Consider the following 56,225-nt stretch of genomic DNA (forward strand, 5'->3'; position numbering starts at 1 on the left):
AAGATTACATTTTGTCTTTGGAGGAGAGGTTGATCCAAAGTTGGAGGCCTTTTTGAACTCCGTCGCCGGCGGGCATTTCTGAGTGGACTATTCCCCGGCCGGCAGTCATCCACTGGAGATAGGAAGATGGGGTGAGGAAGAATTTGATATAATTTGATTGGTTGCTGTAAAAATTTGTTCTTGTTGTTTTGCTTGTTTTGTAGAGAAATGGAGGAGGAAAGAGTCAATGATTACCTGGAGATCGCCGGCTCTGATGGTTCCCTTGTGACCGGAAAAGTCTTGGTGGGTGAAGGCGCCCTGACATTGAGCAAAGAGACAAATTATTAGCTTCTTTTTTGAAGAAAGTTGATTGATTTCTTTCGTAAAAATTGGTTTACCTCAAGCATGTAAGTTACAGTCTCGAAACCTTGAAGAAGAAGATTAAAAACAGAGAAGAAGAGATTCCTTTTAGTAAACTGGATCTTAAGAAAACGAATTAAAGATTCTTTTTTGTTTGCATTTCTGACCTCTGTGAGGGTGATCCGGAAATCCAGCTGGGCGAGAAACTGCAAGTTTTAAAGAAAGCTAAATCATCAGCTACTAATCACTAGAAACAGAGAAAGAGGAGAAGGAGAAAACGTACCAGAGAATTCATCGAGAAGAAGAAAAGGATCAAAATTTCTCAACTCTGGCCTGAGAAACAAAAAAGAAAGAAAGCCCAATTGAGAAAAAGCTCTAGAAACAGAACAACATAGAGAACTAAAAAGGGGGAAGTACCTTCCAATGCTTCGCCGAACATTAGCGCCATCACCTTCTTGCTGTTGCTTGGCCAGTACCTTTTTCACCACATGTCTCGGTTTCTGAAGCTCCAGGGCTTCATAATCCTCAGCGATTTGATCGGCTGAAGCTCTCGACATGACGGTGGTGAAGCTCTTGCTCTGTTCTGAAAGAAAAGGTTTCGCTTTGGGGAAGAAGAAGAATGGAGGAGAGCAGAAGAATGCCGCGATGAGAAAAGGAGAAGACAAGAGAACGATGTTTTTCTTATTTGGTGTTCTACGGAAGAGGAGATGGGCTTTTATAGGGAAGAAGCGCGGCCTCATCATGCCCATCACCATGATCTAACCTCTTAACGAATGATTCTAGAGGGAGAGAGGGGCGGTTAGAGATAGAGAGAGAGAGGGTTTCTTGTTCCTCTTCCACTTCCACTTCGTAAATATATGTGTAAAGCTTTTCTTTTTGGAAGTTATTGAAGGCGAGTTGGCAGGTGGGAGAGGAATAAAAAGAACAAAATTTATAAAATAAACGTAAATTGGTAGGAAAGAGAATTGGAAGCTTGGTCTCTCTCTCTCCTCCTCCTCTCTCTCTCTCGGCTTCATGGCCTAGAAGTGATGACATCATTCTCACGTCATAATGAGGTGGGCACCCCTTCAACCAATCGAACGAGAACTCTAAACAAAAGAATTATTAAAAAAATTGGATGACTAAGGATCTTGGGAGAATTGCTGCTTTAATTTTTTTAAAAGTAATTATAAAATTGTTATGGTAAAAATAAATTTTAATGCAATTTTTTTAAGAAAAATTGTAATTTCAATTTGAAAAGCAAAACAATAAAAAAGTTATTTGAACAAAATAAATTTCAAAATTATTAAATTATTTTAATATATTTTAATAAATAATTTTGATCAATTATGCATATAATATACTCATATTAAAATTAATTTAATAATTGAGATTTATATAATTTTGAACTATTATATTTATAAAACTTAATATTGCACACTGAAATAGAAGTTTACATTTATTGATTTATAATTTAATTTTAACAATTTTGGTATATGTCTTTTTCTATCAGTTCTTATAGTTATTATATAATATCAGTTAATTGATGTCAATAAAAAGAACATTTCATTACTTTAAAAGCTACTTTAGAAATAGACATATTTTACTGTCACTAAATTAAATAAATATCTTTTTTAGAATGAACTTCAAAATATTTAGATCTATTTTGAGATAGATATAATATATAAATAATTTATATTATAAAAATTAAAATTATTTTATTTAATAATGATCAAATATTCTTGATCCAAATAAATGCTTTTAGAACCTCAATATTCATTATGGAATTACATAGAGAACAAATTAATAGAAATATTGATAAAAGTGCTAGTAATTAAGGTTGTTTGTGCAAAGATATAAAAGTGCTTCAATTTATTTTTTACATTTAAGGATAAAGTTGTTAATATTATTGGATTTTAAAGTTTATTTAATTCATATAATTAAAAGTAATTATAATAAGCTTAAGAGTTACTTTATTTAGAGTGGGCCACCTAAATTGCCTTAAGCCCGCTTTGTTGCTTAAAGCTGTTATTGAAAATTTATAAGTTTGCTTTTTAATTTAAAAATATATATATAATTTACTACTCTAAAAAATCACACAACAATTAATAAAAAATAATTTTAAAAACATATAGCAAACAAAAATTTGCAATGGATTTTTATGAAAAAGTTATCTCAAACCCACTCCTTAAAAGTTTCATTGAGCAGCTGTGATTTTCTTCTTACAAATTATTCTTATTTATTTTTTTCAAAATAAGTTATTTAAATTAAATTTTGAGAAACAAATATGATAAGTTGACGCCATATTTCATCCAAAAACTTACATTTATTATAACAAAGAATATCCAAAAAATTTACAATCGAATGAATCTAATGTCAATTAGATAATATATATAACCCCTTTTTTTTTCTGATAGTGTTTCAAAGCTCTTAAATAATAGGTAAATGAGGGTGTTGCGATATATAGGGACTCATTTGCTCGATTGAAGTCAACCAATAAGTCATTTGAAAATAAAAAATTATCTAGTAAAATATGTGGATTCATGGATGTATATGCCGCCTCAGATGCAATCCTTGTTCATGTGTGTCAGTGATGACAATGTATACGTAGGCATAAGATAAGATGCACTCCAAAGAAAAAAAAACCTTTTACATTCTCGGAATTAATATTAAACATATGGCGAATTAATTATAGGAAGAATTACGTTCATATTTACCTAATTTTATAAAGTTTCAAACTGATATTTTTTAATTGGTTTTCTTAATTGGGATGCTATATTTCTTATTAGTACTAAAAACCGTTTAAGAAGCAGTAAGAAAAATCATCCCTCAAAATGAATTAGATCTATAGCATTTAGTTAGATATTAAGCGTTTGATGAACGATCAATCTGGAGACGAGAGAGAGAGAGTCTTGTATACATGGACTTACCCACTAGCCTCGAAAATGCTTCATACTTAAGGGGCTATATTGCCATCATTCACTTCTAGCATCATCATTTGTTCTCACACCTTAGTTACAGGCAAGGCGGAACCCTTGTGTGCAAGGGGGCAATGGCCCCCCCCCCCCCCTAAAAAATACAAATTTGTTTATTGATGGATTTTTAATATAATTTTTCTCATCCAATTCTTTTTTTTTTACTCTTTATTAATAGGAATACCCCCCACACTAAAAAATTAAAATAATATGATCTTTAGGTGATTGCCCCCCCTAAAAAATTAAAATAATATGATCTTTAGGTGATTGCCCCCCCTAAAAAATAAAAATAATATTAGGTAATTGCCCCTAGTAGAATTATACACAATGTGTAGATGTGTTATTGTTAGAGAACGATGAACAAAATACAAAGAGAAATAATAAAGAAAATCCAAAAATATCCTTACAGCCAAAATTTGTTCCGGGGGCGCTGCTATTGGAAACCCCCGCAGGGGCACTGCCCCTGAAACCCGTAACTTGACCGGGCAAGTCGAACCCCGTCAGGGGCACCCCCGACACATTGTGTAGAGGTGTTACCTAATTTTTGTTTAAGAATAATTATCATTATATAAGATCTTGATGATATTTTTAAAATGTATTCAAGTACAAATAATCATTAGTCACTAAAATGATATAATGATAATTATTGTCATTTAAGGTTAACCATGGAATCAAATGAATTTTTTTATTATGAGTTTGATATATATTGTTTAAAGGATCCATTAGTCAAACATTGTCATTTAAGGTTAACCATGGAATCAAATGAATTTTTTATTATGAGTTTGAAAAAAAAAATTCTACATTTTTACTTATAAATTTGCCCCCCCCCCCCTAAAAATTAAGGCCGGTTCCGCCCTTGGTTACAGGAAAATGCTTACTCAAGGGGTTCTCAGCTCGCCCTTTCACAATCATCAGACCATAGAGTTCACCTTCCCTAGAACTCAAACTCACTCATCCTTAACCCTAGTTGATTCGAAGCTCTAACACAAGTTGTTGGTGACTTCAAAGCATTTGCCAGCTACATATCTCTCCAACGAAAATTATTAGGTGCGGAGTGCGGACGGGGTGAGAACCGTCCGCACAGACACAGGGTACCAAGCGGTACCCAGTGGTACCGAGTGGTACCGAACGGTACCGAGCGCGATTTTATACTAGTGAACCGTCCGCACTCCGCACCTAATAATTTCTCCTCTCCAACTCATTAATCCCAAACGGATTGGTCTATGCACACACACCTAGATAGGTATAAACGAGTTGACTATTTGTCTATTTGAGCTAAATTTGTTTAGTTATTGTTGAGATCGTGCTCGTTTCATCCTAAGCTTGAGCTCGACTTGATTGCTTGAACTCATTTGGAAAACTCAAGATTAACTAGATTGCTAAGCTCGATTTATTAATTTAAATTTTGAATATTATTTTTTTAATAATTTTTATATTTAATATATAATTAATTTAAAAATATTAAAATATATTACATAAAATTTTTAAATATGTTTTAAGTTAATCAAGCAACTCAATGAGGTTTCGACCCGAGCTAGGCTAAGCTCAGGCTCGAGCTCGTTTAGTATACGAGCTTGAGTATCGGCTCTCGAACTAGACCTCAAACTAGTGGCTCGATAAGTTCAAGTCGTGAGCTCATTAGCTAGTAGAGTTCAACCCAGCTTGTGAGCCCGCTCAACTCACTTACACCCCTACTTACCTATTCACACTCATAACACTTGGCCACAAGACAACATATGTCTAGGATATTTTTATACTTAAGAGTCACAAAACATTGTATTTTCTATTTCTTTGTAGATGTAATCTTTCATGTAGCCTTATATTCTCATAAATAAATGATGATGTGTAAATATTTATATTTTTTTTCTTTGATCTTTTTTACTCTTGATATCTTTGGCATCATAAGCACTTGTACAACATATTTTTAATTGTGATTGTGTATAATTCTTTTCATTTTCACACAGTTTTTAAAGATAAGTTTTTAGGCCGTGTGTCATCCATGATCAAATTTAGATCTGACATCACCCCCAAAAAGTGAATCTTATATTAGTAATTGTACTTATAAATTATGGCTTCATTTGGAACAGCTTTCTCAATGCTTTCTAAAATAATTTTTTATATAAAAAATTTGAATTCAAGAAATTTTTTTAACTAAATCATTGTTTTAGAAAGCATTATGAAATTTGTCCCAAACGAACCTTTCATCCTTTATTATAACTTCTATTTTTAAAAGATTTTTTTATAAATAAATTATATTAAATTATTTTAAGAGTTTATTTTTTCCACCCGCCATCTTTTATATATTAATGAGTGACATCAATATTAGTTAAGCATGACTCATGCACAACCCAAAAATACAGCTTCTGCAAAATTATCGGCTTTATGTTACAGCGACGTGCTCAGAATGACAAACGCACTACGTCACTAATACGTACGTGGGTCATTTCGGCTCAGTGCCTTTCCTTGTACTCGTTGGAACTGGTTCAGCCAACTCGGTCTAAACCGGAGAACTTAAACCACGTTTTTATTCCCATTATTACATATTCTGTTAAACTCTGTCATATTAGTAAAATATCTAATTCAAATTTTAAGGCTATTTTTTTCGTATATTAAAAATATGTATGATTTCTCTTCATCAAATTAATCATTTATTTCTTCATAGCATTTTGTTTTTTCTGTTGATTAATCACTTAGGAAAAGACCAAAAACACCATAAAAAATAAAAAACTCCATCAAATTAATCATAGTATTTTGTTTTTTCGTATATATATATATTTTTCTAAATAAAAATTAAAAAAAATTAAAAAAAAAATCACAGGCCACAATCATAACGTCTAATGATTTGTATTGCACTTTATTACTATTACAGCATAGATCAATACATATTCAGCACAAAAAGTTGAATTGTTTTAACTTTTTTTTTTTAATAGTAATATTGTAAGCAGGTGGTCATGATGAGGTAAGAGGCATAATTTTATTTTAGATAATAAAAACATTAGAAATACATAATATAAATTCATGTAATAACACAAAATAAAAGAAGAAAAAGATGGAGACCTCGATCAATTAAACATTAGTGGTGTCAAGTAATTTGTCACGCGATAATGAGAACGAAGTGAGTTTCAGCACTATGCTTTTCACGTAGATAATCTAAGGTTTAGTTTGAGGTGATTTTTTTAATGCTTTTTTAAAATATCTTTTTAAAGCACAAATTTTTAGTTTGAAAAATTTTTATATTAAAAATGTGCTTTTGAAAGCAATAAAAAAAATTATCCCAAATAAAGCTTAAGTCTACAAGCAATATCAAGTTAAATTTGAACCAGCCTGACATTTTGATCTTTATTTAGAATTATACAAAATTTGAGTCAAGCTAGAAGTGTTTACTTTTGAGTTGTGTTTCAAACTAATTATTGCAAAATCTATTGTTGGATCTTGGAGGAAGCTAGAGCTTCTTCGAAGAGAAAGAGAGAGAGAAGTAGGGGGAAGAATATGAGAGAGCAAAAATTGAACAAAAAATTGCTTTTATTACAGATTATAGCACCTATTATAGACTCCAAATGGTTACGCAAAGCTTGTAATAACACGTATTTTAACCTAGTCAAATAAACTTTTTCTGGAGTCAATATGAATGCAACTGCTATGTTGGCATGCATATTGCTCCTTTGCCCTGCTTTAAGTTTAGTTGTTGGATTTTGTTTTCTGTTGAACTTTTTAGCTCATTATATGTGTTTAAATATTTTCAAGGGCAATGGAGCAAAAGTGTGAGATTGATCAAGATATATCAGGTTCAAGTTCTTATTATTTAGCTATTCTTTTTGTATTTAGGACAGAGTAATTATGATATAATTGTATATATCCTAAGTAATATATATAATTTTTGGGAAAATAAATATAGATGTACATATTGATATTTTGATTGATTGTTTTATTTATGTTCCTATTTATATTGATAAAACAAATTAGAAAGCTATGGTTGTGTAAATTAAAAAATAATAATAATAATTCTTTCAAATTAGATTATGAAGCATTACAAAGCTGCACACTAAATGCAAAACAAAGCTACATAAAAATATAAATAAAGCACAATGCAAAACTACATAAAATTTGGACCAATATCTAACAATCTTCATCTTGGTCTTATTTTATAAAAGATATTAGATATATGTTGTCCACAAAGAACATCCCCACCGGTCTTCCCCGCTAATTGCCTCCACTAGATGGGTACCAACTTCCTCAAGAATTGCTCTACAATTTTCTTGAGTCTCTAGGCCTATTGCATGAGCCCTAGCCTTTCTCCACTTGCTTCTCCTCCACCTAATCACTCAAACTTGTGCGTGTTGTGATGTTTGTCTGGTCCTGCTTCTTCAAATAATGCATTAGCACGAATAACTAGTCCCATCATCAACAAAACCATTGTTGTAATTTATTGTTATTTAATCATGAACATCATTATCTCCTGCTGCTCAGACTCGTGCAAAAAATTGCGCATTCAAGAAATAACCCACCTCGGCGGCCTTGCTCACGAGACTACTTGCTCGTTCCTGTACGGGTCTGCCATTCACCGCACCCACACGCCTTTTCTGCCCAGCCTGCTCTGATCCCTAGCTTCGCACGAGTCCTTCGATTTGCTTATGCCCATGCCTAGGCCCGGGTCACGCGAGTTTGCTCTAGCCTTGCACGATGCCCACACATGTGAGATTCCGCAGGGTGCCCAACGCATGAGTGCCCTATTCCCACGGGTGTTCACACGCATCATGTGCGCATTAATTTAAGCGACCCTCGCTAGTCCTCCCACATCCCTAAGCCTATGACAAGCCTGCTATCCTGACTTCCACAAACAAATATCGATCCCAAACTTTTGTACCCGTCACCAAGCAGAGGCAGCCTATTCGACCCGCTACCACTCCTCATGGAACTGCCTGCTCGAGATTAAGACAGAGCGACTGCTCCCCGTGCATCCTGCTTTGCCCACACCTGTCGCAACATTAAACTATAACACATATTATAGACTCCAAATGGCTACACAAAGATGCACACCAAAGACAATACAAAGATATATATAATAACCTAAATAATACAAAACTACCTAAAATCTAGACCAATATCTAACACATTAATTTCCCAATGTATTTGTATAACTAATTAGGAATAATATTCCATCAAGTTACAAAGATGAAATCCAAGCTAATCCAAATCCTATCCACCAAAGTTCTCTTCTAGATTGCTAATAGCTGGATACAAATAGAGTTGATGCAGTTTATGATTCAGATTCGTCTTCGTTTGTGATGATTTTCTTATTGCTTCTTAAAACATCTTTTTATAACAAAAAATTTTAATTACTAAAAAACTGCTTTAAAAATGATAAGAAAATCATCCCAAATAAAATCTTCGTCACAGTGATTGTTGTCATAACCATTCTCATATTAATAACTTCACTGTGTAGGCCGATCTCGTACCTCCCAAACCTCCTCAACAAATCCAATATGTTATTACTATTGTCAATATAACTAATCATGCCGATAATGCAACCGACATTTTCAAATCTACCCTCGTCCTTCTAGTTTCTCCATCATATCATGCAAGTATAAGAAGGACAAATCAATCTTCGCATCTTTTAATAAATATGAGGATGACGAATCTTTGAAAAACTTGATATCTTCACTCAAAGTTCCAATAGCCTACGTGATGGTCATAAAGAAAAAAGTTCTTGTAAATTGGCATGATTACACTATATCTCCTTTTAAATCCCTTATATTTAGGGGTGTCAATTTAATCTGATCCGGAAAAATTCGGGTTAGGGTCAACCCGGACCCAAAACGGGTCGGGTGCGGGTTCAACAAATCAACCCTTTTAAAAAATCGGGTCGGGTTCAGGTTGACACAACAACCTAAAATTGACCCAAAAATGACTCAAAATTGACACGAAAACTCATATATGACCCGGAAACCCGAGATTGACCCTTTTTTTACCCGAAAATCAATAATTGACCCGATTTTTGACCCGAAAACTAGCAATTTTAGGTCGACTTCGGGTCATTCGTGTTAGGTCGGGTTCGGGTCCGAAAACCTGAACCGTTTTTAAAAACGGGTCGGGTTCGGGTTGACCCGAATAGTGTCGGGTCAATTTTGGTTCGACCCGAACCCGACCCGTTGACCCGAATTGTACCCCTACTTATGTTGTATGAGCGATACATTTTTATGCAAAAATGGAGTACGGCTAGCATTTGCCCTCCCTGTCTATCTTTTAATTTGGTCTAATTTTTGGCCTTTTTCGTAATTATCATTAAAAATACTAATAAGCAGGATTAATCTATCAAAGTATTCAAATTTTACATGTAAAAAGATATAATCAAATAAGTTATTTTCTTAATTTCAAGTTTTTTTTTTTATTTTAGGACTTAGTTATCAGACTTATTTGATTTGTTCCATTCTCTTAATTCGATCATTCAAATTTAGACTATAAAAACTCATTCTACCCATCGATTATTAGTAGCTAAAAGCAAACCTTAATAAGAAATACAAATATGTTGTGGGTCCCCGAAAGGATTCCGCTCGTGTGGTTCGAATGCAAAGAGTACGATCACACTATCCCGTAGGACAAAATGGTCGTAGATCTTTACACTCGACACAAGCAGGCCGATGGAAGAGCAGATGGAGTTATAGATACGATTAGCCATGGAGGATAGCGGCTAGAGGATGGGAGTCGAGATCAATTTCTACTCCCTTAAGAAAAAAAATATCAATACGGACAGTGAAATGGACCACGTCAGATTTTGAACTTGGAAGGTCAACTAAGGCTTTTGTTTAATTAGCAGGAAGCTAAGAGTTAATCTGTCATAATTAAAATAATATAATTGATGAACTTTCTTATCAATATATTATATATATAAATATTATTTTACAATTATTTATTAATCAAAGGGCCAATCCTAATAAGATCAAGTCGGTATTAGTTTCCTATCGCGCTCAGTAATGAAATTTGAACTTCAAAGTCGAAGCCAACGTGTCTTGCATAACACATTTGCTGAGCTCACCCAATGAACTGATTCCAATATAGCATAAATTTTTAAGGAAATTACGGTCAACTAAAACATTCCACCATAAATATTTTAACAATTTAATGAAAATACAAAAAGAGTTAAAATTTTATTTATTTTGTTAATAAAAGTTATACTTTTTATATAATTCATATTTATTTTTATTTAAAATGATCTTATTGTATACCAATTAACGATTATTTTTTCTGATATTTTGATATATAGTGATCGGGTGACAATGAGGGTCTTCTCTCTCAAGAGCACATCCTTCAAAGGACTCTCTTTGAGACTAGAGAGAAGCTCACCCAAGGAGAATGACTGGTGTCACTCGCTCACATTCGCAAGGAATCTCATTTTATATTGGGTGACAAGAAAATTCCACACCAAACAAACAGATTATTACTCATCTCAATTAGATCGTCCTCCTCCAAGCTCACCAGACTCAGCTACAATAAATTCAACCTTTTGCCGGGGAATAATCCGACAGAAAACAAGAGAAATTCGTTACAAGTACTGGTTTGTGACTGAATTGAATCCGCAATTAAAACCTGTGTCTCAAAAGTATTTGTGACAGAACATTTCCATCGCAAATATTTTGCCGCGGATTTGCGACGAAAAATCTGCTGCAATTTGCATCAGAATGTTGGTCATACATTGTGCCTGGAAATCTGTTGTAAATCTGCCGTTATTTGTGATGGATATTTCTGACGTAAACAACGATGCTAGATTGTCATATCAAGATTTGCGACAAAACTTCTGTCGCAAATCTACCGAAAACCTGTAGCATAAGAAAAAATAGCTCCCACAATTGATTATTGAGCTTTCCAACAGCAATAATTACAAGCAGTTTACAAGCAAAAATTAAAAACAGTTATAAGAAGCAAGGATAATCAAACAATAACAAGCATTCCAATAGCTCAAATAAACAACAACATTCCTACAACAAAAAAATTAGATTTGTATCAATTTTAAAAAAAAAATTAAATAATATAAGTTTTTTTTTTGGGGGGAAAAAATAATATAAGTAATAGTGATAATTTTAAGAGTTTGTATGGATAGTTTTTTGTCTCCATTAATCACTCATTGTATATTGGGCAATAGAAAAGTGTGAGTGAATTAGTGCAACACATTAATATCTCCATATATCCATTACATCGTCACCATGAACAGCAGACTCACAGTAAAACCACTCATCCATCTAAGTATTCTCATATATGCAACATTTAACTTAGTATTATGCTGCTCTTTTAATGGTCAACATTATGCATCATAAAACATTGCAGGTCTCACTACCAACTTATAGAATTTTTCCTTAAGTTTGAGATGGACTTTTTCTATCACACAACAAGCCTGATGCATTCATCCACTTCAACCATCAAACATGAATTTTGATAATAATATCTTCATCCATTACATCATTGCCATGAATATGAGACTCGAAGACTAAAGCCATTCATCCACCTAAGTATCCTCATCTCTGAACACTTAACTTAGTATTATGTTTCTGTTTTAATGGCCAATATTCTGCGCCATAAAGCATTGCAGCTCTCACTACCATCTTATAGAATTTTCTCTTAAGTTTGAGACTGACTTTTTTATCACAGCACAAGCCAGATGCATCCCTCCACTTCAATCATCTAAGTTGAATTCTACTAGTAATATCTCCACCCTATTTCACCATCACCATGAATAGTATACTATAAGAGTAAAGCCACTCATCCACCTAAGCATTCTCATCTCTGCAACAACAACATCAACATCAAGCCTATATTCCACTATGTGGGGTCGACTATATGATTCTGTTTTACATGACCAAATAACCTAAGGTGACTCTCTATAATCCTCAACTCTGCAACACTTTAAATAATATTATGCTTCTCTTTTAATGGTCAACATTCTACACCATAAAGCATTGCAGGTCTCACCACCATATTTTTAGAATGTTTTCTTAAGTTTGAGAGAAATTTATCTATCACACAATAACATGATGCATTCCTACATTTCAACCATCTAACATGAATTCTAAAAATAATATCTATATCTATTACACAATCACAATAAATAATATACACTAAAAATTTAAGAAAGAAACTAGATACCATCTCAACGAGCAAGCTCCGATCGGCTGAGAGGAGGAACATCGTGGAAGGAGCTGAACAAGCTGGTTGTCGAAGGAGGAACTTCATGGAAGGAACATCGAAGGAAGTGTCAAAAGGCGAAGAAGAAACAACTTTGGATGTGACACAAAGGAACATCGTCGATGGAGGCGAAAGTTGTTGAAGGAGGCGAGCAACTAGTGGTGAGAGGGGACTCGATGGCTGTGAAGATAACGAATGATGAGGAAGTGTGACTTCAAATGCGAGAGGAAGAAATGTCGTCGAAGGAGACGATACCAAGTGAATTTCGTCAAAGAAGCTCTAGGGCGCGGTCAAAATAAAAAATCAAGCAAGTGAAAGAAAGGGCTAGGGAGTAAGTTTAGATAGGGGTTTTTGCGTAAAGTTTGAGGCATAAAATTAGCTGCTCATTTGCGGCGGATTTTTCGCCACAAATCCGTCAGAAATATTACGACGGACTATCCCGGCGCAATTTCAAAGAAAAAAACTATGTCGCAATGTCCGTCACAAATTGATGACTTTCCTATGGTGAAAACACCTATCTCAGGGGTTCCACTCTCCATTTGGCTACCACTACTAGGCTTAGAGACTCTTCATCCCTTCAAACACCATAGCTCGCCTTTTATGATAAGGCAACCTCGAGCCTTGATGTCATTCTCTGATCGTATTAGATGACTTGTCAGTTACGGGACCACTCCTTTTAGGGCTCTCCCATAAACTCATCTTACACATATTCGTACCTCCTGAGCTTGCTTGAGGGGCGAACAGGTTGCCTGACCATTAGCTTTTCCCTCCTACAACTAACTAGGAAGTGACATATATCTTAGATTAACATCCAGCGTTGAACATATATTCTATGTAGCTTTTTTTTTTTCTATATAGCTTTTCTTGTAGCTTTCAAAATCTGATAATTAAGAGGCGATGAAGAATAATTTTGGAGCCTATTGGACTCTCCACCGAGAGATTTTCGATCTCTAATTTATTATTTGTATATTCAGATTGAGATAGTAACGTTCCTGTCGGCCTACTCTCTTTCTCTTTATTCTCTCTACTCCCTATTCTCACTAATGGGGTTTAATTTCAGTTCGCTAGATGGATCTACAATAATGTCGAGTATCATCTATGAGACAAATTTAGATCCAACACTTATCTTATCCAAAGTTTAAGATATGAATAAATTAATATACTAGTTTAATGTCACGGCATCTTGCATGTGAATAAATTTTAAAAATTCTATAAAAATAATTATATTTATATTTATTTTTTAGATGAAAGTAATATATAATTTTGAAAGAAAACTGTAAATTGTAAGGAAACAATATTTTGACTTTTAGTAAATAAAATCAAAATTATGTGATCCAAATCAATTTTTTCCTCCAGCCAGTGTAGGCACCAACATAATACTAGCAATTTAAAAGCAAATATATTAATAAATTCCTTTAAAGCAACAAAAATTAGTGACAAAAACAGTTCCAAATGAAATATTACTATTATTTTGTTTAAATTTTGTTGAAGCCAATGTAGCCCTTACTCAACAAGCATATCATAAGCATATTAAGCCAGTGTAGCCCTTCCTCATCTACATTAATTCATCTGGCGATGACTTAATCAATGCATTTGATGTAGGGAATTCTTTAGTCTGCATAATAGCCATGAGAGCCATCATTTTTTTCCTTTCTCTTCTCCATCCTTGAGATATGTTCATCTTTCAGATTTTATTTGTTCTATAAGATCCTGAGTTGAATCCGTTGTATCACTTTTTACCAATTTTAACATCTATAGGTTTTGCCTTACCCTTGACATCATCTTTTTCTCTTTGAAAGGATGAATGAGTGTCTAACATATTGATAATCTCGGACATTTCTTTATCTTGTAAATCCATTTCCGCTTTTTGTTTCACCTTCGGATATATATTGGAAGAATTGTATGTCTTTCATTTTAATCATTTAACTAGAGCTTACTAATTTCTTGTAAACAATAGAAAGAATTATGCATACGGTCCAGAGCCTCATATCGTAGGATTCTTACCATTTTCTAAAATACATGTAAAATCATGTAATGAGCACATTACCCAACAAATAATCAAATTCTTACAACTGAAATAAATGCAATATAAAAGATAATAGTATATTGTAAATTATATAAAAAATATATGCATTAATATATATATATACACACACCGGATATCTGTATCAATAATCAATTTATAAAATATCACATCTTAGCTATTACATCATCACTATAGTATCATTGTTAGTTGTTGCTTAAGGAAATGTAATAATTAAAAAAAATAGTATCATTGTTAGTTATAGTATCAGTAACAATATCAATATTAATCTTCTTAGTGTCTGTCACAATAATAGTAATAGAAAACACTAATCAGTAACAGTAGTTAGTATCATAGTATCAATATAGTGTAAGCTATAATAACAATAATAATAATGTGTAATCAATGACAATAATTAGTATAATATTCAATCATTAAGAAGAGGATAACTCCCTTGAAATACGTGACAATCGCCTTGACTCCTTGTAACTCCCATCCACTAACTCTCACCAGTGGACCATATGGATCTAGAGGATATCACATGAGGTCATCATAGTATATATCAGTATATCATATACGTACATCATATTGGATTCAAACTAGTAGTAATGTTATATTATTTCATAACTTAATCATATCTATAATTTCAGTACATATTACCTTGTAGTCTTACCATGTCATATTATTGTATAACACTTTTCATCCCATTTTTAGTATGTATTTTTCCTACTTATTTTACTCAGAAATTTTTGTACACATATTTACCAGTAAAAAGGTAATAAAATCATATCATATTATTCAGAATGATAAAATCTATAACATATTAAAAGTTGCACAGTAAAAGCTTACAAAGTAAGAAAATAATACATTTTTTGCAAATTTAAGAGATAAAATTCGTAGAAATCAAAACCATCGAAAACGAGAGTAAGAGATTAGTAACTTATAATGAATAGAACAAAATTCGTAACAAGAACAGTGAGCAAATACGACCCAAAGATCTTTCTCTCTCATTTCTCTTCTTCTCCTCCTCCAATTTCTTCCTAACCAAACAACAAAATAAGGGAGACATAAATATTTATAATATTGTAAGTGGCCTAGCACCACAACATTCTTCTTCAAAATTTTCATATTTTTCAAATAAATTAATTTCACACTTTTTGGTTATTAAACTCTCTCTGTAGTTTGTTGTTCATCTATATGTTTGATTATCTTCTTTGAATTACTCGTCATTTATTTGATGGATTTTTCCTCTACATTATGCCGATCAACTGGAATATATTCTTTGATATGCAATGATTCAAATCATATTAAGCAAGTGTAGTCCTTCCTCAATAAGCATATCACAAGCATGTACCTAGATTCAAAGAAATATAGTTAGAGTTTAATATACTCTTCTTAAAAAATTTAAATTAAAAAAAAAAAACTTAATATACTCTTTGATACGGCATCACAAAATTATCTTGATCTGGCACGAATCTCGAGGCAAAAGCTAGTTGGAAACTACAAAAATTAATTCTGGGAGCACCCGAACTCCGATTTCAGCGAGCTTACAGTCAAACTGAGCGTCTCGATATCTTAGCCTAGAGCCACCTTTATGTATATTATTAATTTTTTTATAATAGGAGGCGATCCTTTATAAACTAAACAAAAGATGGAGACTAATTTCCTTACATACTAGAAACATTAATTTAAGCAAATAAAAAAAAAATTATTCTTATTTTTTAACCATAATTTTTATTTAACTCATCATCTTAAATGTCAAATTCTCCTTATAATTTTATCACGTCTTTTTTTATATGCATCTAAAATGAATATCTCAATCAAGTATGTGAAATATGCACGTGACGAGTTTTGATTCGCCTCCGAACAATCTGATGACCGCATATAATAATTTTATCAAAAATTTTATAGTAGATTATTTGCAAGAAAAAGAACAACACATAATAATTTCATCAAAAGAAGACTATAAAATAAAATAGATTATTTGCAATAAAAGGAGCCATTTCCAAAAATATGAAGTAAGAGAAAAATCATCAATCCAACTTCACATTAGAATAAGAATATCTTATGGATTAAAACGATCAATTTATGATGAAATTGCTCTTCTCAAATTAATATTTTGACGAAGTTAAATATCAAATAATAATATTAAATTGTTTATTTGCATTTCAATGAATTTCAATTATAATATTTAAATCATGAATAGTACAAGTGAAATAAATTTGAAAATTAAAAAATTCTAGATGCTGGCTATGGGGTTCGAACCCATGCGCACTTATGTGCAGAAGATCTTAAGTCTTCCCCCTTAACCACTCGGGCAAACCAGCTTCTTAATAGATATTTAAAGATAAATTTTACATATAAAAAACATTAAATTCTCTACTTTACCTAATTACCATATATTTTTTTCATTATTCGATGTCAAAATGCCCAATAAATTTCAAATATATGTTTTTTTTTTCATAAATTTTTCCTAATTTAATTAGAATGCTTGAAAATACATGCATTTATTAATTTGCATTTAAATGACGATAAATAAAAAGATTTTGAGTGTTTCTTTAAAAAATATAATCCTTATTTAAATTTTAATTAACAAGATAAATAATACCGGTTGGATGAATGATGATAAATGCATTATCATGAATGCATGATTAAAATGACAATATCAAATGATTTAGAATCTTCTTGTCTGTAATTTTTTGTAGTCAAAATCATTGTAAGCTTGCAATTGAGCCTTTTAGATTTTTTAATCCAAAATTTATTAGTATTAATCAATATTTATAATAAGAGATTGTTAAGAATTGATACAAAAAGAAAATCAATTTAATGCAAATTTTAATATATTACATTAAGAAAAATATATAAACATTTTCTCTAAATATAAAAAAATACATCATTTATAATATACAACTCACACTAGTGAAATAATTCTTAATTAGGAGTTATTCTCAACTTATTTAAGTATGTATAAATGATTTTTACTAAGATAATAAACTCTTTTTACTGTCATAAATATTTTGCCTGTCAAATGACCAACAATCATAATGATTGCAATAACTATTCACCGTAATCAAACTCTCATCTCTACAGAAACTACTCTTTCAATCAGGGACATAAGACCTACATTCCCAACATAAACATTTGAATCAACAGATAAAAGTATTGAACTACTTTAGATGCAAACGAAGCTCTACCAACACTTAAATATGTGATTTTTGAGAAATTATTTTATGCGGACGCCGGATGCAGCTCTACGAGGTAAATCAGGTGTAACCACATCAGCGGTACTAAGCCGCAGACCAAACAGTACCGAGCGAAGGGATGACATGACGTAATATGATTGGTCTTTAAATGTTGTTCGGCATCCGCACAGAATAATTTTTAGTTTTTAGCCTCGATTATACAAGTCCTAAATATCTTGGAAGTCTTTTACATGTTCAATTGGTTTCTCTACTTGTATTGCTGCAAAAGTTTGACTCAGTAAACCATGTCCACAGCACAACATAGGAAAGAAAAGAAAATACTTGACATGAAGAGCTTTACAGATAAATAGGAAGATATTTACAGATCCATGGAGGGTTTAGATACAATCCTCATAAGTTACATAAGAATTATCAATGAGCATCTTAAATTATAGCTGGCTATCAAAAATATTGCTTTATATCTGCTACTTCTTGCTATACAGCATATCATACCTACCTTGATGCATCAGGTCATCGGTGAGCAGGTCAGCCTGCTTTGAGAAACTACTCGTTTCTGCAACTCTATTAAATTCTACTTTTGAGGTTGAGAAATCGACGTGCAATTCTGCAAATATGTAAATAAATCAATTCTACAGTCCTTACAGAGGATGGAAAATGTGAAAGCAGAGAAAGAAAGAGAGAATAAAGAGAACAATAAGAAAATGATTGTGTGATAGAGATTAAGGTTTTGTTTGGGAGGGCTTTCTTACTACTTCTTAAAGCAACTTATTAGTACAACATTTTTAATTTTTGTACTAGAAAGTTGTTTTAAGAAGCAAAAAAAAGTTGTTCCAAAAGTTATGACGGCTTTTTCACAATTTTGTAAAGCTGCTTTTTAGTCATTAAAAGAAGGGAAAAAATGATGATCTAAAGCCGTCCCAAACGAAACCTAAGGTTTCGTTTGGGACGGCTTTCTTACTGCTTTTTAAAGTAGATTTTTAATGCAAAAAGTAAAAAATTTTGTACTATAAAGCTGTTTTAAGAAGCAATAAGAAAGTCATCCTAATTTTTGTATTAGAAAGTTGTTTTAAGAAGGAAAAAAAAGTTGTTCCAAACATTATGACGGCTGTTTTACAATTTTGTAAAGCTGCATTTTAGTCATTAAAAGCAGGGAAAAAATATGATCTAAAGCTGTCAGAAACGAAGCCTAAGGTTTCGTTTGGGACGGCTTTCTTACTGCTTTTTAAAGTAGATTTTTAATGCAAAAAGTAAAAAATTTTGTACTATAAAGCTGTTTTAAGAAGCAATAAGAAAGTCATCCCAAACGAAACATAAGATAGACTAAATTTTCAATCTTTCACCTCTGTTATCTTTCCACCATCTAATTTTTTTTCTCATGTATTAAGAACAAGGTAGAATATTTTACCCAATTCTTGGCCTATTTTGTGCCTCAAGTGTTGGTAGTGGAGCAAGTTGCAGGGAAGAAGAGAAAAGGAATGTCTCTAACTCTTGATCCGTTACCCCAGAAGGATGCTAGGCTTAAGCCAACTATAGCCATCACCACCACAGAGCAGGCAGCAGGAACTGCTTGGCTGCTGCCAAGGAATTGGGTTGCTAGGAGGCCAGCAAGTGTCGAGCTTTGCATTCCAGTGCAGAGTGATATTGTTCTACTCACAGGTTCTTGCCTGAAAATTTTATTAGTAAGAACATAACGAATAGCCGGGTGATAATGACTTTGACTTCGCAGGAAAAGACACAAAATAGCGGATAAATGAATTATGAAGCATGTTTGTTTAGTTCTAACTGGTTTATTTGAGGGCACATTAGTTTAGTCTATAGAATAGAAGCCATGAGAACGCAATGCCGACTTGATTATCATTAAGTACGGGAGGAGTGCGTTCACCAAAACAAATCACATAAGCTTCTCATTTTGTTGAGTCTATTTGGAAAAAAATAAAGACAAAAAGAAAAAAAGAAAATATTATTTTGAGACCTTACTAAATGAGAACTTTAAAGAATAAATTCTTTTGAAATAGTGTAACAAACATTATAATGAATTATATTATAAAATGATCAAAACAGTGAAATAGACTTCGCTCAAAAAAGATGTATAAAAGCAAGTTTTAGGTCTAGATGATATACCTATTGAGATTGAATGAGTTGTGTTAGATATTGTAGTGATGTTGTTAACAAATCTTTTTGTTAGCATCTAGACCTTGGTTGTAAATGATTAGACAAATATTTTTGCACTAATGTTTAACAACAAATAATAAATATGATATTTAAGATTTTGTGTCAAGTAAAGAGGGATTAAACTTATAAGTCATACATTGAAGCCATGGGAGAGTGCATTTGTTAGACCGGTCCAGCCGGTCCAGGCGGGACCGGTTCACGCCCGAATATCGCGAAACAGGCGATTTGTTCGCCTGGGCGGAGGCCGCGCGCACCGCACGCCTTGCGGGAGCCGAATAGGAAGCTTTTTTGGGGAAATTAAGAGGGGAATTTGAATGTAGGGACTGTTTAGGGAATTTCTTTTGATTTGTATGCATTAAATATTTGTTTTTCCTAGGGTTTGGCCATCTTGAATTTGGGCTGAAATTTGAGATCTCTTAGATTTAGGCTTTCTTTGGGCTCTAGCGGCGTCTAGAGATTTGGGAGAGATCGATCCTCCTCTCGAATTGAGGATCAATTGTATCTTGCTCTTTTATTCATGAATACAAGTCTTTTCTTGAGTTTTCTCTCGTATTTTCCCGAACAAGTGCTGTTTTCCTGCTGTAAACAGCAGAAATCTGCTGTTTTCCTGCTGTGGACAGCCATTTGGCTGCTGTTGGTTCGCCGATTTTGGATAGGTTGCTTGTGAATACAAGCACTTCCTATCAGCATTGTAACACATGCTAAGAAAAAATACATCATTAAGTTTCTTGATGATGTATTTTTTAACATGAGATTAAGATGCTACCCAGCTAAAAACTTTGAGAAGATTTAAGGACAATTAGATCCATTTGGATGTTCTCGATGAGGAATAATAGTGCTACCATCTAGATCTTGGTCTTCAACTAAGTTTTACAATCGATTTCATCCCTGAACAGAACGCCTCAACAAATTCATAAATTCAAATTCTAGAAAATTTAGATAGCTCTGTTGAACTAAGTAGCAGATTTGGTATTTACAATTAGAAATCTCCCGCCTGTATGCCATACAATAAACGAGCAGAATGTTTTCAAAGATTTGTTACTCGAAGAAACAAAAACAAGCAGGACTAGTTGCCATATGAATGCCTTGCGATGAATAACAGCATGTGAAATCAGTAATTTCCATAGTTGCATCCCTAATAAAAAACTGTTGCTAATTTATGCAAGCTACAAAATCCCAGATGAAAGGGATGCTTAACACTTCAAAGGAAAAAGTTCCAGGAAGCAAAAATTCTATCAAATAATCACCCCAAATCTCCAATTGCTTGAAGGAAAGAGAAGAGTAAGTGCAGCAAGAACTCTGATAAGCTTCTTGAAGGATCAAGAAGATTAGGCACCTTTAGAGTAGGCGTAAACTCCCAAAGAAAGAAATGAGATATGAGAAGAAGAGGAAAACCAGATATTATATTCCATAATGCTTTTATTTACAACTAGAGAGGTATTTATAATGTTTAAGTAGACCAACAAATTACTACAGACTCGTTTTAACTAAAACAAAATACTAGACAGAGTAGTGCATTATTATACATGTCCACTCATATTATTTATGTTGCCAAAACAATGTTGTTGTCACATATATTTATTCCTTCTTCTTTGGTAGACTTTCATAATTGTTGGTTGTTTCATCTTGTTTGTAGCCCATTTTGCATATTTAGATTGTACAATTTTCGGATTCAAAATAATATACTGATACTTAACGGATTCCTACATGCCAGATAAAATGGTCGCTGAACACTTTAATGAAAAAAGTTTTAACGAGAAAAAATTCAATCAAATAATCATCGAAAAGCTACAAGTGCTCGAAGGAAAGAGGTAATAAAGATTAGCAAGGATTACTACACACCATCCTCACTCAACTTGGCCTAATTAGTTGCCTTAGAAGAGATTATTTAGTAGCACGTTTGTACTTCACAAAGCAGCACCAATCAGAGATATGTGTATACAAAGTGTTTATGAAGTACATAGAAGCAGTAAAAGAGCAGTTTTTCCCACATCATTAAGTTTAAGAAAGCACTGAGATACATAAAACTTAGAAACTTGAATGCACCTCGCAAAAGGCAACTTGGATGCCCAATAACCCAATGCAAAGGCCGCAATATGGAATGTCACTATGGGTAGAAGCAATAGGAGACCTTCTGAAGATAAAATTTGGCTCCTATTTATCGCAAGAGGACTTCCAATACAAAGCGCCGTACAGAACAAGGCAACAAAAGGCATTATAGGCCGAATTGCATTTACCACAGATTTGGCATATGTGTTGAGGGCAAGACCGGCAGTGACAGGAATAAGCACAACCTGGGAATCAAAATATATTAACTTATTACTTTCTTTGGAAATTCGTATATTTATGTCTAACAAAACAATGTGATGGTGGTTATTTTAACATATTATTTAGCCAACTGCTGCACAACAATTTGATTAAAATACAATGCTCACCAAAGATTATAAATATTCCCTCAAGTATAAAATTTTGACAAAAAAATTTGCTTCAGCAGGAAAATAATATAAAATAATAATCTCCCATGGCCTTTAATGCATGATAATACCTGCAAGATCGATTTGGACATTGCAACTGGATCAACTGGAACTACAGAGCCAATTAAAAGGCCAGTGAGCAAAGGTGTAACAATTACAGAAGAGATGGTTGTTATGCTGGTTAGCAAAATACTCAATGCCACGTCTCCTTTGCTCAAAAAGCTGGCATAACTTGAGAGTTGAGCGCCTGCTACACAGCTTGTAAGAATAAAGCCAGCGTAGAACATCGAAGGAACTTTGAATGCCCTTGCAATCAACAAGCCCAAAAGTGGCTTGAGTACATATTGTGCAGCATAGCCAACCGAAAGTGGTAAAGGTCTTGATATTCGTGTGACAAAATAATGAAAAATTAGAAGTCAGAAAATGAGTTTCATGATATTGGTAATAATTCAAAGAGGGAATACAGAATAAGCAAGCTTACCTCTGAAAGGCAAGGGAAAAATCATCAATAGATAGCTTGATGCCAATAGATAGCATGATCCCTCCAAGAGCAGGAGCATAGTATTCTTTTGATACCCTAGATATGGAGAAAAGAATTGTGTTTAAATCCTACAATCATTTTACCAAAAACAAATTATTCCAACAACAACTACTATAACAATATCAAGCCTTTATCCCACTATGTGGAGTCAACTACATGAATCCTTTTTTTCTCCATTGTACCCTGTTAAAAATATAATTTTTCCACAATTTAGAAATATAAGAATAAAGGAACTTCAAAATTCAGGGTCCCAATTTCTTCACAATACTATGCCTTCACTTGAATCCATTCAAAATTGCAGAAAGTCTGGTAAAATCTATATATATCATAACAGTTCATAACTAATAAAAACTCATAATGCATATCCAAATCATCATCAGCCCTGAAATTATGATTTTATGACCCAAGACAGTTCATACCTTCAATTTTACCATAAAAAGAAAAACAGATAATCATAATCTACACAAATCATCTAGCAGCAAATATTACTTTAGAGAAGTAGCATAACCAGCTTATCTCCAAATGTGAACATCTTTTCACTTGGATTATTCAGTTATACTTTGCCTTGAAGAATGGTATCATTAACTAAAACCAATTATATGTGATTATTTAGTTCATGGAAATTTCAAGAACATACTCCAAGTTATATAAGGTTTATTTAGATAACCAATGCGGCGGGCCTGTTGACATATACTCCTTATTAGGTTTATAAGTGGTGTCCATTCTCAGTCATTTTGAAATTTCAAGGAGTTTGTCGAGTAATTGAAGAAGTTAATGGAAGTTGAATTGGTTATGAGGAGCACAGTCTACCTCTTTTTATACATGTCTAAAGCATTTAAATCTAATCTATATCATCCCCACACTTCACAACAGAACTGGACATCATTAAATTTAATTCAATCCACACAAACACTTCGTCCAAACCCTAGAAAAACTCGCTTGAAATTCAAAACCACCAGTGTCCCATTACTTCAGAAACGCCAATTCTTATCCTTTCACATCAAACCAAGTTATTACGTCCTTCCTCATTCCTCTTTTATCCAACCCCCAAATTCACAGGTACTAGAACATGAATAGCAAAGCAGCTAACCAGGAGAAGGTTGAGGGATTCACGAGCGAAGCAACAGCAGTGGCAGCTACAACATAAGGGAGCATTGCCGACAACGCCTGAGAGATAGCCTCGGCCCTATCCTTTCCAGCGCCGGATTTTCCAGTGTTCAACCCGACAGAGAATAGAGTGACGCTTCCCTTTCTCCGATACCACCCCGCCCTCCCCTCGAACGGTAACGAAGTCGAGCAAGCCATAACGGGCATGCAGGTGCATCCACCGCCGCATCTCTGTCGCCTGATCCTCAGAGAAAGAGGAACTGCAGCAACGGGAGTTCGCCGGATTCCGCCTCGGACGGGAAGTAGCGGAAGTGAAGCGCCGAAATAGTATATGGATGCGGCCATCGAAGGGCTATTAATTTAGTACATGTAAAATAAAATAACAGAGATTGACAATGCACCGATGAACGGAAGAAAGAGGGGAAAAAAGGAAATTTGTTTAAAAAAAAAGAAAATTTTATCAAATATCTCTATATAAATTATAACAAATAAAATTATAAATTATAAATTATAAAATTAATACTAATATTAAAATAAATATAATAATTTTAAATCATCTTAACATAATTTCTATCAAAATATTTTAATATAATTATTTAAAAAAACGTTATAAATTATTGCCAGTGATTAAATTAAATTTGAATTTATTAAAATTAACAAATTAACTATCAAAAATATACATGGCTCATCTTCATCTGTTTATTGAGAAATCTGATTATTAATAATAAAAAAATTATATTTTATCTCAATTAATTTAAATGTTTCAAAAAAAAATATCAAAAAGAGGATTATATAAGTTTATTTGATATTACTTTTAAAATAATAAAAAAGATTGTAGAAGCTTCGGGAAGTTGCTTAGATTTTAAGCTGCATAAAAAAAATTTTAATGATATAGTATATATTAGTGCGTTTGATATGTTTTATTTATTATGGGTCCAAAAGTTGCCACGTAAATATTATTTATACTGTAATAATATGCACCACGGAATTTCCGATGCAGACAATTGTGAATTGCTTGATTCCATAACAGATGGGGCATTCAACATGACGAAATAAGTTTTTAATGTTTTTATAAATAAAGGGTTAATTAAATTTTTATTTTATTTTAGACGAACTAAATCGTCATACATAAAAATGAAAAAATCTTAAACTTAAAATTTTTTTGTTTCAAATTTAAACTCTCAACTAATAAATTAAGATGAGTTATAGTCTATATGTGTTAGTAAAAAAGTAATATTTTATTCATAAAAAAGTTTAATGTAAATTAATATATAAGTTAAAAAATAATTATAATTGATGCCACTCCATATCAAGGGTCCAAATGGGTCCAAATCAAGGGTTAGAAGTGTTGTTGGAAGGTTTGAACAATAATTTGGATTACCAAACGGTTTCCAAACATAAGTTAAATTGAGTGGCTCGACGAGACGAATCCAAAAAGCCCAAGATCATTGAATTTTGACATAGATAAGATGTTCAAATGTCCATTAAGCGGTTCATGATCAAGGGATTCAGCATCGGCCGTCCATCCAACCACTCCCCATTCGGTTTCCAAACATAACATTCTTATAGTTAAATCGAGCGGCCGACGAGACGAATCCAAAAAGCCCAAGATCATTGAATTTTGACATAGATAAGATGTTCAAATGTCCATTAAGCGGTTCATGATCAAGGGATTCAGCATCGGCCGTCCATCCAACCACTCCCCATTTATCCTTGATCTCTCACCTATTTACGGGTCATGCCACTCCATGAATCTATAAATAGACCCCTCATTTCTCTAGAAAAAGGATACAAGCAAGAAGAAAAGAAAAGAAGAAGAGAAGAAGAGAAGAAGAGAAGATAAGGAAGAGAAGGAAGAAGCTCCGCCTTGACCACCATTGGAGCTTCGTCGGACCACCACTTGATACCCTCACCTTTGTCAAACCTCCACCTGAGGCCCTCGCCTTCGCCGGACCACCACCTGAGGCCCTCGCCTTCGCCGGACTACCACATGAGGCCCTCACCTTCGTCGGACACTACTTGAGGCCCTAAACTCCGCCAGACCATCAAGTGGCGCCAGAATTCTACCAAGTCATTATCAGACTACTAACTGATGCCCCAACTTCCAAGTAACGCCAGATTTTAACACTAGACTTCAACCATACAGTTGACATTTATAATTTGATCACCCTCGAGGACAAGTCAGCCCATTGTACTTAACTTAAATATTAGTGAAATCTTTTCAACTGGGCTAGGCCCCGTGGTTTTTCCCCTTTACAGGATTTTCCACATAAAAAATCTTGTGTTCTCTATGTGTGAGCTGAATATCCGTGCAACGCTAAGACATATAATTGCAACTCTATCGCTGCGTCGTTCACCCCCAATTGTTTTTTAAAGCAAATTTTAAGCACAAATTATTTAATTCAATAAAGTTTAATATTAAAAAATTATTTAGAAAATAATAAAAAAATGTCTCCCACAAATAAAATATAAATATATGCAACCAAATCATTTTGAGCTTCTCATTGCAAATTGACGGTCCGATCATGGCCTATCACCTTGAAGATGCACAATAACCAAAGAGGCCCGGTTAATTTTGTTTTTTCCATTTTTATCATTTTATTTTTTAAACATCAGCTAGTTTCATGGGATACCTTTTAGGGAAATTTACATACATACCACTTTATAACATCTTATTTACATATCTAACACCCAAAACTTTAATATTACATGCATACCACCATATATTATTTTAATATCAAATATACCACTCATATTTCTTTCCTATCACTCATATATTTCATTTTTACCACTCATATTTGATATTAAAATGAACTAAGGGTGGTATGTATGTAATATTAAAATTTTAAGTGTTAAATATGTAAATAGAGTAGTATAAAGTGGTATGTATGTAAATCTCCCTAGATTGTATATCGTTCACCCCCAATTATTTTTTAAAGAAAATTTTAAGCACAAATTGTTTAATTCAATAAATTTTAATACTAAAAAATATTTTAAAAAATAATAAAAAAGATGTCTCGCAAATAAAATATAAATATCTGCAACCAAATCATTTTGAGCTTATCAGTAAAAATTGACAGTCCGATCATGGAGAGATTATTACGTGCGATGTCTGGATCGTTCGGAGGCGAATTCAGACGCGTCATGTCATCCAAATACACTGGGTCCTAGGTGATGTGACCCGTCCGGATTCACCTCGGACGCCATAAGTAATAATTTTCCCCGAAGATGACCTATCACCTTGAAGATGCACAATAACCAAAGAGTTAATCAAAACAAATAAAACAATCCTCACCAGATTCCATTAACTGCATGGCAACTCACATGATATATACACATCACGATTGCCAAATTTACATTTTACAAAACCCCCTCTCTTTAAACCAAAATTACAACTACTGTATACAAGCAGTTAATTTAAATTAATTTTTTAATTAAGATTTTTTTGAAAGCTGTGAAAAAACTATGACAAAAAATTATCTCAAATGAAATCCTAATGACTTTATTTATTAAAAACAACTTTCAACATAAAAATATTTGACAAGAAGTGAGAAAACAATAAAAAATAATGGTCAAATAAAATTGTGATTGATGCTCAAAAATAATTTGAGATGATTATCTTCTTATTTTATAAAGATGTTATAGAGAAAATAATTTTTTCAAAAATTTTAGTAGAAAATATTTTTTTTACTACAAATATCTTTTAAATAAGGGCATCAAAATGGGTCCTCAGGTCGAATTCAAGTCAAACTCAGATTGATCTGAGTTTAAATGGGCTGATCCTAACCCGGTCTAGTATTGTAAACGGGTCCGAATTGCTAACCCGAACCACGTGGATTACCGGGTTGACTCGATGGGCCTGGTGAATGCAGTCAGGCGGGCTAGGCGAGGGTCGAGGCGATCAGGCGGCCAGGCCAAGGACCAAGGCAGTCAGACGGGTGTGGTTAAGGCTACCAGGCCGAGGGCTGGGTGTGAACTATGTGATGAATACGGCCAAGTCGAGGCCCGAGGAGATCATGCAGGCTAGGTGAGGAGGCCGACATGGCTCGTGCGGGCGTGATGCTGCCGCGTGTGGTGCATGTTGAGGTGGTGATGTGAAGGCTACCAAGTCGAGGGTTGGGCGCGTGATGAACGTGTTGAGACACTAGCGGACCTAGAATCATGTCAACTTCGGGTTAATTTCAAGATGCCGGGTCAACTCAAATCCAACCTGATTTTTTAAATGGGTCATATTTTTGAACTCGAATCCAACTCTATCTCACAAACGGGTTGACTCAAACTTAAAATTTTTTAAATAAGATCAGAATCAATTTTCAAGCCGTGTCAAATATTCACACTACTTTTAAAACAATAAAATAAGTAGTGGTCACAAGTCGCGTGATTTTGTGGTTCGCATAAGCGTGAAACCAATAAAGAAAAAAGAAAGCCATGACACGTTATTTCAGTGATACATGTAAATTTCTTAACTTTATTTAAAGCAAGACATGCAATTTCTTATACACAGTGCTTTACATTATGAATTATCACTATGACTAGTAAGGATAAAAATTAATATTTTTATGCTCTAGTGATAATATTATGAATAAAAGTATTTGTTTTATTTCTAAATTATTTTTTGATGTATTATGCATGAAATTGTAGCATTAAAATTATGATTAATTAATATTTAATTGTTCAGAGTTCTTCAGCCGGACTTTTACAACTGTGCCTACTCATAATTTTATGAGAAGTGCTTTAAAATCTTTAGTTTGATAGTTTTTATCAGACATGCTTATTTCAAATTTTATGTTATCAGAAGGTTTTAACAATGCATAATTTTTTTGTCAAATTAAAATGTGGCTAGCTAAATAAAATCATTCATCTCATTATGGTCCTCTAAATGGTGCCGCCCAACTATATATGATCTTCAAATTATCATCAATTGACTACAGTCTTTCGACCATCATAATTTGATTACGATCTTCTGACTACTATTGACAGACTACAATTCTTTGATCATCGTCCCCAACTACAATCCTCTTACCACCACCTCATGACTACCAACCTTTGATCACTAACATGCACCCAACTATGATTCTCTAACTATCATTGCTCGATTATAGTTCTTTGACCCACACCCCCTGACTATTGTCCTCCAACTGCTATCAAGCCCGTCACCCAACTACAATAACCAGCTCACCATCACCTAACTACAATATGTGAATGATGGTTGGTCGAGTATGATCCTTTGACCACTTATGTTCTACTGTGACCCTTTAACCAACATCACCTGACTACAACACTTCAAATACTATTGTCCAACTACAATCCTATGAATATTGTCGCTCAACTATGATCATTTCACTAGCGTCACCTGACAACGATCTCTCAACTATCATCTCCCACTACAATCTCTTTACCATTATCACCTAACTACACTAACAATTATCGGCTTCATCACACCTTCCATCACTAATAGCATCAACACATTCCATCGCATAAAGGCCAATGGCACCATCAATACCAACGTCGATGCTTAATATTCCATCCCCTATCATAAAAAAATAACAGCAACCACTAAAAAAAGGTTTATGCACCACTAAATTTTGACTTTTTTAGCGGTTATATCCGCCATTAAATTGCTTGTAGCAGTTCTAAATCCACTATAAGACCGACCGCCGTATTTGCAATCTGCTGCAAAGATCTTTCACAGCAGTTTTAAGACCACTGGGGTGGATTCCCTAAAGTGTTGCTTACGGCAATGGTTTAACTACCACAAATTGTGGCGGTTTGGTAGATTCTCTAAAGTGATGGTTCTAGCTGTGATTTTAACCGCCTATATATATATAAATTGATACAGATAATCAATATAGGCATTAATGTATATTTTTGTATATGATTTATAATATAGTATTCTCTTTTATCTTTCATTGATTTCATTCATAAGATTTCAGCTATTTACTGGGCTATGTACTTATTACATGATTTTACATATTTTCAAGAAAGGATAAAGATCTTATGATATGAGGCTTCAAGCAAAATGCATAATTTTTTTAATTGCAGTTCTAGACAAAATGTGATCATGTTTCTTTCTGTTGTTTATTAGTAAGCTCTAGTTAAATGATTCAAATAAAAACGAGATGTAATTCTACCAATATAGATCGTTAAGTGTAACATAATGACCCTTATGTGCACGATCTGTGTTGCAGCCATGATAAAACCTTTTTTGCGAGCTGTCTTATATTCCTTTTTTCATGTTAGAAAATGAAGTTCGATTGGAGTCGAGTTACTGCATTTTGAAGTTTTACTGCATTTTGGAGTGAGAAATGAGTTTTTCGGTTGGAGATACCCTTACTACAGCCGCCCACATCTCGCTTCTACACGAATTGATCACGTGATTTGACCCCGCAACAGCAGCGCAGACGGGTATTTTCAAGCAAATTTCACCTGTTTGATTCAATTATTTGATTTGGGAAGTCAAATAAATTGAGATCGGACAAAATGGGCTAAAATTGAGTAAGAATCGGACTAGATTCAGCTTGATTTGAGTCAATTTAGGTTCAATTCGATATGTCCAAATTAATTTAACAAAATCGAATCCAAATTGACGTTGATTTGAGTCGAATCAAGTTCGATGAAGCTGATCTGTGTTGATCAGGTTTAGTTGAACTTAGTCGGGTTTAATTTGACTTGATTTGAGTCGAGTTGAATTCAATTTAATCCGATAGAGTCAATTTGATGAAATTGAACTCAAACCAACATTGATTTGAATCAAATTAGGCTCAACAGGGTTCAGTCTGGTCAATTGAGCTCGCCTGGGCTCAAATTTACATGAATAGAAGGAAAGTAGCCATGCTCGAGGTCACATGGATGAAAAATGAGGCCAACAGTTGAGGCACAAGAAAATAGAGAAGAACATAAGAATAGAAAAACAGAAAAAAAAAAGGAGAAGTATGAGCAGAAACATTTTTTGTATTAGGGGTGTCAATTCGGGTCAGCGGGTCGGGTTCGGGTCAAACCGGAACTGACCGCACTGTTCGGGTCAACCGAACCGACCTGTTTTTTAAAAACGGGTAAGGTTTCTGGACCCGAACCCGACCCGATTCGGGTCCAGGTCAACCCGACCCGACACGAATGACCCGAAGTTGACCTAAAATTGCTAATTTTCGGGTCAAAATCGGGTCAATATTCGATTTTCGGGTCAGAATCGGGTCAATTTCGGGTTGCAGGGTCAACCCGAACCCGACCCGATTTTTAAAACAGGTTGATTTGTTCAACCCGAATCCGACCCGTTTCGGGTTCGCGTTGACCCGAACCCGGATTTTTTCGGGTTGGGTTCGGGTCGTGTTTCGGGTCGTGTCAAAAATTGACATCCCTATTTGTATATATGAAGTATTTGTCTACAGCTTTTCAGACTCAATACAATTGTCTAAATACTTAGCTAGAAAGCAGGTTACCCTAGCACTAACGGTGGATTAAAGGTTTGTTAGTAATAGAAGTGGCTGCAACACACAACTCCCCTTGGCCTAATGGTTGAAAGCTTAGGCTTACAACTAAGAGGTCCAAGATTCGAGTTCATGTGTATGCGTTGTGTGTGTGTGAGTTTGCCTTAAATGGCCTAATGTCCCAAAAAAAAAAAAAAAATGGCTGCAACAGCAGCTTTAATTTCTGAGCAATGCAGGAGAATTATGATAGGAAGTGGTGGTATGGAGAGATATTGGAGCTGTTTTGTCATCACCTGCATCACCTTATCAACCTCTTGCTCAAAACTTCTCCAAACCACACTTTGGCCAAGACATGAAATGTGAAATAGGATAGATATACTTTGATTGAATGATTACTTGTTCTATTTTTTTCCTTCCATATTGTTGCATTACTACATTTGGTTGGAAAGAAATAGCATAATTTTTAAGGGATTATTTTAAAACAATAGAATTTTGGTTGATTCAGAGAACGAGCTACACTGTATCACGCGACTGGCGAGCTCGTAGGGTTTGGTGGCGGCGGCGGCGGGAGTTTTTCCCCGTCCCAGCGGGAGCTTGTCTCTCTGGCTTTCGCTCGTTTGGGGGAAGTTTTCGTTTTCCCTGCTTCTGTATTTCATTTTGGTAGATTTTTTTTGTTGGTTTTGCCTTATCATCAAGTTTTATCAAATTTAATCAGAATTTAGTAACATCAAATATGTCAATAAAAATAAGAGTTGGCACATTCTAGGAAATTCATATGATCACATGAATCTCAAGGTATTATTTGAATTTTTGAAATTAAATTCAGGATCATCTGAAGTTTGATTTCAACACATTTATAGTCAAACTGATTGTCTCGATAAGATGAATTTACTGACGCTACAAATGATCCAATCTAACACCAAATGTGCTCAAATCCAACACTTGAATTATGTTTGAAAATATTTATTGTAAATTGATGAATATGATAATTTCCGATTATAACATGCTTATAATCAAATCGGGCAACTCGACGAGATGAATCAAACTAGGCGAGGACCATTCAATTATGACATCTTTAAGCATTCAAATATTTGATAAATGATCTACAATCAAGGAGATCAATATGGGCCATATAATGGATTGCTTTGAATTATGCTCAAATTTATCAAAATGCATCAGTTAATTTTTCTTTGCATAGCTTGACCTTGCCAAGCCCTATGATTTTTTAATTTTTCCAGGTCTTCCATGCAAAAAAATCTCAATTCCAACAAATTTTTTTGTACATGCTAGTTTTTTGCACGATACTAAAATGCTGAACTTCAACTCAATCATTATAAATTTTTTAGCACGTAACAAAGCTGATCAAATCATATAGATGAATTCTCCTAAAAATCTAATCTCTCTTATATTTCACAATAAAAAAGCTTCAAATGTACTCTAAGGCTTCGTTTGGTATGGCTTTTTTACCGTTTCTTAAAATATTTTTTTAGTACAAAAATTTTAACTTTTATATTAAAAAGCTGCTTTAAAAAACTGTAAGAAATTCGTCCCAAACGAAACCTAAATTTAATATTAACAGGAACGATTTAACGGAAAGTAATTTGAAAATGGCTACAGTTTGTAAACATATTTATCTTCTTGTTTAATCGAAATCATCTTTTGAAGAACTTTTGATATGACTGATAGAGACAGTTCATATATGAAATTTTAATTTTTTTATTACAACTCTATTCTAAAAAACAATAAAAAAATCGTCCTAACGAAGCATTATCTGATAAAGATTAGACAAAGTAAAATATTGATCATTTGTATATGATCTTATCGAGTAAATAAGACTATAAAGATTAGCAAAAGCAACTACTACTAACTACAACAAACGATAATTATGATTAGACTTTTTCTGTTACATGTTAATATTAGTAATTAATAATAGCATTCATGTTGATTACTCTAATTTCAATTTAATATAAGTTTCGTTACTTCCTCTCCCCAGCGCTCGCGTCCTAGGGTTCGCCTGGTGCATCCTGGAGGCGGCCTTCGCCGCTTTCTGGTACAGGGAAGTCCTTCTTCCCTCTTTTTCTGTTGGTTTTCTCTTTTGTGCTGGTTGTTGAGGCTGGCATGGCGCCCTCGTGTCTGTTGGACGGGGGTTTTTTATCTGGTTCTAAGTTTCCTCGTTCTTTTGTCGATGCTTTAGCGGTTTCCTCTCCTAATGGAGATTTTTCGGAACTTACTCCTTCGTCTTTTCGTGGACTGCCTTCCTTATGGATTTCCAAGGACGAAATTAGGGCACTGGCTATTCCTTTCCGTTTCTCGCTTGTCGGTTTCTTTCCTTCTCGTCGTCCGAGTCTTGACTCTATTAGGATGTTCTTTGCTAATCTTAAACTATTAGCAGAGTGCTCTATCACGGTTTTGGATTCTTCTCACATTTTGGTGAAGCTTTCTAATGACCTTGATTAAAGCCGGGTATTCAGCCATGGTTCATACCTTGTCTATAATTGCTACATGAAACTAACTAAATGGACCCTGACTTTGGACATCTCTGTTGAATGCTCGATTATTCCTATTTGGATCTCCTTCCCGGGGCTTCGTCCTCATCTTCTTACCCCGAGGATTCTTCATTCCTTAGGCTCATTTTTTTGACAGCCGCTGAAGGTTGATTCTGCGACTTCGTTAGGGTCTAGGCCTTCTATTGCGAGAGTTCTGGTTGAGTTTGACATAACGAAAAAATTTCTGGATTCTGTATGGATTGGCCCTAAAAAGCTTGGATATATTCAAAAGGTTGAAATGGAGGCCTTTCCCCCGTTCTGTGATCTTTGCCAATCTTTTGGCCATGTTCGAAGTGGTTGTAAGTCAAATTGTGATGTTGCGAGTGCTGACCCCTCTAAGCCTTCTGTATTGGGGCTTGCTGTCGTGGATGTGCCGCCTGTTGTTGAGGTGGCTCCTGTTTCTGTAGAATGTTATTTACCGACTGCATTTCCTACTGACGTCGTTCCTGCGATGTTGAGTTTGGATTGTGGTAATTTCGCTGTGCCTAATGCTATTGTTAGTTTAGGTCATCTTGTTTGTGCTCATGTATCTGTTTGTGATTCCCCTGTTTTGGTTGGTTTGGAAAATGTGGTTATTGAAGTGGAAACTGAGGTGGTTAGCGTTTCTAGAGATGTTGAGTTTGCTACTATTTTATCCCTTGACACTCAACCTTTTATTCCTTTGGGTAAGAATTTGGCCTCCAATCGTGATTGTCATAGTGTTGAGGACCTTCCTCGTGAGGCTCCTTTGGTGTCTGTGAGGTATGCCCCCTCTGTTTTGGTTGATCATGCTTTAATTTCTGAGGACTTGGATTGCTCGGTAATGCCTGCTATCGTGGATAATTTGGGTGAGGATGTATGTAAGGTGGCTGTTTCTGGTGACTCTAGTCGAACTCGTAATGATCGCTTAGTGATTAATGGTGTTGTAGACGTTCATGTTAATTTTATGGATCCTCATAGATTAATGTATAATGCGAAGGATAATTCGGGCTTGGATCTTCGGGTCCACCTGGACTGGCTTCATGATTATAATTCAGAGTCTGATTCTGATTATGTGCAATCAATTGAAGATGATGATCCTGGTAATTCTTTTAATTTGTTGCGAGACAAACCTCTTGTTTCTATTTCCTCTCGTGGTAGGTCTCGTGGTCGGGGCCGGCGTGTTGGCTGATTGATGTTAGCTGCTTTGGTTTTGTTTTGGGTTGCTGATCTTGTGGATTATCTATTGATGGGTTGCCTTTTTGGTCTGTTGGTTGATCGTGCTAAATGTGTTGATATGGATGATGAGGAAGCAACGGTGCTGCAAGCATCGTGGATGGCCAGGGTTGGTTGGCAACCTAGTTGGCCCTTCTCTTTCGATTTTGTATTTACCAGTGGATGGCCCCGTCCTGGCAACCCGAAGTTGGTCTGAGTCCGAGTCTTTCGACCCTTAATCTTTTGATCTTTTCTTTGTTTTGTTGTTCTTCATGTAATAAGCTTCTGATGTGGTCTTATATGTGGTCTTCTTTTGTATCTTTTCATTATTAATGAATTTGTTGTTTTTGTTAAAAAAAATGTTGATTACTCTAATTTAAAAGCTCTATGCTGACATTTCAACTGCTAGTTAATTTTGTTAATGTAAACAATCAATTAATATTTCTACTTTGTATCCACAAGACATAAGCAGCTACTTAGCTCTTGCCTTAGAGGGTTTTGAAAGGTGATCAAGATGTCAATTAGCTTTCCTTAATTATAAACATTTTATAGGCAAGAATTTATGCATAAATGGAGATAATAATTTTCAACGTACACGTACTGATCTTGAATTTGAGACCTGGTGAACATGACACGCTTGAAGGCATTTGAGACCTGTTGAGCATGACATGCATGAGATATTAAAATATTCTGTAGAAAATAGAAATCTTTTTTTTTTTTTTTTGTTCGACTTCTATCCACTTTGTTTCTGTTATTTTTATAAAAGTTAATAATTTTTTTATAATTTATGAGAAAAAGTTGGAGGATGTTAGATTTTGATTCAAGCGAGACTTAGGCTTCGTTTGAGGCAGTTTTTTTCGCTGCTTTCTAAAATGATTTTCTAATATAAAAGTTTTTAATTCACGAAATTGTTGTACTCAAAAGCTGTCCCAAACGAAGGGCTTTGTTTGGGATAGTTTTCTTATTATTTTCTAAAACAACTTTTAGTACTAAGATTTTTTTATACTTGAAAACTGTTTTAAAAAACAGTAAGAAAATTGTCGTCCCGAACGAGCCTAAGAGTCAGTTTAAGATAATATTTTTATTATTTTATTATTTAGGACGTAATCATGATTTTTATTTGGGCATTATTTTTTCATTACTCTTAAGAAATTTATGTGCTATAAAATAGCAGTTTTTAAAAATGTTAATTTTCTCACAACCACTTTTACAAAAAGCTACATACGTCCCAAATAAACCTTTGACTATAAACAAGTAACTCACTAGTTCAATTAAATCAGAATATATCCATTCTATTTTCAATATTGAATCTAATATTCCAGAGTTCTAATCTGAATGAAAATGCCTACCAATCAGATTTATATATAACAAATAACTAATTAAAAAAAAAAGATAAAGAAGCATGCATGTACACAATTAATAAGCCAGAAACTGTAAAACTACAATTTATACCTTAGTTATATGCTCCTTAACTATGTATTATGATATTTAGGCTAATAAAGACCAAATTAACAAACGCCTATTAGTTTACGTTCTAACACCGTAGGTAGCTCATTTTGATCTATTGATAGGAAATTTTATACCCTAAAATTGGATCCTTCAATTTCCATTAAAGATTCTAACTCATCTGCAAACACAAATTAAAACCCCTACCTTAGCATCTGCTCATCAGATTTTGTTAGACAAATTGTTTTACCATGTAAAACCAGTTGTTTATAAATGTTTTAATTAGTTTTTCCTTTCAAAATTTGAGAAGAATGTTCTAAGCTGCTAATCTTTAGCGCCTGCAACACTAATAAAAAAGACTAACTATATATTAACAAACTAACGGATTCAAAGATCGATGTGTATAAGGATGAGCAAAGGTTTACCTTCCTAAAGTATTAAAAATGTTCAAGATCACAAATTTTTAATTTACAAGCCATGCAAATTAAAGTGTGTGTCAATATATATAAACTTAGGCTTCGTTTGAGACTATTTTCTTACTGTTTTTTAAAACATCTTTCTAGTATAAAAATTTTAATTTTCAAACTAAAAAGTTGTTTTAAGAAATAAAAAAAAAAACGTTTCAAACGAAACTTTACTATCAAATCTCATCATCAATGAATCTGTATCCTTTCCAATTATTAAGTAACTCGGCCAGTTACCAAACCCAGTCATCCAATTCAACTTAGATGATTGAATTTAACTGAACTTTACTAATTCAAGATCATCTTGATTTTGGAGCAGTATGACAGATTTCAATCCAGCCATCCACAATAAATTAGATGGCTGGATTTGACCGTCATAATAGGAAGAGAATCCAAATCTGATAATGAATATTACCATGCAATCATCTTCTAAACCTTCTCCTCTTTTTTCCTGCATTCAGCTTCCATAAAATCAACTACAGACCTCATGATCCTGACCTGCTTACTGAGGAACTCTGCATAGTCTGCAGTCTCCTCGAGCAGTCTACAGAAATCCATCTCCTCACCACCTGGCACGAGTCTACGTAGCTTATCATGAGGTGTGCTAATTGTTGTTTTTTTCTTGTAATTCCTCCTGCGTCGTAGAAGCCTAGCACGTCGAAGAAGCTGAAGCCGGCCGAGGATGGCACGGGTCCACATCCTCCGTGGGCTTGCTGCGCGTGCCATGGAAACGTAAGCTGCTCTCCTTATAGCTCTGCTACGGCGGTGGAGAGGCGAAGAGGGCCTTGTGAGGTTTATGTGGGTAAGGGATCGAAGAAAATGGTAAGTCTGCATGGAAGCCTTTCTAGGGCTATTGTTTGACGATGTATTCTTGTTTTGCTTCATGAGAGAGAGAGAGAGAGAGAGAGGGAGAGAGAGAAGGTGCACGGCAGGAGACTGTGAGAACTGACACAGGAGTTGAAGACCAAATCAGAAGCTTCCTTTTAGAATGAAGAGGAAGGAAGGGAGAAGGAATATATTGCAGGATTGATAAAAAATGCCTCCTTTACCCACTCAACTCAATATTATTTAACTATTATCTCTAATTAAGATATATAATATGAATAGATGTGATTTTGACCCACCACCTTATTATATTTTTTTTATTAGCCTATTTATAATTGACTAAACACCGCTTTATTATGTATAAAATTTCTACATGATAAAAAAAAAAAATTTCTTCTACATGATTAAGGTTTAGTTTCGGACAGCTTTTGTACTGCTTTTTAATACGATTTTTTAGTATAAAATTTTTTAATTCAAGAATTAAATTTTTATACTAGAAAGTTATTTTAGAAAGTAATAAAAAATTTGTATCAACTTGTTAACAACTTAATTAACATATTGGTAATGAATATTAAAATAAAAATGTTAGATATTAAAATGAAATAATATTCTTCTATTAACATGTTCATAATTTTTATTATGTTTTCTGTACTTCAAAATTTTAATTTTTGGGGAAAAGAATTGAGCAGTGCAGGATCTACACTCTATAAGAATTACAATTATATTTCACAAAATTCATTACAGCCCTACCTCTCACATTTAGAAAGTCCCAATTAGGCTGTAAATCCTCTCTCTCTCTCTCTCTCTCTCTCTCTCTCTCTCTCTCTCTCTCTCTCTCTCTCTCTACATAAGCATATGTGTTAATATATATTGATTTTATGGGAGTAGGAAACATTAATTGTTCTTTAAGATTGTTACTTCAAAAAAGCTTTAATGCCCTTTTAGATGAATACTTTTATGTAGTTTTTTATTTGTACAAAGTTAGTATATTTTCAAAATATCTGTTCATTTTGTATGTTTTATTTCAAAATTTGATAATATATTAATATATAAACGTATTGGGAAATAGATTATTTTTTATATATGTTATCATGTAAGAGTGATGAAAAGGCAATCCTTTGTACAGTTGTAAATCATATTTACCATAAAAATTTCAAGAAAATCATTTGAAATCTGATTGTGTTGATCAATCAGGTTATTTTGTTATCTCAGACCTCAAGTTTCTCATGTTCTCTTGGGGGTGTGGGGGGTTAGTTTACCTTCTACTTGCACCCGAAATTTTTTTTCTTTTGCACAATGCCCTGACGTTGTGTATCATAGCGCTCTAGCGCTACTTACCCGAGCACTCCAGTGTTGTGTTCCTGAGCAGCCCAGTGCTGAACGATAGAGAGAAGCATCATAGAGGTCTAGATACGACGCCGCAACTGATCAAGATGGAGATTCAAGAGCCGTATAGCGCTACAAACTGGAGTTGTAGCATAGCGAGATGGACTGGAAAATTCTCTTTCTCGTTTTTCTGAATGGTTGCGTCCCTTGGGATTATTTTACTCGTCTTTCTCTTCTTCTTTTTTTTTTGGCATGGTAGGCATAGAGAACGGTGCATGTGAGAAGTGAAACAAGGAGAGAGCAAGAGAGAAGAAAGATCTGTACTTATTTCTCCCAATTTTCATATTGCATTTGTTGGTGTGGTGCGACTCTATGATTTTTTTCCTAATTTTAAAATTTTTCACATTAAAATCTAATGTCCTTTATTTTTTATTTTACTTTCTTTCTTTTTTTCTTCATTTTGGTGTTACTCCTCATCCCCAACATTGTATATACTTCATTTTATATTTATTATTCAATTGCATATGCATGCATCAATCTTTTCAAGTACATGCTCCTTCTTCAACTCGTACGTGGTCTCGTGGATGGTATATTTATGCTCTCCTCTCATAATTCACGAATTCTAATAATGATATGAAATGTCTATGAATGTTATGCGTTGACACTCAAACCCAAGAAAAATCTTCTCACATACGCTATGCATTGCTTCTTCTTATTATAAGCTTCATCATGGTGAAATTGTCTTGGTGGATTTTTTTATCTGTTTACTTTACAATGTTCCATATCAACCACAGATATCAATTCAAATAAAGTGCTTAATTAGTACTGATTTGACACTTTGACAACGTAAAATGCAACACTTGCTCATGGCAATCTCCATTTGTAGTAGATAGAGAAAAATGAAATATAATCAATTAGTAGCTAGGGGGTTAGTTTGCTAGTCATTAATACATAAGAAGCATTAATTGAAGATGATGGAGAGAGAGAGAGAGAGAGAGAGAGAGGAATCAATCAAAGGTTGGAGGGTGGACCCAAAGGAGAGCAACCCACCACATGAATGCACATGGAGGGGGAAAGACCCACTTGGATGATGGGAGCCTTTTATTCCTTTTCTTCTTATACGTGTGATTACTGAATCGCTCTGTGTTTATTTCTTGGCTTAATGCCCGGCCGCCTTCACTCCTTGTCATAATTGGCTCATTTGCATGTGCACCGCCAGTCTAACACAATAATAACACTATAATTAACCGACCTTTGCATCTTAATTAACAATTTACATCAAATGAAGTTTTTTTTTTTTTTACAACAAGCTAAAAAGCAAAATGAATTAAGAACCATCGGGCTTAGTAATTGGCAGAGGCTTCCAACCAATCCAAAGCCAGGCACGGGTCATCCAGTTTTGAGTAAGAGAATAGCCATCCGAAACGAGCAAGAACCGCACCACCAAAGGTTGTCACGAGTCATGGCTTAAGGCAAGTGAGCCCTAGCCACATCAATATTGCCCACAAACCATAACTCGTAGGCTGAAATATGAAACAACGGTCCAGCAAAACATAACCAAAGAAAGAAAATAATAATCCACAAAGCCTACCAACCAATGCAGCTCACAACCACAGGCCAAACTAGATAATAAGTCATCCAACCAGTCCAACGTAACAACACCACCAGGCACGGGCCAAGCGTAATGGCTCAATCCAATCAAAGTACGTTTGAACCAAGCTAAACTTGTTTATCTTGATTTGAACTCATCCAAACCATGAAATTACTATAAAAAAGGTCTGCCTCGAACTCGACTCGACTTGTTTGTACCCCCACTTAGAATAGGCTTTCATGACAATTTTAACTGACACGAAAAAACTTGTAGAAGTTTTAGAACAATTGCAAGACCATTATATACACTGCTCGTTCAATTAATTGATTCAATTCAATCAAATTTAGATCTTTTCAGTAGTATGAGTTTAAATCTTTAAAAATTAAATATGTGTGTGTGGAAGATTCACGACAGTAAAGAGCTCAAGTTTATCATCTTATTATTGAACAAAAATATAACACGATCATGCATAGATAAAATAAGAGCATCTTATAAGAAGTATTAATTTTTTTCATTAAAAATCCATAAAAGTGAATAGTCATGGAACCTAAACTAATTGAAATTATCGTACTAATATGAGTTAGTTATATTACAAAGAATACCCCTCTTATAGCTGCACAAGGCATTAATATACAATATAATATATATGCATGAATTATAGAATGACATTCATTTTGAAAATGAGAGGTGATAACCTAACATCAAAGTTGTCATCAAGAGAAGATAGATGGTCTTCTCGGTCATTCTCCTCATATAAGGGCAACTTCTAACAACCTAATAATTATGAAAATTATTTTAAAATGAAAAATATGATATTTCTAAAATTAAATTGGAGCGCTGTAGCACTGAGTATTTCGGTGCTTCAAACCCCTAATATTTGGAAAATTTGAAAATAATTTAATGAGACAGTGCAAGGATTTCAAACGTGGTAGAACCATGAACCGACATGCAACGTTGCGATGTTTGAGAGCCGCGATGCTAGGCCTATATATATATATATATATATATATGAAATCCTAAACCTAAAGCACTAAGCCATTTCGTCCCTTTTGTGTGACTTGTCGTGGAAGAGAGGGGAAGAAAAAGAAAGCTAGGTTTTGATCATTTATGTCTATTGCTTCGATTTGGAAAAAGTCTTCTGATCGTTGTAACCTAAAACCTAATTTTATTTTTAATAATTTTGTAACTACTGATTTAATTTCCCCAAAAAATAATAAAAATATATTTTTACTTGATTTTATGTACTTTTATCGTGTTAATATAATACATATGTCTTTTTGACTATAATTTTATTGAATTTCATTTGGTAAAATGAAAGTTATGATTTTCTAAAGTTGTTTGCTACTATAGAGATTTTTTTATATTTTCTTTACAGATTCCTTCATTTCAAGTTGTATTTCATATATTAATAAAAGACTTATATCATTGATTCAAGATAAATGTGACATTTGCATGTAAGTAAGGGAGCTTGCAGGTTGTTAATAATATAACTAATACGAGTTATCTCTTAAAATATAATACCTTACATATGAGGGAGATCGACGGACTTTTTTTAAAATAAAAGGTTTGTAATGTGATCTTAGTTGTAGTATGTAATTGATTGACCGAATTACACTGACAAGTAGAGGATGACAACTCTTAAATAATTTTTAAAAGTCACCTATGAATTGACTTAAGTTAATGAATAATGATAATAACATAAAGATCGATGATTAACTGATCGATAATTAAGATTAAATTAAAGACTGATAACCAAATGGATGACGGTTGAGATGGAAGGATGAGAATACCACATTAAAGTTAGATTTCCTGCCTTAATTTCGTAATCACATTCATGATTTTATTGACATAATAGCATATGAATTAATTGATAGATGCAATTGCTATAAAACTGATTGAATTTGCATTGATACTGATATAATATAGCATGACATGCATGTTGATTGATCACCACTTTCTATCAATTTTCCTTATAATTTGATAAATCTATTTACTGATTATATTAGCTTTACTATTAATTGATATAAATTTTATAGATTTCGTATTGATTATACATACAGACTATTAATTGTTGATTGATATGGACTGAAATTAGAGCAAACATATTGAAAATCTTTGCATTGAATGCAATAGTAGGTTTTGGTTATGTTGGGTGCGAGAATATACGCGGCGGTAGAGTTTGTAAATTCGCGTCCTAGCGTTGCACGAGTATTTCGCACACAAACAGAAAAGAGAAAGTGCCTCGAGATTCGTGCTTGATCAATATGATTTTGTGATGTCGTATCAGGTTATATGTTTGGCTTTTGTATAATGCTTGAATTTTTTAGGACAGATATTTGATGCACTCGAGTTCAATTTTAGTAATAGGCATTTCTTAACATGATTTTCTTTTCATAATGCACTTTTGAACATACTAATTTGCAGTGCACCAACTTAATAAAAATTATTAACTTTAAAAAATTATAATTGTGATAATTAAAACTATAATTGATACTTAATTACATATAGCTAATATTCATCACTAACATCAATGTTGACATCTAGTATCTCAAAAAAGATCGATATTTGTCATCACTATGAACTCAAACAATCAATATTGGCATCATGTTAACTCTCCATAGCCAACAATATCAACATTTGTATCCAACATTAACATTAATGCCCTCTATTACCAACAAGTTGATGCTTGTTGTTGACACAATTAAGTATTGACACATGTCGCTACCAGCAAGACCAGTGCTCATTGTAAACACCAAAATTGATGCCTAACATCATAAAAAAGCTAATGTCTGCCATTACTTTCAAGGCCAATGCTCGCCATCTTTGTTACGGACGGTCTCTCCTCTTTTAAGGGGATTGATCAAGCATGCCACGTACCAAACATGTCCTAATGATAACTCCAACTCCTAAGAACTCTATATACTTCCACCATGAAAGTCATCTTCAATAGTTCACATATAACACACATTGCATCAATGCCTTATGAAAAGTTTCATATAAGTGCATCATTTTTAATATACAACTCACACTAGTGAAATAATCTCAACTAAGGCGTTGTTTTCCCCTTCACGAGATTTTCATATAAAAATTTCATGTCTCTAATAAAATTAATCTCTCTTTTTATCTCAATTAACTTTAATATTTTTTTATGTACCATTTTAAACATATAATTTTACTGATATTTTGTTTTAATTTTGTGTAATTTCTACTAATATAATTCTAATTATTTGATCAAGTAGTTAGCTGTAGAAATGATTTCGGCCCAGAGGGAGTTGGGGAGATTGGCCGCCTGTGCAAGAGTTCGAGTGACCTCCAAAAGATGCCGATGTTTCCTCTCCGCTGTGCCGTTTTGCTCGGGTGTGTATGGACAGCTGAATTGCTGGGTGATGCCATGTTGAGAGCAGTAATTATGGAATGCATTATTTTGGTACTCGCCTCCGCCATCAGACCGAAGGGTTTGAATCGTAGTATTGTATTTGTTTTTAATAATGTTATGAAAATGCATAAAGTTTCCAAGAACATCATTCTTATTATGCAAGAGATACAACCAAGTAAAGCGAGAAAAATCGTCTATGAAAATCACATAGTAAGTAAAACCAGTCGTAGAAGAGACGGGGGCTGGACCCCAGACGTCCGAATGAATGAGTTCGAACGGTTTATTACATATAGAGCTGCTAGTATTAAAAGGTAGCTTGTGGCTTCGGGAGAGATTGCATGCTACGCACAAATCCGTGGAACGATTGGAGATCTCCGGGATGAATGCTGCAAGATGACGAATGGTTCCCGTACTAGGATGCCCGAGCCTGTTGTGCCAAGTGTAGTTGAACGACCTAGTAGAACACAGCGCAATCGGTCTATTGCACGTAGGAGCTTTGATTTGATAAAGACCATTGTGCTTGGGACCTTGCAGAAGAATCCTGTTGTCCTGACAATCCTTAATGGTGAAATTGTTAGCATTAAAAGAGATAGAAAGATTATTGTCAGCGGCCAAATTTGAAACAGAAATCAGATTATGTGAGAGGGAAGGTACGTGACGTATGTTGCGAAGAAGAAGCTTACGGTTGGACTCGGGTAAAGGTAAGATCCCCTGACCCGAGTGCTGAATGGGGAGAGTTGATCCGTTTGCAATGGATACCGAGTCCATTCCATTGTATGCGACTGGGTTTTGGATGTTCGTAAGATCGGAGGTCAGATGAGAGGATGCGCCGGAGTCAAGGATCCAGTCGTTGTTTGCAGTTTGATGCTGGGCGGAGAGAGCGCGCTGAGTAGAAGGAGGGGCATAGTTTAAATTGCATCGATGCCAACAGTTCCCAGCTGAATGTCCTCGCTTGCCACAGATTTGACATGTAGGACGATTGACAGAGGTTCTTGATGGTTCTTGATTGTCAGCCGCCGTCGAAGTTCTGGGTGTGGTCGCAAAATTGCGTGATTTATTTGATCTTCCCCTGTAATTTGACTGTCGTTGAGCCAGGAGTGCCGTGGCTTCCATCTGTCGTTGATCTTGAAGATTTTGGTGCTGGAGATTGATTTCTTCGCTGCAAAGTAATGAGTAGAGATCGTCTAAGGTAATGGGTTGGAGAGATGTCCTGATTGCTGTTTTGAAAGAATTGTATCCATTTGGTAGGCCATTCAAGATATAAAGAACTATGTCCTCCGTATCGACGGTGGATCCGGCTGAGGCGATGCTATCCACGATATTCTTGATTTGATCAAGGTATTGTTGCATCGTGCGATCTTTCATTTGGATCTGATGCAACTCGTTCTTGAGTTGAATAACTCGAGAACGGTTTGTAGGTTGCAGCCGGCGCTCCAGCGTGGTCCAGACGTCGTGAGCACTGTGGAGATTAAGTACATATGGAAGAATTGATGATGAGACGGTAGAGAGAATGGCGGACACCAGATTTCTATCGACGAGTTTCCATTTGTTGTGAGCTTCAACATCGGAAGGTGACGGAGCAAGGACGGTTCCGTCGAGGTGAGCCTCATATCCATTTGCAGAAAAATGTTGAAATAATTGCAGCTTCCAAATGGCGTAGTTCTCCGTTGTGAGCTGAGTCGGAACTAAATTTTTGATGTTGGATATGAGAAATTTGAGGTGGGGGGGCGTACATATGATCTACCACTTGTACATAAAATCAGTTAAAATTTAAAAATAAAAAGAAATATAAATATTGTTCATACAATTTGTCAATTGATTTGCAATCAAATATTATAGCTCCAGTTATTTTACTCAATAATTTGTTATATCTACTTCACTTGAAAAACTTCTTACAACTCTTCAACAAATTGTATTGATAGCAACAGCCCAACCAAATCAGCCATCAGTTTCACTCATTTTATATTTCAAAACGACTATTGCATTTGAAATTTAAAATTCTGATTGCTTTTAAACTACTTTCAACCAAATAATTTCTTTGAGGATTGTTTGGTTCATTGACTTCTGTCATGACATGTTATGTTATATATTAATGATTTTCAGCTACTGAATTGGTTTCACTAACTTCAATATGTCGAAAGATATGTTCGGTTCTTATTTATTGATATAAAGAGGTGACTCATATTTTGATCGAGATAAATAAAAATTTTTAGGAGTCATTTTAGGTCAAAAATTTAAAATCATATTCGGCATAGCATTTATATTGTAGTGTTTTAATTGCTTGAAAATGTTTTCATAATTTTCAGGCACTAGTGCAAATACTTAAGAAATTGACACATGTCGTACGAAAGTTGGGATTTTGAGACCGTCGGGTGTCCGTTTTGCAAACCGATTTCCCCAGTATTTTCTAAATAAAATGAGCTATTTTATGCATATTTTTCCGTAAGTTTTAAAACCTCAAATGAATTTATATAAGTTTATATTAAAAATTTGATTATGATGTGTCACACTTCGAGCCTTAGATCGTGATAGTCATCTCTGACTTTGTGAAATCGTGCTAAAATGTTTTCATATAGTGTGGGATCTGTAACAACGTCCTATCATTTTGAATGGCTTAGCTATGTCAAAGTCCTGTCAAATGTTCTATGATTCACTAATCCTTTTGGAGCCTTTTTGATCAATGGAGAACAAGAGCACATTTTTATGCTAGATATGCATGCTCAATAAATGGACTCTAGCCGACTTTGTAAGATAAGCTGTACTTGATACTTAAACAGCTTGATTGTAAAAAGTTGTCTTCTTTTCGTTGGGACATAAATGATAGGTAGCAGATAAGCAGTTCCTAATTAACAAACTTTTATGACGAAGATATGAGAAATTAGTTATTATTTTTTGGCTGGTGTATTTCTCTGATATCATTTATAAAAGCCCGAACTCTTAACCATCGAGATATTGTCAGCTTTGACCTAATGGTCTTATAGTTTTGTCCCCTTGATGTAACTTCTCAAGAGGTCACCCATCCCAGAAGTACTCCCATACAAGCTTGCTTAAATTTAAAGTTTTTGATAAAATTTCAACCATTACATCAAAAGACACATCGATATTTAAGATTTTAGCTTTATTTTCTTTAGGGATTTCTCAATATAAATAAGACAACTCTTGAAAATGGTGAGGACTATTGTGTTACAATAATTAAATTTAGTTTTGTTAGCATTGGTTCCCCTTTCATCCCCGTGTGGCTTTCTTTCCCTGAACTTCGCCCCCACCTGTTCTCCCTACCGCATTCTCTTCAGCTTGGGTTCTATTTTTGGTCGGCCTATTCACACGGATACTGCCACTACCGTGGTTCTCGCCCTTCTGTGGCGCATATTCTTGTGGAAATGGACATTTCTAAATCTCACCACGATTCAATTTGGCTTGGTCCTGAAAGTTTGGATTATATTCAAAATGTTGTCGTGGAAGGTATGCCTAGTTTTTTCTTCTCATTGCAAAGAGATTGGTCATAAAATCTCTGATTGTGCTAAATTGCATCCTCAGTTGAGGAAGGTTGTGGTCCCTGTCAAGCCGAATGTTGGCTTTGGTCTGATTAATACAGTGGTTGGTCCTATCGTGATGGTAGAGGTTGTGCCTCAAGTTTTGAATGAATTATCTAATGACATTGAGGTGTGTGGAAATGTGATCTCTCGTGATGTTGGCTCTCCTATTACGATTGGAAATCTAGATCCTTCTCTAGGTGTTGCCTTGGCCGGTTTGGATGTTGTGGGGCCTTTTAATAATGTGTTGACTTCTTCTCTTATTGGCTTGGTGGAGGGTGTTGTTGTGGAACATGAGCCAAACTAATGCTTAGTTAATTCGGTTGCTGGTCCTTTTGTGTCTCCTACTTCTTTGGGGGATGGATGTGACGTTGTATTTGTAACTGCTGTGGATCCTTAGATCGGTGTTTCACCTGAGGGTGGGACTATGCCTGTGAATAGTGGTGAGATGACTGATGTTTTGTTTACACCTACTCCTTGTAGTTCTATGTTGAATGAGGGTGTTTTGGTTGATACTCCTCTTGTAGATGTGCCTATTTCAATCATTTCAAGTGATGCTTTGTTAGCTCAATTTGCTTGTACCTCTAAGAAGATGGACGTGTTGAATGAGGATTGGTTGGATGATGGGATTTCTTCTGTTGATGGGGAAGAAATGATTGGAAAAGATTTGGTGGCTCAAGAAAATTTAGATTTAGCTATATTTCAAATAACTGGTGTTGATCATTTTAAGAAGACTTGTAAGCATAGAAAAAGGAAACCCCAAAAAAATGATTTCTATTTGGGTTTGGCTATTTATTTCATTCTTTCATTTGATGATTTATGTGGTGCTGCTTTCGGTTTCTGCTATTTTTAGTGGGTACTGCTCTTGGCTTGCTTTTTTGGCCTTCACGGAATTTTGTCCGGGCAATGATGTGGAGGTTTCCAATCATCTTCTGGACGTTGTGACTTGTTGGCAACTACTAGTGGTGTTTCTTGTCGTGGGCTGTTTGGAGTGTCAGACTTTGCTATATCATTTCTTCTCCTCCTTTGGATGGTCATTGTCTAGCCTCTGAGAGATGGTTTGGTGCTTCTTGAGACTGAGCCCGACTAAATATGTCTCTCTAATGTTTGCTTCATCTTTGACATTTTTTGTATTGTTATTTTGACTTTTGTCCTTGCTTGGACTTGTATCCGTTTGGTTTTAACGTGTAGGCCCCTTATGGGTTTGTATTTAAAAAAAAAAAGTTTTGCTAGTATTGGTGATTTATTCCGGATTCAGTACTTATTGATGCTTGCCATACAATATCTTGTTATGAACATTGGCATAATTTGTCCTCTCTATATATGTCCTGCATATTTTAATAGGGTGGATTATGAGTGCTCAAGTTGTACATGATAGTCGGTTGGGTTAAATTAGTTAAGTCATACAGTAATTCTGAATCAAGTTCATCAACTCATCAGTACCTAACAAATTCACTAAACCTTCAAGAAATCTCTAAGCCAAAATCTAATAAGAATCATAGAACTATAATGCAAATTTAAGCTAAAGAGTAATACTTATAAAACGAACATTTATGTACACAAAAGCCTAATTAAATATTAAATTAGCCTTTTTTAATTAACTTATGACAGTCCTATGAATGGGTGTTTAATCATGTGAAGGTTTTTATTGTTCTTTAGCGACTCCTCAAGTAAGATTTGATCAATTCGCTTCGTCCAATTAGACAAACAAACAAACGGAACCGAGAAGGCAATGACGGAGAGGAAGACAAAGGAGAAGAGAGGTTTGTCAGTCAAAATTTTCACTTCTCTGCAAATTTCTTCTTGATTTTAATCTAAGAAGATATCAATGTCTTAATTAAAGGCAAAAGAAGGAAGTTGGATGAGAGTTCTAGGGTTTTCATTTTTGTCGATGGGAACTGGTATGTCATTTTAATTTTATATTTTGCTATTCAAATTTAAGTATAATATAAATGTATAATTTGTAGTTTTATTGAAACATTAGCATGCGAAAAAGTTAAGTCATATCTTCCATATTTTTACAAGCGATGGTTTGCTCCGCTCTACTAGGGTTCCGCCGCCCTTTCTTCTTCGACGAGTTTTGAGGATTTTCTCTCCGTTTGAGGTTCAGGTATCGTTTTCCTTATGACGACTGTTCGCCTTAACGATCCTGGTTTTTTAAGTGGGGCTTCCGCTCCTCTTTCGTTTAAAGAGTCTTTATCTGGTACTTCGTCTTTCTTCCTTGAGCTAAATGTTTCTTCGCATCATGGCTTACCGGCTTTGTTAATCTCTGAGGAAGAGGTGCGGTCGCTTGCTGCACCCTTCGAATTTTCTTTGGTTGGCCGTTTTTCGGGTCGACGGCCTTCGGTTGATGCTATTCGGAAGTTTTGTTTCAATTTAAAATTGTTAGGGGATTTTTCAGTTACAGTTCTTAATCACCGGAATGTCTTGATTAAATTGGTGAATGATTTTGATTATTTCCGGATTTTCTCACATATATCTTATTTTGTTCAAAATTGTTATATGAAAGTTGTAAAATGGTCTCCCAATTTGGATGTTGAAGTGGATTCACCTATTGTGCCTATCTGGGTTTCTTTCCCCCTTCTTAGGCCTCATCTATTCTCTCCTAGAATTTTGTTTGGATTAGATTCGATTTTTGGTCGTCCTCTTAAGTCGGATATGGCGACTGCTTCCGGCTCCCGTCCGTCTATGGCTCGTATTCTTGTTGAAATGGATGTTACCAAGAAACATGCTGATAAGATTTGGGTGGGTTCGGTGGAATCAGGCTATGTCCAGTCTATAATTTTCGATGATATTCCTCATTTCTGTTTGCACTATAATTCATTATGTCATCTTAAGGATTTATGCCCTATCTTGCATCCTTCTCTTAAAGTTCCTAAAATTGTGGTTGATGTGAAACGTGCAAGCATGGATGATTAAATTAAGGAAGTTTGCACGCTTAAGTTTTAGAGAATAATGATAAGCAAGATTTCATGTTGATTTGAACGATAAAATAAAATATTAAAGTGGTAAGTAGCATTGGTTAAATTACATGCATAGAAGTTAAGAGCATAAATATCAATCAATTTAATCCACTTTTGCATTCGTGAATGGTCTCAACAATAAATCCCTTCGTTAACATTAAGACTAGCTACTACAAGGAACCCTTCACTCAACTCTTCCTATTACTAGGCTTTAGCGGAGGGACCAACAACATCTTTGTGAATCAAAATATAACCACATGGGAGAAATAAACTAAGAGGCTAAAAGAGTCGGAGGTCGCGTTTACCCGAAGTATGAAGTATACGAGGCTCCGGTGGTCATAGGAAGGCTTGGAAGGAGGTAGGTGGCATCCACGAACCTTCTTGAAGGTGTGATCAGCAATCTGAACTTTAAAATCAGCGAGACAACAATAGGAGATAGCTAGACTGCTGGACAGCCATTTTGATACTTGGGAAACTCTGGACAGCAACCGCTAATGCTTGTATAAACCTTGGGCAGCTGTTACGGGCTGCTGGAAGCTTTTAGACAGCAGCTTTAAACTTCCAATGATGCAGGACAGCAACTATAACAGCAGGGACAGCTGCTTTGACTGGGGAGGATTCTGGAAAGCCAAGGAAACGTGCTGGAAATTCTGGCAGCCGGCTTGGAGAACAGGAAACACAGAACGGGTGTATTGAAAGGAAATCCCACAGGAAAACCTTGGGGAATTTCGGCCAGCAAAGGGATTAGGGAAAGTATTTAATTTCCCAAAATAGAAGGCTGATTTTGGTAAGGTTTAAACGGTGCAGGCCAGAGAGGAATTTCGGCCAGGTTTTAGGGAAAGGATTTTGAATTCTTTCTAAGTGCATGTAGGGGCTTAGGAAATAAATCATTGCACTTATTATAGAAGGGGGGGATTAAATTCAAAACTGAAATTGATTTCAGATTTTGAATACTTTGGAGGGAATAATTTGAAATTGATCTCAAATTAATTAGATTTTGGGGGAGATTAATGAGCATTGAATGGGGGCCCATTAGCGGCCGGCGGCTGAGAGGAGGCTAAGGCCGGCGGGTTGGGGGAAAGGAAGGGGAATCGGATGTCGGGGATAGACCACGAGCCACGGACTTTTCCAGTGACTGGTGGGTATTGCTTTTTGCCCTCGCCTTGGGCTCTCGTTCTCCTCTCTAACTCTCCACAAGAAGAAGAAGAAGAAGACAAGATAATCAAAACAAATTTTCATTCATAATCTTCATTAGCCCTTCTCCAAGAAGAGGAGGGATTTAAATAGACAAATACAAGAAGGAAAAATAAAAGACAACAATGCCCTCGGGGCTTACAAAGAACTAATCCCTTAAGCAAGGGCATAAATGGAAAAAAGACAGTAAATAAATAAATAGATCACATATAATTGAAATAAAAAGGCATCATCATAGCCGTCGATCATCGGCCACGTCCCTGATGGAACATTAAGGGTCTGATGTCCGCATCAGTGGTTGCCCAGTGTGGGAAGTCGAATTTGAATGCTCCTGTTGATGAGAATTTGGACCTCGATAGGGAGGATAATGTTGTGCTAAATGCTGGTGTAAATATTTCGGATGCTGCTGATACCTTGTTGTCTCCTAATGCTATTCCTTTTATTCCTTCGTGTGTGGTGGACGATATTGGTCATACGGATGTGATTGAGGATTTTTCAGCTGTTGTTCTGGTGCCGGAAGGTAGTGAGATGCTGGTTTCTACTCCTGTTAATGTTGCGCCTGTTCCTGCCGCGTGTGGAAGGGGGCCTGGTGGGTTGGATGATGGTGTTTCGCCTGTTTTGGGTGTTGTGGAGGATTCTGATCGGCTTCTGAATAGTGTTATGAATGTGGATCCAAATGTGGGTGGACAGATGGTAAATTCGTATGTGCTAGGCATGCTTGTCAATTCTCAAAATTTGGTTAATGTTCCAGTAAACTTAATGGCATCCCAAACTATGATGTATCAGGTGGGTGGTACTTCTGGATTAGATGTTAGGTCCCATGGTGATTGGTTGCACAATTTGTTTGATTATGAATCTGATTTTAAGTCATATTCAGAGCCTGGAAATAAGTTTAAAATGGTTCGTGATAGATCTCTTAAGGTAGCTTCTCGTGGGAAATTTTGGAATAGAGGTGGTAGAAGAAGATAATTCATTTTCAACTTTGATTGTTTTTTTGCGGATGATCGGTTTGTTTATCGTTTGGATTGGAGGTTGCGGGGCTATGATGTGGATGAGGCTCGTGTCCTCGTTGGCTTTCTTGTGGCAACCGTTGGTGATTCCCACCCTTCTGGATGGTCCTTGCGCGGATTCGAGGATGCTGGGAGTCTCGGCCTTCCACTGAGCCCTCTTTTGGGTCTTCTTATTTCTGTTTTTTTGTGTCTGTATCTTTTATTTGGTGTTCTTTTCTTTTTTTTTTCCTTCCTCCAGCTGTTGTAACCCCTTTTTATTAATTAATATATTTGTGTTAAAAAAAATTAGCATGCGAAAAAGTTTCGATTCGGCAAGGAAGAAACAAATTTGAGGTAAAAGATGCAAATTATATAATTGAAAATTTAAATATTTTAGGAAATTATATATGCAATGTGATTAGAAATATAGTTTGTTAATTTGAGGAATTTTATATTTATTATTGCTTTGATGATTTCTTTAGAATTTGGTCTAATAATATTTAATGTTAATTAATATTATGCTAGAAGAGAGGGGGGGGGGGGTAAATTTTTTATATTTTGGGGGGGGGGGGTTAAATTTCTAAATTTAGTTAAATATTGGAAGTCAACAAAAGTTTTTGGAGGAAGTTAGGTGTAACAATAAGGAAGTTTATTTCAAAGATTGAGGATTTGGAAGCATTTTAACACGCAAAAGTAATCAAAGTGGATAATCACAATTATTTTATATCAATTATATATATATATATTTTTTAATTTTCATTGCAATTATTATATGTCATAGCATATATGTTATCTGAATATTTAATGTATAAAATAAATCAATTAAAAAAAAATAAAATGAATGATTATATTAGTTATAACAAATTTAATTATCTTTAATTTATTGCTAAACATTATATCATACTCAAGTACTTGCTATAGTTAAATGCTAATATACAACAAATTTGAGAATGACTGAATAATTGAAGTTCATAATAATAATAATATATGTATGAAAAAAATATTTTTATAGATTTCTAAGTTATTTGATGGAAAATTGAAATAAACTAAATGAATATTAATATGAAAATGAAAAATATAAAAAGGGAAAAGGTGCATGCATGCAAATATTAGAGTTCATCTCCTTATGATAATGTCTAGGGGTGCAACGTACTCATGCACATTAAATAGAAAGAAAATGGAAATGATTATGCTTTTATTAGTATAAAATTTTAGACGGTGCACTTGTACTAAATGAAAAGAAAAAATGAATAAATGAAAAAAAATGAATAAATGAAATAGAAAAAGAAATAATTTGTTTGAAATGCATATAATAAAAATCTATAGTATATATATGAATATTTTTTAAATGTTGATAGTACAAGAAAGGCAAAGAAACATATTATACTACAAGCTGTGATTATCTGCTAAGTTTATTATGTAAATTCAAACTATTAAACTAAAATTTCAGATAAATCTTATGCGAAATAAATGACTGAAAGAAAAAAAATTTGTCTACAGAAGAAGGAGATCAAATGAAAATAGCTAAGAACTGATTTATGTGTATGATCAATTTGAAATTTTGTTTTGATGTCTATTCACTTATATGTGAAATTTTAGTTTGTTAACTATTTTACGTTATTGAAAAAAAATGTATTAATCATCCGACCGTTCACACCTCGTTAATTCGAGCCTCTGGGCTAGATCGTGACATTTTTAAATTCCTTAAATCAGAAGAATGTTGGCAGCAAAGTTGTGTAAGCATTTATGTTTTTCAAGTTTCTCCATTGTTGCATAAGATGCCGTTTGGAATCAATTTTTATTTTTTAAAAAAATTATTTGATTTATGTTTTTCAACTATTTTTAATTTTTGGTTTCAAATAAATCAAGCTATTTTTAAAAAAAATATAAAAATAACTTTTATGTGTTTACATTATTTTCAAAATAAAAATCACCGTAGTATATACTATCACTAGCTACCACCACCATTCAACATTGCGGGAGCCTCCAACACCATGCCGGTAACGACCATTCTTAGCAACTACTTTGACAAATAAAATAAATCACCCATAATTAGAAATAAAACAAATATTTTTTATTTTATATCAAAATATAAGTAAAATAAATCAATAAATAAAGAATTAGAAAGTGACCCCAAATAACCCAAATGTTTACTGATTTCAAAAGACCGTGCTTCAAATAAACCAGTACTTCTATAATTTTTTTTTTTTAGTCATGAAGATTAGGCAGTAGAACTATAAATTGTTAGTTTTGTGTGGAATCTGTTTATGACAATCAACCAGGATGCATTGTTGTGTCAGATCTCAATACCATCGCTCGAGTTCACTGTGGGTTCTGGAGAGCAACGCTTGAGGTTCAGGGGCAGCCTTACAGCATCGTGGTGATGTACATTAAAGCGTTGCGGCGTTGTACACTTTTGCACTACAGCATCATAGGATGCAGCTTGGCATTACTGTAGTTTTGACTTAGAGATAGAGAGCGGAGCGCCTGACACTCCAGAGCTAGTGCCATGGTGCACAAGTCAAGTTAGATACAGAGAGTGGAAAGTCACAGCGTTCCAAATCCTAGCGCTACGAGTCAGGCTAAACAATCTTCTTTCTCATTTTTTATGTTTTAACTTGAAGGGTTGCATCGCTTCATGTTGTATAAGCGTATCTCTTTATGAGTTGTGAGATAGAATAGTGTGAAGAAATGAAGTGAGACAAAGAGAGAGAGAGAGAGAGAGAGATTTGTACAATTTATCCCAATTTTCATAGTAAATTTCTCGACGTGATGTGGCTTTGTAGTTTTTTTTCCCAACTTCAAAATTTTTCACGTTAAATCCTAATGTACATTTCCGTTGTTTTCTTTTCTTGTTTGTTTTATTGCGTGGTTTACTTCCCAACATAGATTAAGTAAAAAAATTTAATAAAAACATAGAAGAGAAGAATAATAGAAGAATAGTAGAGTGAATCCTCAAGCCATGAATGTTGAATCATAGAAGCATTTGAATTATCGAATCCTCAAAATAGATTGGGATAAAGTGGTCAGCCAAGCTTTGAATTATCTTTGCTATGAAAGCTTGGTCGAGGGCTGGCAAGAGGGAACAATTATTACGTCCTCCGACCGGATGCAGAGAAACATCCGGTCGCAGCCAAAATCCCGCTATACCGAAGTGTATCGAGTTTTTTTCGAAAAACTCGGTACACCTCGGTACAGCGGAATTTTGTCTGCGACCGAATGTTTCTCTCATTCGGTCAACCGGACCAAATAAAACTTCGGCAATAGGAGGGCGATAGTAAGACAAATGAAAAAGAAACTTGAAGGACAACTGTAATTGTTTCAACCTTGCCAATGAACACCAAGGAACCGCAAAGAAACTCTCACCACCCAACTTTACAAGCACTGG

General features: G+C 34.5%; 3 protein-coding genes and 1 non-coding gene across 4 annotated transcripts in view; all 4 read right to left on the minus strand.

The window, feature by feature from the left end:
* LOC110096730 (pirin-like protein) overlaps positions 1 to 1,183 on the minus strand; it is a 2,458-nt gene extending 1,275 nt beyond the window's left edge. Inside the window, exons 1-6 of the mRNA XM_020822793.2 lie at positions 757 to 1,183; positions 623 to 672; positions 507 to 545; positions 378 to 406; positions 235 to 297; positions 9 to 112 (exon numbers count right to left, since the gene is read on the minus strand). Coding sequence (XP_020678452.1) covers positions 9 to 112; positions 235 to 297; positions 378 to 406; positions 507 to 545; positions 623 to 672; positions 757 to 1,094 — 623 coding nt within the window. The 5' untranslated portion in view covers positions 1,095 to 1,183. The remainder of the gene's footprint in view (positions 1 to 8; positions 113 to 234; positions 298 to 377; positions 407 to 506; positions 546 to 622; positions 673 to 756) is intronic.
* A 15,551-nt stretch (positions 1,184 to 16,734) lies between these two features.
* Positions 16,735 to 16,817, minus strand: TRNAL-UAA. The gene has a single exon. It is a non-coding gene; the product is annotated as a tRNA-Leu (tRNA).
* Positions 16,818 to 17,994: 1,177 nt separating this feature from the next.
* On the minus strand, positions 17,995 to 24,390 carry LOC110096729 (probable sodium/metabolite cotransporter BASS3, chloroplastic). The gene is made up of 6 exons (XM_020822792.2): positions 23,971 to 24,390; positions 22,821 to 22,916; positions 22,411 to 22,717; positions 21,912 to 22,159; positions 19,099 to 19,357; positions 17,995 to 18,297 (listed from the first exon to the last, which is right to left on the minus strand). The coding sequence occupies exons 1-5, from the start codon at positions 24,330 to 24,332 to the stop codon at positions 19,123 to 19,125; spliced, it is 1,248 nt and encodes a 415-aa protein (XP_020678451.1). The 5' UTR covers positions 24,333 to 24,390; the 3' UTR covers positions 17,995 to 18,297; positions 19,099 to 19,122.
* A 12,749-nt stretch (positions 24,391 to 37,139) lies between these two features.
* Positions 37,140 to 38,093, minus strand: LOC110096721 (transcription factor IBH1). Its single transcript, XM_020822780.2, has one exon. The coding sequence runs from the start codon at positions 37,923 to 37,925 to the stop codon at positions 37,470 to 37,472; it is 456 nt and encodes a 151-aa protein (XP_020678439.2). The 5' UTR covers positions 37,926 to 38,093; the 3' UTR covers positions 37,140 to 37,469.
* Between the last annotated feature and the right edge of the window lie 18,132 nt (positions 38,094 to 56,225).

The sequence above is a fragment of the Dendrobium catenatum genome, unplaced genomic scaffold (genome assembly GCF_001605985.2).
Source record: "Dendrobium catenatum unplaced genomic scaffold, ASM160598v2 fragScaff_scaffold_631, whole genome shotgun sequence".
Classification (NCBI taxonomy): domain Eukaryota; kingdom Viridiplantae; phylum Streptophyta; class Magnoliopsida; order Asparagales; family Orchidaceae; genus Dendrobium; species Dendrobium catenatum.

Excerpts from the sequence above, each read along its gene's own strand:
- LOC110096729 (XM_020822792.2), bottom strand. The coding sequence starts at position 24,332 with ATGGCCGCATCCATATACTATTTCGGCGCTTCACTTCCGCTACTTCCC. Across the intron at positions 22,718-22,820 it reads TTTTCCCTTGCCTTTCAGAG|ACCTTTACCACTTTCGGTTG; the intron begins GTAAGCTTGCTT and ends ACGAATATCAAG. Across the intron at positions 19,358-21,911 it reads TCCAAGTTGCCTTTTGCGAG|GCAAGAACCTGTGAGTAGAA; the intron begins GTGCATTCAAGT and ends TAAAATTTTCAG.
- LOC110096721 (XM_020822780.2), bottom strand. The coding sequence starts at position 37,925 with ATGAAGCAAAACAAGAATACATCGTCAAACAATAGCCCTAGAAAGGCT.